This window comes from Leptodactylus fuscus, chromosome 2, assembly GCF_031893055.1.
Source record: "Leptodactylus fuscus isolate aLepFus1 chromosome 2, aLepFus1.hap2, whole genome shotgun sequence".
NCBI classification, from domain to species: Eukaryota; Metazoa; Chordata; class Amphibia; order Anura; family Leptodactylidae; genus Leptodactylus; species Leptodactylus fuscus.
The window spans coordinates 229,045,247-229,113,525 of NC_134266.1; the positions used below are offsets into that span (position 1 = coordinate 229,045,247).

The window sequence follows — 68,279 nt, forward strand, 5'->3', positions numbered from 1 at the left end:
CTCCACCATGAATTGGTCCAAACTGGGGTGGTTAGAGGCTCCCTCCACCATTAATTGGTCCAAACTGGGCTGGTTAGAGGCTCCCTCCACCATTAATTGGTCCAAACTGGGCTGGTTAGAGGCTCCCTCCACCATTAATTGGTCCAAACTGGGCTGGTTAGATGCTCCCTCCACCATGAATTGGTCCAAACTGGGGTTTTTAGAGGCTCCCTCCACCATGAATTGGTCCAAACTTGGCTGTTTAGAGGCTCCCTCCACCATTAATTGGTCCAAACTGGGCTGGTTAGAGGCTCCCTCCACCATGAATTGGTCCAAACTGGGTTTTTTAGAGGCTCCCTCCACCATGAATTGGTCCAAACTGGGGTTTTTAGAGGCTCCCTCCACCATGAATTGGTCCAAACTGGGCTGTTTAGCGGCTCCCTCCACCATTAATTGGTCCAAACTGGGCTGGTTAGAGGCTCCCTCCACCATGAATTTGCCCAAACTGGGCTGTTTAGAGGCTCCCTCCACCATGAATTTGCCCAAACTGGGCTGGTTAGAGGCTCCCTCCACCATGAATTGGTCCAAACTGGGGTTTTTAGAGGCTCCCTCCACCATGAATTGGTCCAAACTTGGCTGTTTAGAGGCTCCCTCCACCATTAATTGGTCCAAACTGGGCTGGTTAGAGGCTCCCTCCACCATGAATTGGTCCAAACTGGGTTTTTTAGAGGCTCCCTCCACCATGAATTTGCCCAAACTGGGCTGTTTAGAGGCTCCCTCCACCATGAATTGGTCCAAACTGGGCTGTTTAGAGGCTCCCTCCACCATTAATTGGTCCAAACTGGGCTGGTTAGAGGCTCCCTCCACCATTAATTGGTCCAAACTGGGCTGGTTAGAGGCTCCCTCCACCATTAATTGGTCCAAACTGGGCTGGTTAGAGGCTCCCTCCACCATGAATTTGCCCAAACTGGGCTGTTTAGAGGCTCCCTCCACCATGAATTGGTCCAAACTGGGTTTTTTAGAGGCTCCCTCCACCATGAATTGGTCCAAACTGGGCTGTTTAGAGGCTCCCTCCACCATGAATTTGCCCAAACTGGGCTGTTTAGCGGCTCCCTCCACCATTAATTGGTCCAAACTGGGCTGGTTAGAGGCTCCCTCCACCATGAATTTGCCCAAACTGGGCTGTTTAGAGGCTCCCTCCACCATGAATTTGCCCAAACTGGGCTGGTTAGAGGCTCCCTCCACCATGAAATGGTCCAAACTGGGGTTTTTAGAGGCTCCCTCCACCATGAATTGGTCCAAACTTGGCTGTTTAGAGGCTCCCTCCACCATGAATTGGTCCAAACTGGGGTGGTTAGAGGCTCCCTCCACCATTAATTGGTCCAAACTGGGCTGGTTAGAGGCTCCCTCCACCATTAATTGGTCCAAACTGGGCTGGTTAGAGGCTCCCTCCACCATTAATTGGTCCAAACTGGGCTGGTTAGATGCTCCCTCCACCATGAATTGGTCCAAACTGGGGTTTTTAGAGGCTCCCTCCACCATGAATTGGTCCAAACTTGGCTGTTTAGAGGCTCCCTCCACCATTAATTGGTCCAAACTGGGCTGGTTAGAGGCTCCCTCCACCATGAATTGGTCCAAACTGGGTTTTTTAGAGGCTCCCTCCACCATGAATTGGTCCAAACTGGGGTTTTTAGAGGCTCCCTCCACCATGAATTGGTCCAAACTGGGCTGTTTAGCGGCTCCCTCCACCATTAATTGGTCCAAACTGGGCTGGTTAGAGGCTCCCTCCACCATGAATTTGCCCAAACTGGGCTGTTTAGAGGCTCCCTCCACCATGAATTTGCCCAAACTGGGCTGGTTAGAGGCTCCCTCCACCATGAATTGGTCCAAACTGGGGTTTTTAGAGGCTCCCTCCACCATGAATTGGTCCAAACTTGGCTGTTTAGAGGCTCCCTCCACCATTAATTGGTCCAAACTGGGCTGGTTAGAGGCTCCCTCCACCATGAATTGGTCCAAACTGGGTTTTTTAGAGGCTCCCTCCACCATGAATTTGCCCAAACTGGGCTGTTTAGAGGCTCCCTCCACCATGAATTGGTCCAAACTGGGCTGGTTAGAGGCTCCCTCCACCATGAATTTCCCAAAACTTGGCTGTTTAGAGGCTCCCTCCACCATTAATTGGTCCAAACTGGGCTGGTTAGAGGCTCCCTCCACCATGAATTTGCCCAAACTGGGCTGTTTAGAGGCTCCCTCCACCATGAATTGGTCCAAACTGGGTTTTTTAGAGGCTCCCTCCACCATGAATTGGTCCAAACTGGGCTGTTTAGAGGCTCCCTCCACCATGAATTTGCCCAAACTGGGCTGTTTAGCGGCTCCCTCCACCATTAATTGGTCCAAACTGGGCTGGTTAGAGGCTCCCTCCACCATGAATTTGCCCAAACTGGGCTGTTTAGAGGCTCCCTCCACCATGAATTTGCCCAAACTGGGCTGGTTAGAGGCTCCCTCCACCATGAATTGGTCCAAACTGGGGTTTTTAGAGGCTCCCTCCACCATGAATTGGTCCAAACTTGGCTGTTTAGAGGCTCCCTCCACCATGAATTGGTCCAAACTGGGGTGGTTAGAGGCTCCCTCCACCATTAATTGGTCCAAACTGGGCTGGTTAGAGGCTCCCTCCACCATTAATTGGTCCAAACTGGGCTGGTTAGAGGCTCCCTCCACCATTAATTGGTCCAAACTGGGCTGGTTAGAGGCTCCCTCCACCATTAATTGGTCCAAACTGGGCTGGTTAGAGGCTCCCTCCACCATGAATTTGCCCAAACTGGGCTGGTTAGAGGCTCCCTCCACCATGAATTGGTCCAAACTGGGTTTTTTAGAGGCTCCCTCCACCATGAATTTGCCCAAACTGGGCTGGTTAGAGGCTCCCTCCACCATGAATTTGCCCAAACTGGGCTGGTTAGAGGCTCCCTCCACCATGAATTGGTCCAAACTGGGTTTTTTAGAGGCTCCCTCCACCATGAATTTGCCCACACTGGGCTGGTTAGAGGCTCCCTCCACCATGAATTGGTCCAAACTGGGGTTTTTAGAGGCTCCCTCCACCATGAATTTGCCCAAACTGGGGTGTTTAGAGGCTCCCTCCACCATGAATTTGCCCAAACTCTGCTGGTTAGAGGCTCAATCCACCCTGATTTTCAAAACAAATGTTGGTGCCAACCTCAACTTACTACAAGGGCCAAATTCACTGCTGGTGACAAGCTCTCCTCACTGCAAGTGCCAAATACACATGTTTCAAGGTGTTTTCCTACTGTCAGAGATGTGGTATTGAGTGTGTAAAGTGTGTAGTTGTTAGGCTGTGATGTTGGGGTAATAGAGGGTCTTTGGTGTGTTAGATGCCCCCAGACATGCTTCCCCTGCTGTCCCAGTGTCATTCCAGAGGTGTTGGCATCATTTCCTGGGGTGTCATAGTGGACTTGGTGACCCTCCAGACACGGATTTGGGTTTCCCCCTTAACGAGTATCTGTTCCCCATAGACTATAATGGGGTTCGAAACCCATTCGAACACACGAACATTGAGCGGCTGTTCGAATCGAATTTCGAACCTCGAACATTTTAGTGTTCGCTCATCTCTAATTATTACCCAACAACTATGGCAGCCTCAAAACTGCCTTAAAATCACATCTGTGCAGATAGCCTTATCACATGACACCTCCGCACACTACACTAACATTTCTTATCTTAATCTATCCTTCTTCCTCTATTTCTCAGATCCTGACCCCCTCATCTAGAAGTTACCCTGCACTCCCTGCACTTAGTATTTGTATGTTCAGCCTCAGCTATATTACCTTATTTATTAAAAGATGGCCAGGCCATTATCACCATTATACTCATCTAGCCGAGTTTACTTGTGCATCTAGATTTTCCATTGGCTGCTCGAAGTTCCATCATCCTTTATAATCTTAGTGGGGTTCATGGATCAACCAGTACAGTATATGGACGACAATGTGCATGGCTGCATTTATAAACCATTTGTAACAAGATGGTCGTTCATTCAATGGTTGTTCAGCCGTCCACACAATCCTATCTAATGTATAAGGCCATCTTTAGTGTAAGGGCTCTAATAGGTATACCCGCCAGACATGCGTCCCCTCTCTGCTCTCATTCCCAGTCAAGGCAGGTGCTAGTATAACTTATATAACTAGTACAACTTGTGGTCAGAATTTCTTACATTTGTATGAACCTTTTCTTGTAATGCTCAAAAATACATCATTGACTGACTTGCAAATATTGGTTTATTGAGGGACAATATAGGGTAGCATATATGCACTTCATTCTAAAAAGCAAGGACAAATAGTTAAGCGACCAAAGAGGAATATACGTTTAGGGATAAAGCCAAAGTGCAGCAAATATATAAGAGCGCTTCCATTTCAGCAGTGGTGCTTATGGCTAGAGTGATGTTGGCTTGTGTGTACATGGCCATGGCTTCTTCCACTGCCAGAACCGAATCCACCACTAAGATGATGATGATGTTGATTATATTGATGATGATGATGATGTCCACCATGAGAGGAAGCTCCTGAATGGTGTTTTCCTCCAGTGCTTGAGTGCAGGACAGCTACAGAAGAGAAAACGTGTTAGTCTGAAGATCGATTACATTTTTTTTATCATATCTGGATACCAGATGTGTAGCCTATAAATATACAGTAAGTAGTAATGCGTATCACTTACAGATGCTCACTGAGCCATCACAAGCCAATCTGAAAGAAAGCAGAAATGCGTCAGTCTGTCCTACAGCTGTGCACAAGTACATGGTATATGTAGGTAACATCTTCTATACTGATATAATCTGCAGTCACCTGTGTTCTTCTCCTTCCAGCATCTTCTTATAGGTGGCGATCTCAATATCCAGAGCCAGTTTGACATTCATCAGCTCTTGGTACTCTCTCAGTTGGCGAGCCATGTCCTGCTTGGCCTTCTGTAGAGCCGCCTCCAGTTCTGCCAGTTTGTTCTTGGCATCCCGGACTGCAGCTTCTCCACGTTCCTCAGCCTCTGCTATGGCAGATTCCAGGGCAGCGCGCTATAAATACATTAAGTAGTTCCATATAAGATACAGAGCAGTGGTCTCCAAACAGCGGCATCCTATCGGCACCAGCAGCGGCAGATTATTACTAGAAAGGATAGTTGGGATTACTAGTACAGGGTGTGCTGTTTTGTATATAATATTGTTGCAGTGTGTGTCGGACAATGATGTCTAACAGATTTTTTGCAAATATAATTTTTGCAAGATTTTGCTAGAAATCTGTATTCTGGACTATCTGTAAATGGTGGGATGTGGTCTACAATTATAGGAGGGCCCCAGCACGCAAACAAAGATTGCTGGATTGGGTAGTTTTTTTTTTTTTGTTTGTTTGTTTTTGGAAGGTTGTGCCTTTCTATAGTTCTCCTCAGGCAGCAGAGAGGATCGGTTCATTCCTCTTTTATAACAAGCTAGATTTCATTCACCTGGGACTTAGCACATTCAATCTCTCCTTTGAGTCTCTGAATTGTTCGGTTTAGTTCAGCAATCTCATTCTTGCTGTTCTCTAGGTCATTGCCATTTCTTCCAGCTGCCATACGAAGTTCATCAAACTGTTGATATAGGAAGAAATGGAAGTGCTAAGCTGTTAATGTCTATACATAGATGAATATTTAGTATCTGGGTCTTAGACTCACCCGTGACTGGTACATGGCCTCAGCCTCGGCTCTGCTCCTGTTAGCAATCTCCTCATACTGAGCTCTGACTTCAGAGATGATGCCATCCAGGTCCAGGTCTCGACTGTTGTCCATGGAGACGACCACTGAGGTGTCTGAGATCTGAGCCTGGAGCTGACTGATCTCCTGCAGAATCAGGAAATAATCATCAGACATACTGTATGTATCATCTTATCTTATTACTGGGTCATTATAATGAAAAAAACTAAAATATTGGAGCATTGTGCCAAAGAGTAAATGTTCTACCGCATCATAGAGTGTCCTTAAGAAGTTGATCTCATCGGTCAGAGAGTCGGCCTTAGCTTGCAGTTCTGCTTTGTTCATGAAAGCGGCATCAACATCCTACAAAAAAAAAATACTTGTATCACAGATTCCAGTATTCTCATTTATCTAGGAATATTCTACATGTCAATACATACCCTCTTTAGCAAGACAAACTCATTCTCTGCCGCTGTACGCCTGTTCATTTCTTCTTCATACCTGTCAGTGAGATGTCAAAATTCCTCATATTACACGGCAAATAAAAGGTAAATATCAAGTCTGCTAAAATTAAAGGGAATCAGTCAGCCCAATTTAACCCCCAAACCCCCATCATAAGGCATCACATCTCCATTATTGTCCTTATAATACTCGAGAGTTGATAAAGTCTTTCAAAAAATAACTTTTTTTCCTTACGCAAATTTGCTCTTCAAGTCAAGTGTATGGAGAGCTGAAAGTCAAGTGCTCCATGTCCTTACCCAGCCCCTTTACTGTGACATCCCTCAGCCCTTGTCTGGCAATAGTGGTGATGTTCGCAGGGATAGAGGGGGTCACAGCTGAGAGGCCTGGGTTGGGATATGGAGAGCTTGACTTCATCCATTATTTCTCCAACCCTTGACTTGAAAGACCTAATTTGCAAAACCTCATGTGAGAGATACAGTGATCTTCTGATAATGACTTGGGGGTTACATCAAGTTCACAGGTTCCATTTCAAAGATCACCTAATATGTTATTGAGACATCAGGGACGTCTGTGTCCTATCACCCTCATGAACACTAGAACTAGACACCAAGCACCACGCCGTTTTGTTTTCTGTCTACAGTCATGAGTACCCCATTCACTGAAGAAACTGTCATTTTTGACTGTGTTTTTTTGGGAAAGAGTAGCGCACTGATGTCAGAACCTATATAGAACCTTTCTATATAAGGGACTCTCCACTTTTGGCAATTCCTACTCTTAGAAGGATCCAGTGTCAGCAACCTACACAAAGTGACCCCCTGTTCCCTGTAATGTCACCACGTGGATAATTACAGATTACATAGTGCCCATTCAAATCAATGCTTTGTCTTTGTAATATAGATAAGGACAGGTCTTTTTGAGAAAGAGATGCTCTTAGCAGCCATTTTCCACTTTTGTCAAACAATGGGGATACCAAACTGAAAACACACATACAATAATAGCTAAGAGTTTTCTAATATGCACTTAAATAGACTTCCCCTTTCACTTTTGATGCTATGATTTTAGTATTATAGAACTATTTATGATTCAGCTATAAAGTGTAGCTTAGACGGTATTGTAGATATTTTGTTCGTTCTCACACTTTAAACTTCTAATTTGTAGAAAAACTTTCCATAATTATATTCTAGGCGGTAGAAATAACAATAATAACAATAATAATTTTTAGGTTGTCCAACAACCCTATTCAACAAATTTCCAATAGTAATTTTAAATATTTTTGTAACTTTCTACTGCTTGGTCTTCCACTCTACAATTTAATGCAGCAGCCAAAGCTCATTTGTCAATCAAAAATCTACCCCGATGACTCTAGTCTGTGCCGTTGGCTTCCCATCTAATTTAGAGTACAATTTAAACTTCTCACTTTTCACAAAGCTATTCACAACCCTAAATCTCCTTCCTTATCTCTATCTACCACCCTACCCCTGATCTTCCATGTGCCATCTGTGATCTAAGACTAACATCCTTCAACATTTGGACATCTCACTTTCATCTCTAAGTCTTCCCCAGAGTTGCACCAATTTTCTGGAATGCACTACCCCGGGCAAACATATTGCTACCAAACTTCCAAAGTTTTAAATGTGCTCTAAAAACTCACCTTTTAAGTCAGGCTTATCACATCCCCAAATCTAACACATCAAAACTTGCTTTCCCTAAGCTAACTCTAACTTGTTATTGTAAGTGTATAATAGAATATTTGCGCTCAAGACTGTTTTCTTACCTTCTTTTAAATCCTTCCATTGTTTCCTCCATGTTGGTCCTTTCTGCTTCCAGGCGAGAGCTTTCACATTCCAGGTTCTCCAGTTGTCTCCTGAGGTTACTGATAAAAGCCTCAAACAGAGGTTCAATCTGACACTGGGCTGTTTTCTGGTCTTGTAGAAGAGCCCACTTGGTTTCCAGCATCTTGTTTTGCTGCTCCAGATATCTTACCTACACGCATGTGCAGACATAGTGTACACTTATTATATAATATACACGTATTATAGATATAATGATTTTTGCTTATAACCAAAGCTCTACTATTAATCTTTGCATGGTAGACAATCCACACTGTATAGAACAGTATAGTCTCTGCCGTTTCCTATACAAATGTCCATAGTAAAAAATGCCAAATACATTTATTCTCATAATGCAGATCAATCTGTGTCTATACACTGTGAGTTGTACGTCAGATTTTGTCTATGCAGAACTTAACTTGTATAGAACAAGGTATATTTCTGGGTGGCTTTATCTTTTCCTAGGCTTAAAAAAATGTACCTTGTCGATGAAAGAAGCAAACTTATTGTTCAGTCCTTTGATCTGATTCTTCTCCTCAGTTCTTACTCTCTGGATACTTGAGTCCATTTCCAAGTTTAATGGGGCAAGGAGACTCTCATTTATTGTGACAGGGGTGATCCCTGCAGAGCAAGAAGATCTTCCAAAACCAATACCTCCAAATCCGGATCCATGTCCACTTTTTCCCACATGGCAACTTCCAAATGAGATTTTACGTCCTTTGGATCCAATGTTATGGGCGCTCTTGCTGCTGAAGCAGTGCTGAGTCTTGTGTCCATGTCCTGTGTGTTTAGAAGAATGGGATAAGATGCTGTGAGAGCTGGAGTGTTTAGGTAAAGCTACAGAACAAGAGCTGAAGTGCTTGTGTCCAGAGGAGGTGAGGATGGAGTGATGAGACATGGCGGTTCTTCTCGAAGTGGAAGTGAGCTACAGAGGATGTCCGGTGGATGTGAGTGAGAATATCTGCAGTACTGAAGACCTTCTGTCGGCCGCTTTTATACTTGTATTGGTTTTTAACAATCACATAAAATCATTCCGACTCCATGAGTGTTGTATGGTCGCATCATTTGCTTCAGTTTATGGAAGGCAGTTCAGTAACACGCCTGTATTATCAAAGCTATGATGTAGATTATTGGCTGTGCTCAGAAGAATGATGTGTCCTCTTCGAACCTTTAGCCCTCATATTGCTCTAGTGCTAAATAGAATAGGTTAAGATAAATTCATCCTGCATCTGTGCACTTAGTGCTCTCTCTTTTTTGCAATGGGATATATGGGAGACAAATGCTGCTGTAAAGCTGGCCATATACACTCACCGGCCACTTTATTAGGTACACCTGTCCAACTGATCGTTAACACTTAATTTCTAATCAGCCAATCACATGGCGGCAACTCAGTGCATTTAGGCATGTAGACATGGTCAAGACAATCTCCTGCAGTTCAAACCGAGCATCAGTATGGGGAAGAGAGGTGATTTGAGTGCCTTTGAACGTGGCATGGTTGTTGGTGCCAGAAGGGCTGGTCTGAGTATTTCAGAAACTGCTGATCTACTGGAATTTTCACGCACAACCATCTCTAGGGTTTACAGAGAATGGTCCGAAAAAGAAAAAACATCCAGTGAGCGGCAGTTCTGTGGGCGGAAATGCGTTGTTGATGCCAGAGGTCAGAGGAGAATGGCCAGACTGGTTCGAGCTGATAGAAAGGCAACAGTGACTCAAATAGCCACCCGTTACAACCAAGGTAGCCAGAAGAGCATCTCTGAACGCACAGTACGTCGAACTTTGAGGCAGATGGGCTACAGCAGCAGAAGACCACACCGGGTGCCACTCCTTTCAGCTAAGAACAGGAAACTGAGGCTACAATTTGCACAAGCTCATCGAAATTGGACAATTGAAGATTGGAAAAACGTTGCCTGGTCTGATGAGTCTCGATTTCTGCTGCAACATTCGGATGGTAGGGTCAGAATTTGGCGTCAACAACATGAAAGCATGGATCCATCCTGCCTTGTATCAACGGTTCAGGCTGGTGGTGGTGGTCTCATGGTGTGGGGAATATTTTCTTGGCACTCTTTGGGCCCCTTGGTACCAATTGAGCATCGTTGCAACGCCAAAGCCTACCTGAGTATTGTTGCTGACCATGTCCATCCCTTTAGGACCACAATGTACCCAACATCTGATGGCTACTTTCAGCAGGATAATGCACCATGTCATAAAGCTGGAATCATCTCAGACTGGTTTCTTGAACATGACAATGAGTTCACTGTACTCCAATGGCCTCCACAGTCACCAGATCTCAATCCAATAGAGCATCTTTGGGATGTGGTGGAACGGGAGATTCGCATCATGGATGTGCAGCCGACAAATCTGCGGCAACTGTGTGATGCCATCATGTCAATATGGACCAAAATCTCTGAGGAATGCTTCCAGCACCTTGTTGAATCTATGCCACGAAGAATTGAGGCAGTTCTGAAGGCAAAAGGGGGTCCAACCCGTTACTAGCATGGTGTACCTAATAAAGTGGCCGGTGAGTGTACATGAGATTTGCTCATCTGAATTGAACTGTGGATGATTATTCATACTGCTGACTGTTCTAATCACACAAACAACCACGAACTGATGAACATTTGACAGAAAATTAACACTAATGAAATGTAGAAAACAGAAAATGACGGATACATTGCGGGTGTGTTAGTACTGTGTTTCACCGAAAATAAGACAGGTCCTATTTTTTTTCTTATAAAAAAGGGCTAGGGCTTATTTTCAGGGTATGTCTTATTTTTTATTTCTACAACAATCACATATTTATTCTTTCACAAGATTTACCCATATACGGTATAATCATGTCATCACATTCTGGAAAAATCAGCATAACTCTCCAAATCCTGAATTCCATCACGATATTCTTGAAATCGTACTGTATTATTTTGTTGAATGTCTATTGCTTTCATCACTTTTTATTAAAATTTTTATTAGAGGCAAAAAAAGTTGAAAATGGTGATTTGACACTTTTGATTTTTTTCCCTCTAAGGCATTCGTATTTTTTATTTTATATTTTAAGTTTGTAGACTGGGCATTTTTGGAAAAAGGGATACCTAATGTGTATGTGTTTCACAGTGTTTTTATTTTTTTTGTTTATTTGTATTCTAGGGTAAAGGGGGTAGTTTGAACTTCTATTTTTTTTGCTTTCTTATATATTTTATTAAACTATATATTTGTTATTATTTTATTACCCCCCCCCCCTTCTCCCTTCCCCATTGGAGAAACACGGTAGTACAAACATATTCCCACAACACAAAAATCACCAATAAGTCTCCCAGTCTAGACCATACACAACAGATTATATCAGACAGATGACAGAAAAAAATCCAGTACAACAGATTTTGGTTGTGACCAACTTTAGTCGGCTGTACTAGGGGTTGAACTGTTGCAGGTTTATGTATGAACAACCAACCATCAGCAGACAGTCCAAAATCTGCCACTTCACCAGTCTAATGCGTATGGCCGGCTTTAGGCAACAATCACAAAACTACATTTAAAATTTACATCTTGAGCTTATATACTGGCAAATGCCCAGGCCCCCATCCTTAAGGGGTCCAGACTTCTGACCGGGTGTAACATCTCTGCCTGTTCGGGCCTCTGCGCCACCCTCTGCTCGCTTGCTGCAGTGCAGGAGACATGTGCAGTTTGATAATCTGCTTAAAGTTTTTAGTCGCACTGTGTGAACTCAGCTCTAGTTCTTTGATTGCATTTGCACCACACCCGTCTTCTGCCAATGTTGCCTCTGTCCATTAAGTGTTTGATTTTGTCTTGCCTGTGATTGACAGCTTTCCTTCCTATCAGGTTCAGGGCGGGTTCTTCCTCCCCTATTTAGTCTTGGCTCACAGTCACACTGGTGCCGGTTATTGCCTCTTGCTTGCTGGTTTCTCTTGCAGTTAAATTACTTGTATTCTAATCCTTGACCTCTGGCTTCCCTACTGATTATTCTTTTGGACTCTGATTTGGCACTGCATCTCTCTACTGTTACCGAACCCTGGCTAGCTGACCTCCCTTGGTTGTTGTTCGTCTTGTCTGCGTTTTGGGTTTCATGTGTTCTGGGAGGGACTGTCTTCGTGGTTGTCACCTATTACCTAGGATAGGGTCTGGCAATAGGAAGGGAAAGTTGGGGGCTTCAGCTTAGGGCTCACTGTCCCTTGTGCCCCTTCCTCCAGGGTTCACCAGCAGCTTCTGGGGAATTATCATCTGGCTATTCCCTAACAGAATAACCGGCTCTTGTCGCTTGTATTTTCGGATTAATCCACATGTGACTCAGGCCCAAATGATGGGAGTGGTTATATCTCTTTTACAGGGGGACCCACAAGCTTGGGCCCTTAAACTCCCTGCGGGGCTGAGGAGTGGGTTGATGTGGAAAAATTTTTTAAGTCCCTGGGCTCTATTTATGCTGAACCAGACCACATTACGCTTGCGGAGTCTCAACTCCTCACCATGCGGCAGGGCAAACGCTCTGCAGAGGAGTATTGCTCTGAGTTCCGTAAGTACAGTGTAACGGCAGGTTGGTGTGAGTCCGCTCTTAAGGCTCACTTTAAACAAAACAAGGGCTATGTGATCGTGTTAAGGAGCTCTGGGTTGGTCACCCAGATCCCCCTACTCTTGAGAAGGCCATGACTTTGGTGGTCCGTATTGACCGTAAGATCCGAGAAAATTTAAAAGAGAGAGCAGGGCCTGTTGCCTCCAAGTTTTCTGTCTCTCTGAAAAACCTACCTTTCCTCCCCTCACTTCTGGTGAGGAACCCATGCAACTGGGAGCTGTGGACGCCAAGACACGACGAGAGCATCGTCTCAGGAATAACCTGTGCCTGTACTGTGGTTCTCCAGATCATATCATCCGAGACTGCTCGATCAGACCCCTGACACCAGCGAAAAAACTTCAGTGCCTGAGTGGTAATCAGAAGAACCACTCAGGCAACCAGGTATTTGGGGGGGAATAAGATGATGTTATCTGTGTCTCTGTCCTCTGGGGACAGGTCTGTTTCTGGCAAGGCCCTAGTTGACTCTGGGTCTACAGCAAGCTTTATTAAATATTCAGTTGTTGCATCTGGCTATTCCCTAACACCGGGTTCTCTACATGCCTAGTTCAGAGTCCAGAAACAAATGTGGAGACACAGCAGAAAGCTATTGACTCCCAGGTCTGCAATCCTCTAAGTTGGAATGCAAATAGGACATTGGTGTCCTAGTGGCACAATGACGTCATTGCATTGCACTGCCTGTGCTGTGAAGCTGCTTTATGTCAGATACTCTACATATCAGGGGATCTGGGTTAGGTAAGTAGTTCTTTATTATCTTCCTGAAAAAGGGGGCCCTTTCTGGCTATTGGGGACAGTCTAGCAGCACTACTTCACTACTTAGGGTGCACAATATGACTATAAAGTAGAACTATGTCACTGTAAGGTGGCACTTTCTGGCTAAAAGGGGCTCTACAACATTATTATGGGGAAATATCTTGCTACTGGGACACTATCTGGCTATTAAGACATACTATCTGTCTACTATGGCACTGTCTGGCTATTAGGTTGCACTGCCTGACTACTTGGGCTTTATTTGGCTATTAGCAGAGGCATTGTCTAGCTATAGGGACTGTATCTTCCTATAAAGGGGGAACTCTCTATTAAAAAGTTATTGTCTGGATACTGGGCCATTATCTGGCTATTAAAGGGAAACTATCTGGCTATCGGGCACTATATAGCTATCAAAGAGGCACTGTCTGGCTGTTGGGCCAGTATCTCGGTCAATTAGGGGGCACTCTTTGACTACAGGGGCTCTATCTGACTTATTAAGGGGGCCTAACCATCCTCTGCGTTCTGCCAATGACCATAGACTTGTATACTCTCTTATCCAAACATTCCACTCCCTTTTCCAAGACTTTTCTAAAGCTGCAGCGGTGCTCTGGAACGCTTTACCCAGGACAATCAGATTAATACCCAGCTATAGCTTCCTCAAAACTGCCCTAAAATCACATCTTTTTAGACAGGTTTATTACATAACCTGATTACATTGTTTAACACCTTGTGCACTTAGCTAACATTTTTTTATCCTAAGCTACCTTTTCTGTATTCCTCAGAACCTGATCCCTACACCTAGAAGTCACCCTGCACTCCATGCACTTAGTATCTGTAGTTACAAACACCCTGGTGATGGCTTATATAGCTCCACTTACAGTATATCATCTTATTTATTAAAAGATGGCTGAACCATTGTACTAAACAAGCCCTCTGACCTCTTGTGTCTCCCTATATCCTTATAGATTGTAAGCTCCTGCGAGCTTCTTTTTGAGCCACTCCTTTGTTGCCTTGGCAGTATGTTTTGGGTCATTGTCCTGCAGAAAAACCCAGCCACGACCCATTTTTAATGTCCTGGTGGAGGGAAGGAGGTTGTCACTCAGGATTTTACGGTACATGGCTCCATCCATTCTCCCATTGATGCGGTGAAGTAGTCCTGTGCCCTTAGCAGAGAAACCCCCCCAAAACATAATGTTTCCACCTCCATGCTTGGCAGTGGGGGACAGTGTTCTTTGGGTCATAGGCAGCTTTTCTCTTTCTCCAAACACGACGAGTAGAGTTAGAAAAACTCAAAATTTGATAGGTCATACTATTCACTGCAATATCAATGCATTGCAATGAATAGAAAATCCCTTGACTTCTATTATATGCTGCTTATGGCAGCGTGTATTAACACTGATGTAATGACAAGCCTGGGAGCCTTCAATAGACTCCTTGCTGTCATAGAAACCGATTGCCATCCTCCGATGATGATTCAGAGTGTGGCGATCTGTTAAAGACGGTGGCGTCCATGGCGTCTGCACACTTTAGATGTTACTTATCACAGGTGTTAACGGAGGGTCCTGGCTGTATATTACATCAAACACACGCCATGTGTTTGGAGAGAGCATTTCCTGAGCCCTCTCCATACATCCCCATGTGACCAAGGACATACTATTATGCCCTTGTCGATAAGGGGCTAAATATTAACAGGCTGTCCAACTGAGCTGATGGTCAAATCTAGTATCTCCAACCTCTTCTTCTCTCGGTCCATCTGATGCAACAACTAATTCCACGCCACCCTATGGCTACTTCTTTTACCTCACTCCAAAGTCTCGGCATTGGACCCAATTATCAGAGGATGCACTGACATCTGGAAGGGACTGGTTGAAGAGCTGGCACTTTTTTCCTCACCGCTCCTTACTGCAGTTCTGATCCCATACTTAATTGACTTGAGAAGAATATGCAAATCTGTCTCCCAAGATGTAAACAGGGAGACAGTGCCTCTGTTATGCTGCCCTCTATAGCAAGCACCCTGTACATCATGCCCAACTTCCCCATAATCTTAATTGACTTGAAGCATACTCCCTACCAATCAATACCCTAAAATTACGAGATCTCTGTCTTGATGGCGAAACACTGTCTCTAGACGATATACTATTACTTCTCCCCAAGCTTAGACCGACAATTCTCTATTTACACTCGCAGCATTGTTTATCTTTGTTCTGGGGAAGAACTGTTGTCCATTCTCAACTGTACAAGCCCTTCTCCACCATATTGACAAGCCCTGGTAATCTCACTGTCTCCTGGAGACAAAGCCATCCTTCAACATTCTCATGGCATGTCCCCATGCACCCACTTGCAAGAGAACCATTATGAATTCTTGACCAGATGGTACAGAATTCCTGCTTGGCTATTTCATAAAAGGCTCATATATTGGTACTGCCATATCTTGGAATTTCCTTACATTTATGGTGGAACTGTCCAGTTCTCCCCTCCTTTTGAAAAGTGACAGGCAAGTCTTCTCACCGGACTTTTAGCTAGCGCCATAACTGATCTTCTTGGCCATGCCATCTCTACACTAAAAACTCCACCGAGATTTATTGATCACACATATGCTTACTGTTGCAAAGTTGGTCATACCCCTACAATGACTTCAAACCTCACCCCGATCGAAACAAGAGTGAGTCAAGGTGTAGCAAAGTCAAGTGGAGTGAAGGTGCACCAAATCGCACACTTTGAAGAACTAATGAGATGGAAAATGAGAACACATCTTCTATTTAGGCAGGCATGGTCCAAGTGCAGCTCAACTCTGTTTGATCTCTGTGAATACCTCCCTTAACACAACTACCCCCTCAACCTCACTTATCAATGTGTTTGTTAGTTCTTTGTCTTGTCTTTCCTTTGTCTACAGGGTCTCTCTACCCCCACACAAGAACATTGATCCTTCTCTACACCTTGATTTAGTGATACTCTTCTATTCATAGTGGATCGCTTGTATCACCACTACTATTGGCTGTATTTGAAATGCTGCTGTTTACTGGTATATATATCAGAATTGTTGTATGTACTTTCTACTATTGTTTCTGCTATGTTTAGGTATCTTATACCCTCACTTATTGAAAACAATAAAAAAAAACCTTTAGAATTTTTTTTTTTTTTTAAGATAATTTCTTACATTGCTATGCACCTTTTCTGGTAATGGTAAAAAACATGATTCATTGCCATGCAAAAACTTGTTTATTGAGGAACAATATGGAGTAGCATATATGCACTTCATTCTAAGAAGCAAGGGCAAATAGTTAAGCGGCCAAAATGGGGACAAGTTTAGGGATAAAGCCAAAAGTGCAGTAAATATATAACAGCTCTTCCATTTCAGCAGTGGTGCTTATGGCTAGAATGATGTTGGCTTGTGTGTGCATGGCCATGGTTACTTCCACTGCCAGAACTGAATCCACCACTAAGATGATGATTATGATGATGATGTTGCTGATGATGTTGATGATGTTGATACTGATGATGTCCACCATGAGAGGATCCTCCTGAATAGTGTTTTCCTCCAGTGCTTGAGTGCAGGACAGCTACAGAAGAGAAAACATGTTAGTGTGAATTTTTTTTCATACCTTTATACCAGATGTGTAGCCTATAAATATACAGTAAGTAGTAATGTGTATTACTTACAGATGCTCACTGAGCCATCACAAGCCAATCTGAAAGAAAGCAGAAATGCGTCAGTGTGTCCTACAGCTGTGCACAAGTACACGGTATATGTAGGTAACATCTTTTACATGGATATAATCTGCAGTCACCTGTGTTCTTCTCCTTCCAGCATCTTCTTATAGGTGGCGATCTCAATATCCAGAGCCAGTTTGACATTCATCAGCTCTTGGTACTCTCTCAGTTGGCGAGCCATGTCCTGCTTGGCCTTCTGTAGAGCCGCCTCCAGTTCAGCCAGTTTGTTCTTGGCATCTCGGACTGCAGCTTCTCCACGTTCCTCAGCCTCTGCTATGGCAGATTCCAGGGCAGCGCGCTATAAATACATTAAGTAGTTCTATATAAGATACAGAGCAGTGGTCTCCAAACAGCGGCATCCTATCGGCACCAAGAGTGGCAGATTATTACTAGAAAGGTCAGTTGGGATTACTAGTACAGAGTGTGCTGAGTAATATATAATATTGTTGCAATGTTCTGATGGACAACAAAGTCTAGCAGATTTTTTTGTAAAAATATTTTTTGCAAGATTTTTCTAGAAATCTGTATTCTGGACTAACTGAATCTCTTTCATCATTGGTGTAAATTGATGAAGATGCAAAGTCATTCATTTAGGCAGAATTATCAAAGGTGGATTTGAGGTGGGCCCCTGCTGCTCTTTTTTCAATGGACTGTTACGTGTTGGAATAATCCCAGCAGGTAACAGGCCCTATTTATTTACCGATCCCTGTTCCTGCTCACAGCCACCTCTGCTTTCCCTTCTACACTCCTGGTGCCCCCTGGAGAGAATAATAGATAGCATAGGCGGCCATGAGCAGAAAAAGGGATTGTTAAGTAAGGCCACAGGCCCGCGGTAAGAGTGTTTGCTGGGCAAACCTCAACAAATACTGCTATTATTATACTCTGGGGTCTCTTCAGACCCTTGAGAATAATGATCGGAGGCCCAGAGGAGGTGAGCAAACATAAAAACCAGTGTTATTCACCTCTCCTGGTATCCAGTAGGACTATTTTGTCTCCGGGCCCCTGTAGTGACATTACTGACGACACATGGTCAGGCTGAAAACAGTAGGAAGTCCTGCCGGAGCACAGGAGAGGTAACTGTAACTGGTTTTTATGTTCACTCACTTCCCTTGGGCCTCTGAAAAGACCCCAGAGTATAATACTAATTTGTGGGAGGTGTACCTCAAAAATATTGGGTTCTGCTGTACTTGATATTTTTGCAATATTTGCAGGGGGCCACGAAGGGACATTATACTGTGTGGAGGGGCCACCGTGGAACATTATATTGTATGGAGGCCACTTTGGAATATTATAGTTTGTGTAAATGGGGCAATATATTGTGCAGGGGCCAGGAAAGGGGACGTTATGCTGTGTGGGGGAGGGGGTTCCTAAGTCAAAAGTGCTATGGGGCCCAATCTTTGCTGGTTATGCCCCTGAATATCTTAAGACATGTCAGATCATTGTTGACTTGAGTTACCCTGTAATAAAAAGCTGACAAAAATACTCAGTCAAACTGAGTTCCTCAAAGCTCAATGAAATTCTTGAAATCATACTATAAGGACTGCCATGTGATGCAGAAGACAAATTATAAAAAAATCTTTGAACCCTGTATTTAAAGGACTATGATATTAAGCTTCACTATCTCTTCCTGTGTAGTGACATCATATCCATTAGTCTTATGGCCATACTACCACTTAGTCCCATTCAAATGAATGAAACTTAGCTGCAGTACCAAGAACAGCCACTATACAATATACGGCGCTGTGTGTGGTAAGTAGAGAAGAGTCTGCAGCAATCAATATCATAGCTCTGGATAAAACTTTTAAAGACTATAATGCTATGTAGTGGATAACATCTGGGCTTACATGTACATAAATTGTATGATGGTTATATATTGTACACAATTTACAACATTTCATCTTTTATGTACATTTGTAACAAGCTAGATTTCATTCACCTGGGACTTAGCACATTCAATCTCTCCTTTGAGTCTCTGAATTGTTCGGTTTAGTTCAGCAATCTCATTCTTGCTGTTCTCTAGGTCATTGCCATTTCTTCCAGCTGCCATACGAAGTTCATCAAACTGTTGATATAGGAAGAAATAGAAGTGCTAAGCTGTTAATGTCTATACATAGATGAATATTTAGTATCTGGGTCTTAGACTCACCCGTGACTGGTACATGGCCTCAGCCTCGGCTCTGCTCCTGTTAGCAATCTCCTCATACTGAGCTCTGACTTCAGAGATGATGCTGTCCAGGTCCAGGTCTCGACTGTTGTCCATGGAGACGACCACTGAGGTGTCTGAGATCTGAGCCTGGAGCTGACTGATCTCCTGCAGAATCAGGAAATAATAATCATCAGACATATGTATCATCTTATCTTATTACTGGGTCATTATAATGAAAAAAACTAAAATATTGGAGCATTGTGCCAAAGAGTTCTACCGCATCATAGAGTGTCCTTAAGAAGTTGATCTCATCGGTCAGAGAGTCGGCCTTAGCTTGCAGTTCTGCTTTGTTCATGAAAGCGGCATCAACATCCTACAAAAAAAAATACGTGTATCACAGATTCCAGTATTCTCATGTATCTAGGAATATTCTACATGTCAATACATACCCTCTTTAGCAAGACAAACTCATTCTCTGCCGCTGTACGCCTGTTCATTTCTTCTTCATACCTGTCAGTGAGATGTCAAAATTATTTATATTACACAGCAAATAAAAGGCAAATATCAAGTCTGCTAAAATTAAAGGGAATCAGTCAATTTGATTTAACCCCCCCAAACCCTCATTATAGGGCATCTTATGTGTTGTCCATGGCTTCCCAATCTATTTTAGAGTACAATTTAAACTTCTCACTTTTCATAAAGCTCATCACCACCCTAAATCTCCTTCCTTATAACTATCTACCACCCTACCCTTGACCTTCCTTCTGCCAGTGATATAAGACTAACATCATCCATAATTTGGACATCTCACTCTCGTCTCTGAGACTTCCCCAGAATTGCACCAGTTTTCTGGAATTCACTACAAGGGCAAAAATATTACTACCAAACTTCCAACATTTCCAATGTGCTCTAAAACACATCTAACTCTTCTAAACTCGCTCTCCTTAACTTGTTATTATAAGTGTATAATAGGAAATTTGAGCTCAAAACTGTTTTCTTACCTTCTTTTAAATCCTTCCATTGTTTCCTCCATGTTGGTCCTTTCTGCTTCCAGGCGAGAGCTTTCACATTCCAGGTTCTCCAGTTGTCTCCTGAGGTTACTGATAAAAGCCTCAAACAGAGGTTCAATCTGACACTGGGCTGTTTTCTGGTCTTGTAGAAGAGCCCACTTGGTTTCCAGCATCTTGTTCTGCTGCTCCAGATATCTTACCTACACGCATGTGCAGACATAAAGTACACTTATTATATAATATTCACTTATTATATAATGATATTTGCTTATAACCAAAGTTTTGCTATTAATCTTTGTATGGTAGACAATCACAATGTATAGAACAGTATAGTCTCTGCAGTTTTCCATACAAAGGCACACAGTAAAAAAAAAGCTGAATAATTTTTTTTTCTCATAATAGACATCAAGTAACAGCTATTCATGTACTGAGGTGAATGGACCGTAGTGAGGGGTAGGCTGGAGTATTACTTTAGTGAGATCTATGTTATTTTAGCCCTTTCTGTATTGTTCCTACTATTATATTAAAATTAACCATCATCGTATTTTGTACACATAAAGAAAAGAATAGAGATATTTGGATGAGCTCCATCTACAAAGATTTAAAAGAACACAGATTTCCAGAGTTATCCACTTATTCTAGATTTTGTCTATACAGAACATAACTCATATTCTACAAAGTGTATTTCTGGGTGGCTTCTTTTTTTCCTAGGCTAAAAAAATGTACCTTGTCGATGAAAGAAGCAAACTTATTGTTCAGTCCTTTGATCTGATTCTTCTCCTCAGTTCTTACTCTCTGGATACTTGAATCCATTTCCAAGTTTAGTGGGGCAAGGAGACTCTCATTTATTGTGACAGGGGTGATCCCTGCAGAGCAAGAAGATCTTCCGAAACCAATACCTCCAAATCCAGATCCATGTCCACTTTTGCCCACATGGCAGCTTCCAAATGAGATTTTACGTCCCTTGGATCCAATGTTATGGGCGCTCTTGCTGCTGAAGCAGTGCTGAGTCTTGTGTCCATGTCCTGTGTGTTTAGAAGAATGGGATAAGATGCTGTGAGAGCTGGAGTGTTTAGGTAAAGCTACAGAACAAGAGCTGAAGTGCTTGTGTCCAGAGGAGGCGAGGATGGAGTGATGAGACATGGCGGTTCTTCTCGAAGTGGAAGTGAGCTACAGAGGATGTCCGGTGGATGTGAGTGAGAATATCTGCAGTACTGAAGACCTTCTGTCGGCCACTTTTATACTTGTTTTGGTTTTTAACAATCACATAAAATCATTCCGACTCCATGAGTGTTGTATGGTCGCATCATTTGCTTCAGTTTATGGAAGGCAGTTCAGTAACACGCCTGTATTATCAAAGCTATGATGTACATTATTGGCTGTGCTCGGAAGAATGATGTGTCCTCTTCTTCTCTGTAGTACAGAGCAAGACAAATAGTAGCACCAAACTATAAACCCAACACCAGACTGAAATAGTGAATTTCAAATATTAAATTCAAATATTATACTCAATTTAAAATATACATGCTGAGGTTACTGTATATACTGGCAGGGCTCGTATTAGGGGAGGAAAAACTAGGCAACTGTCCAGGGCCCCATCCCCAAGAGGTCCAGGCTTTTGATCTGGTACTCTAGATGCTCAGTTTCAACTATATCCACGTCCAGAAAAAACATGGATACGGTTGAAACCAAGGACACAATAGGGAGCTATTGACTCCCTGGTCTGCCACCCTCTAAGTCAGAATGCACATAGGACATTGGCGTCCTGGTGGCACAATGACGTCATTGCATTGCACCGCTTTTGCTGTGAAGCTGCTTTACACAGGAGACCTGAGTTAAGTAAGTAGTACTTTGTTATCTTCCTTAATAAAGGGGTCCCTTTCTGGCTATTGGGGACAGTCTTGGAGCACTACCTCACTACTTAGGGGGCGCACGTAAAAGGGCTATAAAGGAGCACTATGTCACTATAAGGGGCCATACTATCTGTCTACTGTGGCACTGCCTGGCTATTAGGTGGCACTCTCTGGCTATGGGAGTTTTATCTGGCTATTAACGGAGACAGTATCTGGCTATCGGGACTGTATCTTCCTATAAAGGGGGCACTCTGACTATTAAAGAGTTATTGTCTAACTACTGGGATGTTTTCTGGCTATTAAGGGAAACTATCTGGCTATCGGGGCATTATATGGCTAATAAAGAGGCACTGTCTGACTGTTGGGCCAGTATCTCAGTTGATTAGGGGGCACTCTGTGACTACTGGGGCACTATATTTCTCAGAACCTGATCTCTCCATCTAGAAGTTACCCTGCGCTTAGTATCCTTAGTCACAGATACCGGCTGGTGAAGGGCTTGTATAGCTCCAGTTATATCACCTTATTTACTAACAGATGGCTGGGCCATTGTACCAAACAAGCCCTCTGACCTCTTGTGTCTCCCTATATCCCTATAGATTGTAAGCTCTTGTGAGCAGGGCCCTCACTCCTATTGTTTGATACGTTAATTCTTTATCACATTGTAAAGTGTCATATTTTATGTTCATGTGTCCTCTGACTTGTTAATAGCTGAAGAAACTGTTGTTGTTATATAAATAAACTTATTATTTTTACTTGGATTTGCTTGGTAGAGAAACTCCATCTTCATTTGGTTTGAAACTCATTTGGTTTTGGACCAAAATTGTGTGAAAAAACCCTGATACTCACTTTCCCTCACCTCTCCGGGGCTCCCTCACAGTGTCATGGCATCAACATGTCCAAGTGGCCAGTAAAGCCCAATCACAGGTTCACAAAGTTACACCATGAGCACCATGAGCCAGCCCAGGAGAGGTATGGGAATATGAGTGTCAATTTTGGATGGAATCAATCACTTCTTACAGTAAAACTAAATTATTTTAATAGAAAAGCCTATTTAATGAAGCTATTTCTTTTGAAACAGACTCCATGTCAAGTTACCCATAAACATAATACACGTTGGACTAAAGTTGATGAAGATGGATTATATCAACCAAAATGAATGCTCATTAGATGAAATTCAACAACAGCCAAGATAGGACAGATCATCATGATCTAAAACCAAATTTCTCGTCTTTGAAACTTTAGTCTAATAGTCCAACGAACAACCTTTGTTATACAGAATCTTCCCAGAATGATCTTATGCTTATTACCTGGTGTCATTCAACATGGATATCACCATTATACTCAGCTTTCAGTTTATTTGTGCATCTAATTTTTCCATGGGCTGCTCGAAATGCCACAATCCTCAATAACGTTGGGAGGGTTCATAGATCAACTGGTACAGTATATAGACTAGGAACATAGGGAGTGTAGATTGTGAGCCCTATATGGGACAGTGACTGACAATATCTGTAAAGCGCTGCGGAATATGATGGCGCTATATAAGTAAGCATAATAAATAAATAATACAATGTGTATGGCTGCATATATGAAACATTTGTAGTCCACCAACACCCCCATATCAAAGGGATCCCCACATCAAAGGGATACCAGTAGGCAGTGAGACACTTCACGCTACTGCCTTTGTGGACAATGTATTCTTTATCATGACACACCCTACGGAAGGTCTCCCAGATCTTGTAGATCTCCTGGAGAGATATGGCAATATCTCCAACTACAAAGTCAATTTCACGAAATCAGAAATTGTAAACGTCACCATTCCAGTTGCGGTGAAAACACAAATACAATAATCGACTCCATTCTGTTAAACGGCTTCTTCAATTAAATATCTTGGCATACACTTGATAGTAAGTCTTGACAACCATACTGGACCATACTGAAGTACTGGAGGCTACCATCTGGCCTCTAAGAACTGCGGGGGGGACAGGGGAGAGCCGGTCCTGCTGAGGTTACCACTGTGGGTTACTAAGATGGGTATGTTTTCATATTAAGCTGCTTTGCTCCTGTTCTTATAACTTCATACTTACCTTGGTCAGCCATATCCTTTGGGTATGTTTTACTGATTATACCTACCGTATATACTCGAGTATAAGCCGACTCGAATATAAGCCGAGACCCCTAATTTTACCACAAAAAACGGGGCTTATTGGCTCGAGTATAAGCCGAGGGGGGGGGGGAATGCAGAGGCTACTGGAAAATTTCAAGAATTAAAATGGTCGGAGTTTTGGGGTGCAGTAGATGCTGGGTGCTGGGGAAGGGGAGGGGGTGTTTTGGTTGTCTGTCTGCCCCTTCCCTGAGCTTGAGGACTGTTTTTTTTTCCCCCACTTGGAATTCAGTCTGGCTGAATATAGGGGATCTGCAGTGCTCCTATTAACCCCTTCCCAACAGAACAGGAGCACTGCAGATCCCCTATATTTAGTAGACTGGGCACTGTCAGACACATGGACACCTAATGTGTTTATGTTTCAGTCATTTTCTACTTTTGTATGTATTCTAGGGAAAGGAGGGATTTAGAACTTTTATTTACTTCATTTTTTTTAAAGCTTCATTTTTTTCCCCACTATTTTGTGGGAGATTCTATACATTGATATTGCGGCTGGTCATAGACCTCCATAGACTCGAGTATAAGCCAAGAGGGGCTTTTTCAGCCCAAAAACTGTGCTGAAAAATTCGGCTTATACTCGAGTATATACGGTAATCATCTAGTAGATGCAACTAATAGTGCGTCCCATAGCCACTGTATACTTCTTTACACCTTATCCTTATTGCTGCTTCTTTATATTTATTTCTTAAGGTGGTTTTGATACTTACATATGTATGTGTCCTGTGATCTACTATGATGCACCTTTTGCAATATACTCTGTGACCTTATGTATCACTATTTACAATTATTTGATATCTTAAGCTCAGTATCTTTATATGACAATTCATGTTTATATTATAGATATTTGCATATCCAATCTTTATACTTACCTCCGGTCCTTGGATTCTCCCCTTAGTCTGATGGTATTCTGGCTTTTACTGTTGCTGTCTATTTATTGAATAATAAAGTTTGTATATTTCCCTTATCAGTGTACTTTGAGTACTCCCTGTCCATTTTTTCTGTTTTTTGTGATTCTGTTTGTGGATTTAGGGATACTTCCTCCAATTGACCTTTACAGAATTCATTATGTATGTATTACGCTTCTTATTCCCTTGATGCCATGTTTGTTTTGCATGTACTTATCCACATAGGGTAGATTTTTGTTCTCAATGAGCCTCTAGAACTTAGGAGGCAAAACGCGTAGAACACGAACTCCCAATGCAACCTTATTAGGCTTTGGATACTTTAAGGGCCAATGGCTTCAATACGGGAAATGTATGAATCGCTTAGGAAAGGTGTTTTTTATATATGGCCTCACTAGAAATGATTGTCCAACCTAACTTCGTCTCTCTGCTTGCTGAACTAAAATCTTTCCTTTCTACTTACAACAAATTAGCCCTGTCATAGTTCGGCCGAAAGAATCTAGTACAAACTTACATAGTCCCCAAAATACTGTATCGCCATAACATGCTGCTGATTCATCTCCCATCTACATTATTCAGGAATATTCAAAGCATCTTTACAAGATTCTTCTGGAGAGGCACGTCCCTACAACTGGCCCGGTCACAACTGGTGAAAAAGCGCACCGCTAGCAGACTTGGTCTCCTAGACATTTTTAACCCCTTAATAAACACTGAGCCAATTTTCGTTTTTGCATTTTGTTTTTCCTTCCCCTCATTACAAGACCGATAACTTTTTAATTTTTCAGTCACATAATAGCTTATTGTTTGTGAAACAAATTGTACTTTGTAATGGCACCATTCAATGTCCTGTGCAATGTACTGGGAAGCTGGAAAAAATTCAGAATGAGGTGAAATTGGAAAAAAACCCCACATTTGAGCCAATTTCTGATGGGTTTAATTTTGACTACATTTACTGTGTGGTAGATATGACATGTTACCTGAATTCTGTGGGTCAGTACGATCACAGCGATACCACATTTATAGAGTATTTGTAATTTGTAATGTTTTGATACCTTTTCAAAAATGAAAAACTTTGCAAAATTGAAAAAAAAATGTGTTACTATTTTCTGACATCTGTAACTCATATTTATAAGTACGGAGCTGGGTATGCCGTTTTTTTATGTGGGAGAAGATGATTTTTTTGTTGATGCCATTTGGGGAAGGTCTGCTGGTTTGATCATTTTTTTTTATAACATTTTTCTTAGGAGGCAAAGTGTTGAAAAAAACACCATTTGTCTAATTTTGATTTTTTCCCCCCCACTAACGCCTTTCCCTATATGGGATAAATATATCAATATTTTAATAGTTTGTCCATTTTTGAGCGCCAGGATACCAAATCTGTTCATGGTTACTTTTATTTATTTATTTTTACATGGGATTTAGGGAAAGGGGGTATTTGAACTTTTTTGTTTTTTGTCTTTTTTTAAATACTTGCAAAAACTTTTTTTTTCTACTTTTACTTTTTATGTTCAGACTCCCTTGGAAACTTGAACTCTAGGGGATCTGATCACTCATATTATTCAGTATAATAGTAATGTATTGTGGTGAATATTAAAATCACTTGACTTCTATTACATGCTATCTATGGCAGCGTGTAATAGAACGGATATAATGACAAGCCTGGAAGTCTTCAATAGACTCCCTGCTGTCATGGTAACCAATCGCCACCCTCTGATGAAGATTCAAAGAGCGGCAATCGGTCAAAGACGGTGGCACCAATGGCGCCTGCACACTTTAAATGCTGCTGCTGATCGCAGCTGTTAGCGACGGGTCCTGGCTGTATTATACAGTCGTCATCCGCTGTGTGTATGGAGAGAGCTCAGCTCTTGAGCGTTCTCTATATATCCCTATGTGACCAATGATGTATTTTTACACCCTTAGTTGTTAAGAGGCTAGATATTATCAGGCTGTCCAACTGAGCTGGGGGTCAAATCTAGTATCTCCAACCTCTTCTTCTGCTTTGGTCCACATGATGCAAGCAACTAATGCCACCCCACCCGGTGGCTACCTCTTTAACTCAATCCTCAAGCCTTGGCATTGGACCCAATTAAAAGATCATGGACTGACGTCTGGAAGGGACTGGCTGAAGAGCTGGCACCTTTTACATGACCATTCCTTCCTGCACATCTGATCCCATCCTTAATAGACTTGAAGCCTACTCCCTACCAATAATTAGGGGCTAGCCTCCATACCCTACAAATATCTCTGTCCTGACAATATGGTAAATATCTCTAGACAATATAGTATTACTTCTCCCCAAGCTCAAACTGACATTTCTACATTTACAACACTTGCAACACTGCTTATCTTTGTTCTGTGGAAGAACTGTTGTCCATCCTCAATTAACTCAGTTCAAGAACCTCTTAGAATCTAGGTTGAAACTCTAACAGAAAATATCTCACCTTTGGCACCATTTACAAGCCTGTAAAAGCCCTTCTCTACCATATTGACAAGCCTGACATTTCTCACTTCTTGGGAGAAGGACCTGACAATCTCACTGTGTCCAGGAGACAAAACCACTCTTCAACACCCTCATGGCATCTCCCCATGCATCCTTGACATCCTTGAAAAAGAACCATTATTAACTCTTGTCCAGATGGTACAGAATTTCTGATTGGATGTTCCATACCGTGTTTCCCCGAAAGTAGGACACTCTCGAAAGTAAGGCATGGGGGTGGTTTCTGTTGAATTGCCTAATATAAGGCACCCCCCGAAAATAAGGCATGCCCAAAAATCGTGTGCACAGCAAAGCCGGCTGCTGCCTCTGCTGTTGTGTCCACTGTCCCTGCTGTTGTAGGATGAGCTCTCCCAGTTCATCCCAGAGGCAGCACCCGACATACAGAAGAGACAGCAGCCGGCTTTGCTGTGCACACGGAGCACAGAGCACAGCATCCAGCCGGCTGCTGTGTCAGTGAAGTGGGGATAGCTAAGCCCCGCCCACAAAAGCTCCACTAAGCCACACCCCCGAAGCCTTGCTAAGCCCCACCCACCACGGCCGGGATGAACAGCAGCACCAGCGCTGCTAGGAAGATGGGAAAGGTAAGTAGGATACCTTCCCCCCCTCACCTACATTACACTACCTACAAACGGCAGTTATGCTGACGCTTCGCTAAGGAAGTGCTGGCATGACTGCCGGTTGTAATAAGACGTCCCCCGAAAATAAGACAGGTCCTATATTTAGGGTGACAATTTAATATAATACACCGTCTTATTTTCGGGGAAACACGGTAAAAGGCTTACAACTGACAACACATGTTGGAGCTGCCACAACCACCTTGGATTCTAATTATATATCTAGTGGAACTGTCCAGTTCTCCCCTCCTTCTGGTCGCATGTCCAGGAGGACATCAGGCAAATCTTCTCTCCTGACTTTGAGCTAACACCAGAACTGATCTTCTTGGCCATACCATCTCTCCACTACAAATCCCACCAAGATTTATTGACCAGTTTACCACAGCAAAATCAATCACACAGCTACACAGACTTCAAGATTCCACTGATCGAATATTTCCCTCTAACACATATGCTTACTGCTGCACAGTTGCTCATACCACTACAATGGCTTCAGACCTCCCCCGATTGACACAAGAGTGAGTCAAGGTGTACAAAAGTCAAGTGAAGTGGAGGTGCACTAAATCGCACGCTTTGAAGAACTAATGAGCTGGAAAATGAGAACACATCTTCGATTTATGTAGGCATGGTCCAAGTTGCTGCAGATCAACTCTGACTGTTTGATCTCTGTGAATACCTTCCTTAACACAACTACCCCCTCAACCTCACTTATCAACGTTTTTGTTGGTTCTTTGTCTTTCCCTTGTCTACGAGGTCTCTCTACCCCCAGACACGCACATAGATCCTTCTCTATATCTCGGATTAGTGATATAGTTACTCATAGAGGATCATTTATATCACCACTACTGTTTGTTGCATTTGAAATGCTACTGTTTACTATTTTATATTAGAATTGTTTTATGTAATTTCTACTAATGTATGTACTCTGTTTATGTATCCTGTACCCTGACTTATTAAAAGACAATTAAAAACTTTTGAATTAAAAAAAAAAAAATTGTTACATTTCTATGAACCTTTTCTGGTAAAGGCCAAAAATAAATCATTGACTGTCTTGCAAGTACTGGTTTATTGAGGGACAATATAGGGTAGCATATATGCACTTCATTCTAAAAAGCAAGGACAAGTAGTTAAGTGACCAAAGAGGAATATACGTTTAGGGATAAAGCCAAAAGTGCAGCAAATATATAAGAGCTCTTCCTCTTCAGCAGTGGTGCTTATGGCTAGAGTGATGTTGGCTTGTGTGTGCATGGCCATGGCTTCTTCCACTGCCAGAACCGAATCCACCACTAAGATGATGATTATGATGATGATGTTGGTGATGATGATGTCCACCATGAGAGGATCCTCCTGAATGGTGTTTTCCTCCAGTGCTTGAGTGCAGGACAGCTACAGAAGAGAAAACATGTTAGTGTGAACATTTTATCATACCTGGATACCAGATGTGTAGCCTATAAATATGCAGTAAGTAGTAATGCGTATCACTTACAGATGCTCACTGAGCCATCACAAGCCAATCTGAAAGAAAGCAGAAATGCGTCAGTCTGTCCTACAGCTGTGCACAAGTACACGATATATGTATGTAACATCTTCTATACTGATATAATCTGCAGTCACCTGTGTTCTTCTCCTTCCAGCATCTTCTTATAGGTGGCGATCTCAATATCCAGAGCCAGTTTGACATTCATCAGCTCTTGGTACTCTCTCAGTTGGCGAGCCATGTCCTGCTTGGCCTTCTGTAGAGCCGCCTCCAGTTCTGCCAGTTTGTTCTTGGCATCTCGGACTGCAGCTTCTCCACGTTCCTCAGCCTCTGCTATAGCAGATTCCAGGGCAGCGCGCTATAAATACATTAAGCAGTTCTATATAAGATACAGAGCAGTGGTCTCCAAACAGCGGCATCCTATCGGCACCAAGAGTGGCAGATTATTACTAAAAAAGTTTAGTTAGGACCACTATAACAGAGCATGCTCAGTATTATACAGTATAATACTGTCCCAGTGTTCTGTACCAAGCACAGCTGCAATACATTGTACAGCGCTATGCGTGGTAAGTAGTGAAGGGGCTGCAGCACTCAATATCATAGTTAAATCTTTTAAGAACACGCAGACATACTGTACATTAGTTACTTATTGTATATAATTTACAAAATTTCGTCTTTTATGCATATTTGCATGGGCACATCTGCCATGAGCAATGGCCATAGGTGACGCCTTGTGGGATAAAATGGGGATGGCATTTTTGATCCTCCGCAACCTATTGATTTATTCCAATAGGTTGCCGCTTTGGGGGGAAAACAAATGGAGCTATATACTCTATGGGAACAAAAAAAAAGGGATTATATACTCTATGGGATCCACAAAAAAGGGGTCATATATTGTGTGTGGGCCAATAAAAGGGTGCCATATACTGTGTGAGGGCCATATTATGTGTTGGAAGACAAAAAAGGCGGCAATATAATGTGTGTGCTCAAAATGAGGCGATTTTTTGATATGTAAGTGGAAAGACATGGCCTACAATTTTAATTAGGTGGTCCCATCGTGGAACCAAAGATTGCTGGGGTGGGTAGGTTTTTTGGGAGGGGGGTGCGTTGCTATAGTTCTCCTCAGGCAGCAGACAGGATAGGTTCATTCCTCTTTGTAACAAGCTAGATTTCATTCACCTGGGACTTAGCACATTCAATCTCTCCTTTGAGTCTCTGAATTGTTCGGTTTAGTTCAGCAATCTCATTCTTGCTGTTCTCTAGGTCATTGCCATTTCTTCCAGCTGCCATACGAAGTTCATCAAACTGTTGATATAGGAAGAAATGGAAGTGCTAAGCTGTTAATGTCTATACACATAGATGAATATTTAGTATCTGGGTCTTAGACTCACCCGTGACTGGTACATGGCCTCAGCCTCGGCTCTGCTCCTGTTAGCAATCTCCTCATACTGAGCTCTGACTTCAGAGATGATGCTGTCCAGGTCCAGGTCTCGACTGTTGTCCATGGAGACGACCACTGAGGTGTCTGAGATCTGAGCCTGGAGCTGACTGATCTCCTGCAGAATCAGGAAATAATAATCATCAGACATATGTATCATCTTATCTTATTACTGGGTCATTGTCATGAAAAAAACTAAAATATTGGAGCTTTGTGCCAAAGAGTAAATGTTCTACCGCATCATAGAGTGTCCTTAAGAAGTTGATCTCATCGGTCAGAGAGTCGGCCTTAGCTTGCAGTTCTGCTTTGTTCATGAAAGCGGCATCAACATCCTACAAAAAAAAATACGTGTATCACAGATTCCAGTATTCTCATTTATCTAGGAATATTCTAGATGTCAATACATACCCTCTTTAGCAAGACAAACTCATTCTCTGCCGCTGTACGCCTGTTCATTTCTTCTTCATACCTTCAGTGAGATGTCAAAATTATTTATATTACCCAGCATATAAAAGGCAAATATCAAGTCTGCTAAAATTAAAGGGAATGAGTCAGCCCAATTTAATCCCCAAACCCCTATCATGGGGCATCTCATGTGCTGTCCATTGCTTTCCTTATGATACTCAAGAGTTGACATTGTCCTCCAAAAAATAACTTTCTTTCCTTACACCAATTTTCTCCTATGAGTCAAAGTGATGGAGAGCAAAAAAGTCAAATTCATTTGTCAAAAATCTACCCCGATGACTCAGATATAGAGTGTAACTTAGTAGGTATTCTAGATATTTTGTTCGTTCTCACACCTCAAACTTCTAATTTGTAGAAAAAACTTTCCATAATTATATTCTAGGTGGTAGCAATAACAATAATAACAATGCTAATTCGTAGGTTGTCCAACAACCCTATTCAACAATGTTCCAATAGTAATTTTGAGTGTAATGTAACTTTCTACTGCTTGGTCTTCCACTCTACAATTAACGCAAAAGCCAGGCACATTTGTCAGTCAAAAATCTACCCCAATGACTCTAGTCTGTGCCGTTGGCTTCCCATCTACTTTAGAGTACAATTTAAAATTCTCACTTATCACAAAGTTCTTCACCACCCTAAATCTCCTTCCTTATCTCTATCTACCACCCTACCCCTGATCTTCAGTGATCTAGTGACCTCTCACTCTCATCTCTGAGACTTCCCCAGACTTGCACCAATTTTCTAGAATACACTACCCCGGGCATTCATATTACTACCAAACTTCCAAAGTTTCAAATATGTTCTTAAAAACTCACCTTCTAAGTCGGGCTTATCACATCCCGAAATCTAACTCTTCTAAAGTCGCTCTCCTTAAGGTAACTCTAACTTGTTATTGTAAGTGTATAATAGGAAATTTGCACTCAAGTTTGCACTGTTTTCTTACCTTCTTTTAAATTCTTCCATTGTTTCCTCCATGTTGGTCCTTTCTGCTTCCAGGCGAGAGCTTTCACATTCCAGGTTCTCCAGTTGTCTCCTGAGGTTACTGATAAAAGCCTCAAACAGAGGTTCAATCTGACACTGGGCTGTTTTCTGGTCTTGTAGAAGAGCCCACTTGGTTTCCAGCATCTTGTTTTGTTGCTCCAGATATCTTACCTACACGCATGTGCAGACATAGTGTACACTTATTATATAATATACACTTATTATAGATATAATGATATTTGCTTATAACCAAAGTTTTGCTATTAATGTTTGTATGGTAGACAATCCACACGGTATAGAACAGTATAGTCTCTGCAGTTTTCTATACAAAGGCACAGAGTAAAAAAATACTGTATATATATTCTCATAATACAGATCAATGTATGTCTATACACTGTGATATTGTATGTCAGAGCTTCTGCTGAAGGTATAGGGGTCTCCATGCGGATTCTATCCGGACGCAATACACACGCTAATGTGAACTGACCCTTAGATTGGTAGTTGTGTATAAACACGAGTTTATCAGAGGTTTTCCTTACACACAAGTGCACAGACATCTGATTCCCAGTGAGGGCACAATGATTATAAACCACCAGCGAGAAAAAGATGGACATCAAGTAACAGCCGTACATGTACGAAGGTTCGCATTAAGGAGATCTATGTTACTTTAGCCCTTGTTGTATTGTTATTACTATTACATTAACATTAACCATCGTCATACTTTATATGAAAAATCGAGATGCTGATATTTGGATGAGCTCCATCTGCAAAGATTTAGAAGAGCACAGATTTCCAGAGTTTTCCCTTTATTCCAGGTTATGTCTATACAGAACTTAAAACTCATATTCTACAGTATATTTCGTTATGGCTTCATCTTTTCCTAGGCTTAATAAACTATAAAATTTACCTTGTCGATGAAAGAAGCAAACTTATTGTTCAGTCCTTTGATCTGATTCTTCTCCTCAGTTCTTACTCTCTGGATACTTGAGTCCATTTCCAAGTTTAATGGGGCAAGGAGACTCTCATTTATTGTGACAGGGGTGATCCCTGCAGAGCAAGAAGATCTTCCAAAACCAATACCTCCAAATCCAGATCCATGCCCACTTTTGCCCACATGGCAGCTTCCAAATGAGATTTTATGTCCCTTGGATCCAATGTTATGGGCGCTCTTGCTGCTGAAGCAGTGCTGAGTCTTGTGTCCATGTCCTGTGTGTTTAGAAGAATGGGATAAGATGCTGTGAGAGCTGGAGTGTTTAGGTAAAGCTACAGAACAAGAGCTGAAGTGCTTGTGTCCAGAGGAGGCGAGGATGGAGTGATGAGACATGGCGGTTCTTCTCCAAGTCAGCTACAGAGGATGTCCGGTGGATGTGAGTGAGAATAGCTGCAGTACTGAAGACCTTCTGTTGGCCGCTTTTATACTTGTATTGGTTTTTAACAATCACATAAAATCATTCCGACTCCATGAGTGTTGTATGGTCGCATCATTTGCTTCAGTTTATGGAAGGCAGTTCAGTAACACGCCTGTATTATCAAAGCTATGATGTATATTATTGGCTGTGCTCAGAAGAATGATGTGTCCTCTTCTTCTCTGTAGTACAGAGCAAGACAAATAGTAGCACCAAACTATAAACCCAACACCCGACCGAAATAGTGAAATGTTTGTGTCTTTCAAAATGTTCTGTGCAAGTACATCATATGAGCTAATGGAAAATGGAATATCACATAGTATTTCTACAAGTTACTGGTTCAAGGAAAATATCCAAGAACCTTCAACCCTCATATTACTTTAGTGCTAAATGGAATAGGTTAGTCTAAATGCATTGTACATCTTTGAACTTAGTGCAACATAAAGATTTGCTCGTTTTTTTCAGGTTACCAAAAAAAAAGCAGTTTACCATATGGGCAACAAATGCCACCATAAAACTGGCCATACACATAAGATTTGCTCATCTGAACTGAAATGTGGTTGATTGTTCATATGGCCAACTGTTCTAAATGCATGAACAACCATGGTCCTCCCGACAATATTTGAGTATCCCAGACACTTAGAAAATTAACAGATGAAAGTCTTTTGATGTTAATGAAATGCAAAAAGCAGGAAATGATAAATGTTTTGTGGATGTGTTAGAAGTACAAACATGTTCCCACAATACAAAAATCACCCAGAAGTTCCCCATATACAACAGTTCATGCCAGACAGATAACTGAAAAAAATCAATGCAATAGAGTTTGGTTGTGACCAACTTTAGTTGGCTGTATGGGTTGGACTGTTGAAGGTTTATATAGTCAACCACCAACAGACAGTCCAAAGTCTGACACTTCACCGGTCTGATGTTATGGCCGGATTTAAGCAACAATCACAAAACGCCATTCAAAATTGACATCCTGATCTTATACTGGACCGAAGGCTTGAATGCAATGCATATAAAGCGTCATGCCATATAAAATAAAATTGGATCAAATATATCTAATATTTCACTGGCTGCCAAAGGCTTTCAGCAATTTTTTAATTAATACAAATTGTACAGTACAGCGCTGCGGAATATGTTGGCGCTATATAAATAAAAATTATTATTATTATATTATTTAATTATGGGCAGAGGTCTGCTCTACTATTACCATTATTAAACACATTTGGTTGAAAAGAACTATCAGAGAAGAGGTTAACCACCATGACCATATTTTTTCCTGATCCTAGCATTCGTTGCACGAACAAGGTTGTCTATTACAACCACCGATCTTATGGTGATGCTGAAAATATCCAGAAGATCATTATGAAATAAATTGTAGCCATGGTGGGGAAAAAGTCAGCTGTCCATGATGTTAATTTTTGTCATGGATTTAGAAGGGGTTAAAACTTAAAAAAACGAACCTGCAGACAGGAAGGGTTTAGAGGCAGAGCTTAGTATAAGTGCTAGCTAACACAATATGGCTTCTACATGTTTCGTTTACTCAGTGCTGACACGTTTATGATGTTTTTATATATATACTATTGTATATATACTATTGTAGGTTGGCTTTTTTGTTAGGTGTTGTATCATAGTTTAATGTCCACAGTATTTAATGGTGACAACGATGACAACAACGGGAGGGGTTTATATAGTCGCTGTCAACTATTTCACAGACGTTTATCATTTGTGTCATGGTTCAGATTTTTCTTTTTATTCATGTCATACGTGCTATAGATGTAGACCAGCATGATAAAAGGGATTGTTCGTCTCCACTGACGTGTATTTTTTAGAAAACACGGCTACTGCTTGGTTATTCCTCCTGGAAACATATAAGTAAATTAACTATTGGCGGTGACTAGGGTTGAGCGATCGGAATGGGAAAAGATTGGATTCCGATTGGCGATCGAGTAAATTTCACGATTGCGATCGGGATCGAGATCGGCTGGAAAATGATAGGAAATCAGATTTTAAAATCGATCTTGAAATCTCAAGATCGGCTCAACCCTAGCGGTGACCCTTTATCTCGTGAACATGGTATGTCTCTACAGCCCACAGACAGGAGCATAGCTATAAGGAGTGCAGAGGTAACAGTCATTACTGGGCCCTAGACTCTGAAGGAACCTCTGCCACATAAAATATTCTAGTATTCTAAATGGTACAAGGTAGGTATGAGCCCCATTATAGATTTTTCACTGGGACCCAGGACCTTCAAGTTATACCTCTAGCCATTGACAAAAGGTGGCATCATCTAGTTGTCAATTTGATCATACATTTTGAGAAGGAATTCTTCATTTGAAGGACCAAAAGAACGGACAAATGGGGCACTAAAATAGGGGACACAGATGGAACCCAAGGACTACATTAACTACAATGGTGCTCATGTGGTGTCCGTCAGATGTCCATATCACCCGTCACACCTCAGCCATGAAAGTGGAGTGGGCAGTGTAAGCCAGGAAAAAGTCCATGGCATTTGCGACTCTTCAATGCCTTGTATGCCAGATAACTGGAGCACAAAGCATAATAAATCTGTCCCCCCGACTCTCTTCTGCTAATCTTTGACGTATCTTCACTTCATGACACAAATGTTGCCATTACTTTTTATAACACCACTTCCACTCTTAATTCACCCATTTAACACACTAGTTATTTGGCAACCATGATATACTGACCTGACAAAAAAACCCCTCAAGGATTGCATAAAGATGCCCAAAGAAAAGCTACTCAAAGGAAGACTAAATCAGTTATAGAGATTCTCGACTTCAAATCTGACAGGACTTCAAAACTTGTTCAGTACTCTAATATTTTCCTTATTCCACAACTCTGAAAGAGGACCAAGGGCTGGGCCCACAGGTTCAGCAGGACACGAAGACACACAGACACACAACGTTTTAATTCCCAGGACAATGTTTATTGAGCAAAGTAATGAAGAGAGACCTGGGAAAATATTCCTGTGATTGGGTCTCAACCGTCAAGTGGGGCAAGCTGACATCATCAAACCGACATACAACAGGGGACTTTGAGACCTAATCAAAGCCTCCAGCAGTGACTCCAGGACTCATTACTTCAGTCACAGGCTGGAAGAACCCTGTGAAGGGCTGTGGACCATCCGAATTTATTTTTAATCATCTTCCCTGGGCAGGCCACTATTGTAAAGGGGACGGACAGCATGTACAGACATCACATGACACCAGGCCCCTTTCTAATAATGAGATTTATAGTATAGTGTTTTGGGACCCCAGCCATCTTCATCTGGCCATGGGCCCCATACCCCTCCAAACATGGAGGCAGTTGTACCCCCTATGACCATAATCCATATGGATGAGGTTCCAAGGCTGTCATTTAAATTGACTGGTTCTGTAGATATCCTTATACAGAGGCCTATCTATAAGAAAAGTCCCCACTGGAGTATGGCTTGCATGCTAATAAAGACCCCACCCTAATAAGACTGAACTCCACAGCAGAGCTATTAGATTAGAATTCCTCCCTAGCTAAAATTGCTGTAGCATTATACTCTGATGTGTTTCGCCAGGTCTTTGGCTGGATCATAAGGCAACAAATGATCAAATGGACCACATAAAGGGACTGGCACCATGTTATAGGAGGGTCTGGGTGTTTAAGGCTCCTGTCCCTCTCTAGGTCAAGCCCTCCAATTCTTAACTTATTAGAGCTCTGGAGAAGGGCTCATCTGACCGGCCTTGACAGAGAAGTATGTGTTACGTCAGTCACAAGGGGAGAAAGGGGGAAGAGCCCTGTCTTAACATAGGAACCATCACATGTCCCTTTAGCAGCAGCTGCGGAAGCTATAGCTCATAGTGTCTAGCAGATCCCATAGTGTCTAACACCTTAGTCTCCTTCTTTTTTATTCCCTTTCTCAAACTCAATACGAAAAAAATGAGTTTGTTTGTAATCTTTCCTCCACCTCACTCAGCCCCTCTATTTGACCTATTTATCCATTTTAATGGCTCTAAACTTAGGGCAACTTTTGATTCTGCCCTATTCTTCAAACTACACATCCAAGTCCGTAACATTTTCTGTCACCTTCAACTTAAAAATAGTTACCAAATCATCTGCTCCTTCCTCAACCCTGAGTCTACAAAATTGCCAGTCTAGACCCTCATCATCTCTTTCCTAGACTACTGGAACAGTCTTCTATGTGACCTGCCAATCCTCTACAATCCACTCTCAAATCTGCAGTTTTGTAAAGTGCCCAAACAGCTTCTTAATCATCATTATAAGCTGATCTTTATGGCCAGATAAGATGAAAAAAAAAAAAAAAAAATGGTGGAGAATAGGGCAGCTTTCACACAGCATGGTATGACAAGGTGATGGCATCTGATGGTACAGTCATGACCAGCTGGTAAATGGCTAAAGTCATGTCCAAAGGTGAAAATAGGTGAGGTCAAAGCCAGTGATAAGGTCAAATTCAGTGATAGCCAGAATCTTGACCTATCAATTCCTATTGACCTATCTCAATTCCTTGCTTCCATGTTATATGCAACTTAAAGGCTTATCATGAAACTACTAGGTCCCAATGCAAAATTTGTACTAGGCCTCACAACTATAATGTATTGCTTATAGTACTGGTCTTGTCATATTGGGAAGAGACATCTTATAGGCTCCTTATGGGTAAGCTCACACGGGGTGTTTTGGACTGGAACCTGAAGCGGAGGCCGCCTCAGGTTCCAGTCCAAAAAACAGGTAGCCGCGATTGAATGCCGGTGCACTGCAACGGCATCCAGTCGCACACTCCGCTCCGGATTAGGCCCAATGAATGGACCTAGTCAGGAGGGAGTGTCTTCAGGCCGAATCGTGAGATGAAACGGCCTGAAGAATGAGCACATCGCTTCTTTTTCCAGGAGCCGAAACATTTTTTGAATTGTATTATAAGGTTCCATAATAATAAACCAAAGAAGATATTCAGCTTTGCACTCAATGTAGTTTATTGAAGGCATCATAGACAAGCAGTTATTATTATTACAAAGCATCCTACAAACTAAGCTAAACTATCAAGCATGGCGAGAAAGCATAATCTATACAGTATCCTGACATCCAATGTGTGTAGTCATAGGTCTGTATTCAGCTTCAACAATGGTGGCTGTGGCCAGAGTGATGTTTGCTGGATACATAGCTGTTGGATTTATGCCCACCCTTATGGTGGTGATGAGATTGATGATGCCCACCATGGTGGCCTCCTGAATGGTGCTTGCCTCCAGTACTGGAATGTAGGACAGCTGCAAGGAATTGGAAATTAGTTTCAGTAGATGATAGGAAATATATAAAATTTTAAGACAATCTTGACTATAGATTTTAGTGCAGTCTTTTGTTGACTACTTACATATGTAGGTAAAGAGTATTGGCAAGAAAACCACTGACAATGGTGTACAATGGCTGGCACTCAGTGGCGTAACTTGAAAGTCCTGTCCTCCAAGCAAAATATGTAACCGGGCCCCCTCTTACCATGTGCTATCTGTAGTACTGGTGTCTTCTTATGTTGTAGAGAGGCCAGAGGCCAGTAGCAAATGTTACCCCCTGTTAAATAAGGGACATTCTGTGGCTGGCAATGTTAGCCATCTTGTCTTCTGCTCTCTTGCGTGTGAACAGGGCAGCACAACATTACCCGTACAAGTGGTAATCCCAGAGGTGGTACTCTCAGCTGTCAAACATTTCTGACATACACTGCCGCATGTCATAAGGGGCTCAGATGGGAATACCCTTTAAGCCTTTTGCTAACACTGTAAGTGGTAAAATGTCACAATGTGACCAGTGAACCAGAAAATGTTAAGTATCTTTGTTCAGACTACTGTTGTACCAAAGCATATACGTATGTCAGGCACAATGCTTATACTTACATATATTCACAGAGCTGTCACCGGCCATCCTGGAACAGAATAACATATGGATTGTTATAGTGTGTTACATGGCTTGTTTTTACACGCTAAGTTATTTCTGTTATTTTATGACTTGTATGATTCATAGTGATTCAGTAAGTTTAGTGTTTGCCCTTTTATGTCTTTGCCATATTATATGTTTTTTGATGGGGTAAGGAATTAAACAAAAGCCTCTATTAAAGGGATAGTTGAGATTGCTTGTTACTATGAGTCTCTAGTTATTATAGTATCTGACATATCACTTGGTTTACGTATTGGATAGATAAAGCCTTTATACTATATAGTCTTATGCACAATCTTCCTTGTTATATCCGTGGTAGTGTGTACTCACCTGCACTCTTCTCCTTCCAGCATCTTCTTATAGGTGGCGATCTCAATATCCAGAGCCAGTTTGACATTCATCAGCTCTTGGTACTCTCTCAGTTGGCGAGCCATGTCCTGCTTGGCCTTCTGTAGAGCCGCCTCCAGTTCGGCCAGTTTGTTCTTGGCATCCCTTACAGCAGCTTCTCCACGTTCCTCAGCTTCATTGATGGCATTTTCCAGAGCAGCACGCTATAGCCATATTAAGAATTACTATTATCCTCTTATCCTTAGGTTACTTAAGATTATTTTTCATTGAATTTTTGATGCTTACTTGGGATTTAGCACATTCAATCTCTCCTTTGAGTCTCTGGATTGTTTGGTTGAGCCCAGTGATCTCATTTCTGCTGTTCTGCAGGTCATTGCCGTTTCTTCCAGCCGCCATGCGGAGCTCATCAAACTGTAGACCCCACCAAAAAAATCAAGTGTTAAAAAATAATATTTATCAATATTATGCAGATATGGCAGGCGTTATACACTCACCCGTGACTGGTACATGGCCTCAGCCTCAGCTCTGCTCCTGTTAGCAATCTCCTCATACTGAGCTCTGACTTCAGAGATGATGCCGTCCAAGTCCAGGTCTCGACTGTTGTCCATGGAGACGACCACTGAGGTGTCTGAGATCTGAGCCTGGAGCTGACTGATCTCCTGTAAGAAATAGAAAAACAACACATATATTTGTATGGCTCCAATAATACAGTAGTCAATGAAAATGAACCACATATAGGATATTTACTGCATCATATAGAGTTCTTAGGAAGTTGATTTCATCGGTGAGGGAGTCGGCCCTGGCCTGAAGTTCGGCTTTGTTCATGAAGGCAGCATCAACATCCTAAAGCAAATATATCATTAATGTAATGTACTGATATATAACATAAGCCCTTCATATTATCACCATCTTGAACCTAAAGACAAAGTCTTAATACATTCTTCACTGAAGTAAAATACGCCATAAATTATAATAAATCTATCAGCCCATTGGTGAATTTGTCGCTATCACTAAATGCCCAAATTTAAGAATAATATTAATAATACTAATAATAATGTGTAGTAATAATAATTATAATATTTTTTTATCTATATAGTTCCAACATAATCTGCATCACTTTATAAGTAGTATGGTTCATGTACAGACTAGAGATGAGCAAGTAGTATTCGATCGAATACCTCGCTCCCATAGGAATGCGTGTAAGCGGCCGGACACCAAGGGGTTCAGCGCAGTGAATATTCGATGCCCTTAACCCCTTGGTGTTCGGCCACTTACATGCATTCCTATGGGAGCGAGGTATTCGATCAAATACTACTCGCTCATCTCTAGTACAGACAAAATGAGACATCATAGAGTTATAAGTCAATAAAAGTGAGGACTGATCCCAAGAGCTTACAATCTATGAATTTTCTCACCACTTTTAAAAATATCCCATAATTTGTGACTTTCCATATGCCATAAAAATTTGTAATATGAATATTTTATGAATATAAACCATGATTTTACTGTATAATAGCTATCATACACATTTTATACTTACTCTCTTCATACTGACAAACTCATTCTCAGCTGCTGTGCGCCTGCTCACCTCTTCTTCATAGCTATAGAAAACAGGTTATTGGTTAACATCTTGTCCATAAGTTTGTTTTTCCTTATTTGGTGACATGTACTGGCTTTGTAGAAATGCTAGGTTATCAAAAGGAACACAGTTACGGGAGGTGCAAAGGAATCAACTGGTCCATGATTTCTAGGATGCCTAAAGACCCTTCTCCTGCTTAAGCAGAAAAGGGTGCATTCACACGGAGTAAAATGGAGTGTAATTTGGAGCGTTTACGGAGCGTATACGGAGCGTATACGGAGCGTTTACGGAGCGTTTACGTAAACGCTCCATATATGCTCCGTATACGCTCCGTAAACGCTCCGTAAACGCTCCAAATTACACTCCATTTTACTCCGTGTGAATGCACCCTAAGGGTGCATTCACACTGAGTAAACGCTAGCTTATTTTGTAGAGTAAAATTACACTTGTAAATTTTGCTATCCCATTGACTTCAATGATATTTTTTTACAAGTGTAAAAATACGCCTGTAAAAAATACGCCTGTAAAAATACGCCTGTAAAAATACGCCTGTAAAATGTCATTGAAGTCAATGGAATAGCAAAATTTACAAGTGTAATTTTACTCTACAAAATAAGCTAGCGTTTACTCAGTGTGAATGCACCCTAATAGCATTATAAGTGACAAATGTGAAGTTGGTGCGGGGGGGGGGACGACTTATATTTTTCATTAAAGCCTAGAAAACTTAAACTACTTTTCTGCTTATCAAAATGCTACTTCACCCATAAATAAAAACATAGTTAATGACGGAAACATCGATTTTTGTATTTGGAATAGTCCAGATATTCATGGTCCATACGGATGAGTCCTGCAAAAATGTTGTCTTCAATTTCTCATGAAACAAATTCAATAACAAAACCCTTGCCATTCCGCAACGTTCACAGCAACTACTGGACTACACAGACACATATGGGATAGACATCTTGTTACATAATATTATGAAATGATGTGTTCTTTTGTTTTGCTTTTTTAAAGAGGACCTTTCATCTCATCCACCAACTCCAGTTCCTTTCTGTTAATAATGTTAATAGCCACTGCTCCACCCATTCCAGTGCAGTTGGAATTTTCTCTCTAGCCCCCATCATCCCTGAGAAACAAGCTCAGTAAGTTTTGGTGTCTGGTGTGCTATTTATACTCTGTACTGTCAGGTGGGCGGTGTCAGGTGGGGGCGTGACTCAGAGCTCCAATCAGAGGCAGCCAGTGTCAGAGCTCAAATTCATACCCCTTGTCTGCTCCTGCCTGACCAACTTGACAATACAAAGCCTAAATAGCATACCATCCACCAAAACTAACAGCATTGATTTTTCGGGAAAGATAAGGGCTAGAGAAAAGATTCCAACTGTGCCAGAGTCAGTGGAACGGCAGCTATTAATTGATACAAAGAGCCGAACTTGCTGGAGGTGGTGAAAGGTCCTCTTTAAAGCTGGTCATCTTGTGCCACACATCTCAGGATATGTTGAGAAAAAAAAAGACATCCTTTTAGGCTTTATCATTTCAAATAAAATATACTAGGACTTCTTGGTTAAGATTTTGAGAAATCTACATATCTTATCCCAACAATTATAACTAAATATTCCTGGAAATTCTCAGTAGAATATGATCAAGACGTTTGTTGTGGGAATCTTATTGAGGTACATTCTAGAGACTTGATATAAATAGTCTCACAGCTTGGCACAGCATGTATGTGTGTTGAATGGAGAGTAAGCCCCTGCCAGACACCTCTAGAGATGGTTTAGAACAAAAGGATTGGGCTTGTAAAATTCAAAAAGCAGGCAAAAGAGTTTGAAAATTTAACATTCAATACCTTCTTCTTAGGTCATCGACAGATCTTTCCATATTGTTTCTCTCTGCATCCAGACGAGCCCGCTCACATTCCAGGTTCTCCAGTTGTCTCCTCAGGTTGCTGATAAAAGCCTCAAACAGAGGTTCAATCTGACACCGAGCTGTCTTCTGCTCTTGGAGAAGAGCCCACTTGGTCTCCAACATCTTATTCTGTTGCTCCAGAAACCTCACCTTAATGCAATAGAGCAAACATGATAAACTAGTCCTATAACTATTATTACTGCTATTCCTATAACTGTGAGGAAACAATGTAGTCCTCCCTCCATCTCCATATATCAGAAGGATATGGCTTCTAATATTTAGGCTGAGGTTTGTGTAGCTAATCAGAAAAGTAAAGTGCTTTGGTGCGTGTCTCAGAAGAATAACAAAGGAACAGCACAATGCAGGGGAGCATTTACTAAAAATGACTAAAATAGATGCCAAAAGTAACAAATATTTGACAAATTTACCAAGATGGTCCATGCTGGATTATAAATTTGATGCATATAAAGGTATCTAAAATTTAGCACAAATTAAAGTGGTGTTACAAGATAAGTAGAAAACTTAGGGGGTGGGGCAAAATTAAAAAAAGAAGGTATACTCACCTACCTCGATCCTCCATTCTGTTGATGTATCCTCACTAACTCTAGCTGAGCCAGAAGTGGAAAGGGTCACGTGGCCACTGCATGTAATTGCAGGATTCAATGGTCACATCTTGGGTACCAGTGATATATGAACAATGACATTACCGGTAAAGAAAATGTGACCGCTGAGGCCAGTGATTGACCACCGTAGTCATGTCAGCCTCTGCACCTCCACTAGTCCAGTCACAACACCAAGAAGGAGCTCTCGTACCAAAATGGGGGAATGGGAATAAGTTAATATCCTTTCTATTTTAGAACACCTTTGACCAATCTGGGTTTTCCAGTTATCCCAGAAGACCTTTCTAAGTTTTGGTCATATGGTCTAATATATGTCCAGAAGAGGTGACAAGTCTTTTTCAAGTAAGAGGATATTCTACATACATATTGAGCAGCATCTTCATAGATCTTACCTTATCAATAAAGGAAGCAAACTTATTGTTCAGGCCCTTAATCTGGTTCTTCTCGTCATTCCTCACCCTCTGGATGTTAGGGTCAATCTCCAAATTAAGTGGAGCTAGAAGCCCTTCATTTACAGTCACACGGGTGATACCTCCACAGCCAGATCGTCCTCCAAAACCACCACCAAGTCCTCCAAATCCAGATCCATGTCCACTTTTATGAAAACTTCCTACTGAAATCTTATGTCCCTTGGATCCAATATTGTGGGCACTATTGCTGCTGAAGCAGTGATGGGCCTTCTGTCCACTTCCCATGTGTTTGTGTTTAGAAGAATGGGATAAGATGCTGTGAGAGCTGGAGTGCTTGGGTAAGGATACAGAACAAGAGCTGAAGTGCTTGTGTCCAGAGGAGGCGAGGATGGAGTGATGAGACATGGCTGTTCTTACAACGTAAGCTGGAAGACGATCTGAAGTGCTCAGAAGATTCCGCTCAACTGCTGTCTCCTGGATCATCACCTGCGGTTTTTATACTCGTCTTGGGTGTTACCAATCTCAGTGTGCTCTGTTACATTTGTAGCATCATCTACTTTTATAGAAATCATATAAACTACACACCTGTATTATCAAAACTGAAGTAAGGTTGTAATATAAGAGGATGAAAGGAATTGTCTCAGACAAGCTAGTTATTCCAATGCATCAACTTCTATAGCAATGCTTTATTAATGTGTATCATTCATCTGAAGTAGGTGTGGACCCTGGCAGTGAAAGGCTGCAGTGTACAAAGGGTATCTAGGACCCCTACCTTTATACTGCTTCCACATATATACTTGCATGTATAAAATATGCACATACACATTATGAACACACATACAGTAACAGCAACATTCTTCATCACTGATTCTATCATGGCGGATGCTCATATATACTAATATATATATATATATATATATATATATATATATATATATATATATATGTGAAGTTTATACCATTATTGGCTTCGTCTAGTATTTCAAACGAACATAAATATGACCATGGTCATGTGATATAAAGTTCATGGTCATGTGATTTACGGTCCATGGTCATGTGATATAAATTCCATGGTCATGTGATATAAAGTCCATGGTCATGTGATATAAAGTCCATGGTCATGTGATGAGAACACAGGTGAACAGCTGATTACCAGGCAGATGTCTGATTATTATTGTGATGTGACTATCACAAGTGGCACCCGTGTACTCATCACATGACCATGGACCGTAAATCACATGACCATGGTCAGACTTTTATCCACTAGAAGTAACAGTATGAATGACAGCAAGCAGAGACTGTGAGGAATTGATACATAAAGTGTATTGGAAAATTGTACAACTTTTTATTATACAAACCATAACATTTGTCTCTCAATATTGGAATGAAAGTGGACAGCCCCTTTAATCCACCTTGCTGTGGTTAGGGTAATCTGTGGGTCTCTTTGGCTTATGGGACAGATGGAAGCTGCAGTCTCAATACTAATGCCAGTGCTTAAGGGCCCTCTAAGGGCTTGTTCACACGTGAGCCCAGGGGAGGTTTTTGACAGCGGATTTCGCGTCAAAAACCTCCCTTTACATGGGTGGTCTATGCAGACCGCCAGGCTTCTTTTTTCCGCTAGCGGCGGGCTGCTGCTAGCGGAGAAAAGAAGCGACCTGCCCTATCTTCAGGCGGAAGCACCCTCCTATGTCGGCTCATTCATTTGAGCCGACAGTGGAGGGGAAAGCTGCGACCGCGATGCTCATGGCAGGCGGGTTTTGACCAGAGAGAGAGAGACGCAGCGGTGTCAAAACCCATGCGGGCAGTTCACGTGTGAACTAGCCCTTAGGCTCCTGGGCCCCGGTGCAACTGCATTATCTGTACCCCCTCAAGTTATACCTCTGTATCCCTCCCAAACTGTACTACAGTTCAGCTGTTAGGGAATAGCCAGATGATAATTCCCCAGAAGCTGCTGGCGAGCCCTGGAGGGAGGGGCACAAGGGACAGTGAGCCCTAAGCTGAAGCCCCCCAACTTTCCCTTCCTATTGTCAGACCCTATCCTAGGTAATAGGCGACAACCACGAAGACAGTCCCTCCCTGAATACGTGAAACACAAAACGCAGACAAGACAAACAACAACAAAGGGAGGTCAGCTAGCCAGGGTTCGGTAACAGTAGAGCGATGCAGTGCCAAATCAGAGTCCAAAAGAATAATCAGTAGGGAAGCCAGAGGTCAAGGATAAAATACAAGTAATTAAACAGCAAGAGATACCAGCAAGCAAGAGGCAATAACCGGCACCAGTGTGAATGGGAGCCAAGACTAAATAGGAGAGGAAGAACCCGCCCTGAACCTGATAGGAAGGAAAGCTGTCAATCACAGGCAAGACAAAATCAAACCACTGAATGGACAGAGGGAACAAGGGCAGAAGACGGGTGTGGTGCAAATACAATTACAGAACTAGAGCCGTGTTCACACAGTGCAACTAAAAACTTTAAGCAGATTATCAAACTGCACCCGCCTCCTGCGCCGCAGCACGCGAGCAGAGGGTGGCGCAGAGGCCCAAACAGGCAGAGATGTTACAGTACCCCCCCTTTTATGAGGGGCCACCGGAACCTCACCAGACAAACCAGTTCTAGAGGGATTCTGAATTTTCCCTGCCCTGTAATTTGGTTCCGCTTGAACCACAGATGCTTGAGAACCAGGCAAACATTTTTTATTCATCCGGCGTTTCTGATACCACCAGGTTTTAATACTGGAGGGGCGTTCCCAACTTTTAGTAGCTGAGACCTTCTCCTCACTGACACAATCTACAGAATGTAAAGCAATACAATAGGATGAGCACTGATCTCCCCACTTTACTAACTCCCTTTTAGCCCAATCCAAAATAGGGTTATGGAGGTTCAACCAGGGGAGCCCCAAAATTATATCAGAAGACAGATGCTCCATAACAAAAAAGCCTATGACTTCAGTGTGTGTCGATCCCACTTGCAAAGAGATCAAGGGGGTTTTAAAACTGACTTTACCCCTGGCCAGTGGAGTAGAATCTGCTCCAGTAACAGACATAGGCGTGTCAAGTGGCAAAAGCTCAATGCCCAAATATTCAACAACTGAATATTTAATAAAATTTGCTGCAGACCCAGAGTCAACTAGGGCCTTGCCAGAAACAGATCTGTCCCCAGAGGACAAAGACACAGATAACAACATTTTATTGTTATTCCCCCAAAATACCTGGTTGCCTGAGTGATTCTTCTGATTACCACTCAGGCACTGAAGTTTTTTCGCTGGTGTCAGGGGTCTGATCGAGCAGTCTCGGATGACATGACCAGAGGACCCACAGTACAGGCACAGGTTATTCCTGAGACGATGCTCTCGTCGTGTCTTGGCGTCCACAGCTCCCAGTTGCATGGGTTCCTCTCCAGAAGTGATGGGAGGAAAGGTAAGTTTTTCAGAGGAGAGAGAGGAAGAGACAGAAAACTTGGAGGAAACAGGCCCTACTCTCTCTTTTAAATTTTCCCGAATCTTACGGTCAATACGGACCGCCAAAGTCATGGCCTTCTCACGAGTAGGGGGATCTGGGTGACCAACCCAGAGCTCCTTAACACGATCACATAGCCCTTGTTTACAGTGAGCCTTAAGAGCGGACTCACACCAACCTGCCGTTACACTGCACTTACGGAACTCAGAGCAATACTCCTCTGCAGAGCGTTTTCCCTGCCGCATGGTGAGGAGTTGAGATTCCGCAAGCGCAATGTGGTCTGGTTCAGCATAAATAAAACCCAGGGACTTAAAATTTTTTTCCACATCAACCCACTCCTCAGTCTCAGGAGGGAGTTTAAGGGCCCAAGCTTGTGGGTCCCCCTGTAAAAGAGATATAACCACTCCCACCATTTGGGCCTGAGTCACATGTGGATTAATCCAAAAATACAAGCGACAAGACTCCCTGAACGTCTCAAATTTTTCACGGTCCCCTGAGAAATGATCCGGGAGTAACATCTTAACCCTAGGAAGGGAAGAAACAGCTGGGGATGGTGCAGCAGCCTCAGTTAGGGTCTGAACCTGTTTAGCTAGCTCAGCTACCAGAGCTGCCAATCCTTCCAACTTGGCTGCAAGGCACTGAATAGGATCCATGCTGACCTGGAGGGAAGCAATGGAAGTAGGTTTTTGGGCCGGTTATTCTGTTAGGGAATAGCCAGATGATAATTCCCCAGAAGCTGCTGGCGAACCCTGGAGGGAGGGGCACAAGTGACAGTGAGCCCTAAGCTGAAGCCCCCAACTTTCCCTTCCTATTGCCAGACCCTATCCTAGGTAATAGGCAGAAGACGGGTGTGGTGCAAATCCAATTACAGAACTAGAGCCGTGTTCACACAGTGCAACTAAAAACTTTAAGCAGATTATCAAACTGCACACGCCTCCTGCGCCGCAGCACGCGAGCAGAGGGTGGCGCAGAGGCCCAAACAGGCAGAGATGTTACATCAGCTTGTATGCTTTCTGAATGGGGAGCTATGAGCAAACGTTTTGCTGGACAGAATAGTCTAGTGACACTTTAATGGATCTTTTTGTGTCCATCATATGATGGAGCTGTCCCTGTTTGGATTCAAGTTATTCTGTTCCTGTAAACTACCATGAATGCTGCTACATCTGGCACAGGCTGCAGCTTCTTCTGTTCCTTAGATCTTTATGTGTGTCTCTCCAGCATCCAGTTCACAATTTGGAATATTCTATATTAATGTAATTTCTGCTGCTAGGTTCACATTAGTGTTACATCTCCACTGTTTGGGTCTATTGAAACCTGGACAATGGAGTGGCAGACCGCCAAAACAGAAGTTACACACATGTTCCACAGACCCCATTGACTATAATGGGGTCTGGGGATGTCCTCCGGCATAGATGTGAATGTAGCCTAATAGAAGTGCTCTGGACACCACACCCAAATATATGATGCCTCGCAGGGCATCATGAGCCTTGTAGTTACCAGACCTACTACTGTAATATGAGACTTGGTACTAGAATGAAGCTGTAAGGGGGTGAGTACCAGCCAGATCGCAGAGCATTTCTAATTGAGCATACTGTAAGCACAGTTGCAACCACTTGTGGAAAGTGTAGGAATGCACATCTGCTACATTCGAATAATATATTCGAATGTAGCAGATGTGCATTCCTACATTTCCACAAAGTGGTTGCAATGTGTTACAGTATGCTCAATTAGAAATGTTGCGATTGGCTGGTATCACCCCCTTCAGTTCATTCTAGTTACCAAGTCTCATATACAGTAGTTGGTGCTTGTTTGGGTTCCCATTTTTACTATGTCTTTATAATATCATGTATGTATACGTCTAATGACATATTTGGTCTTGTTTACTTCATACTTTTTAGGTTCTGCAGATTTAGCCGGTGGAAGGACATATTTCCAACAATAGTTGCAAATTCACTTTATCTTTATTCTTTGAAAACCTGCTCGCCACATCCACAGCTGACTTTCTATCCAGGATGACATATGATATGTAGTACATTTCTTAGGGGGTTAAAGGTGTGTACTATTCTCTTCACTTGGAGACATTTAAGCAACTTGAAAGTATTGCCGTCTTTGAATAGGTTACCTCCCCGCAGTCTGCGTAATGTATCACTGGGCACAAAACATATAAATGTCACTTGTATCCGTCAGATTTATGGTTGTTATAAGGTGAATGGTTTACAGGCATTTATTTATGTCACAAATGTCATTATCAGAAATGAAGCATATAATAAATAACTGATGTCTAGACAGCGCACAAGCCTTTGATTCTTCTATAAATTCATTGCCACTATTACCTGTTATCCTGGAAAATTACTATAATGTTCAATAGCAGTAAACTGGATACATTCCCATGACGGGTGCATATAGAGCCGAGGAGTCCTTGTAGCAAAATATTCCATCAAAAATAAAAATATTCTGTTTCCTCCCATGACCAGAGGATGAGATAAGCTATATTTATCCTACCACAATCCAAATCAATTCAATGTGTTTTTCCAAAAAATAATCATGAGGTGATGGATACTAGTATAGGAGTGATGAAAACTGCTGTGAATATGGGGGAATAACATTAAGATCTCAAATGAACTTCCTATGAGACACCGAAAGGATGAACAGAATGCATGTATGTAGTAACTACTGAATGACTGGACATGGAATATTCTTAGGCCAATGATATAATGACTAGAGATGCGAAAACCTTTCAAGATTCCTTTCGTTTTGAGATCAGATGGTTCAAGACCAAGATTTGTTTCAAGTAGAAAAAGTTCAGTTCAACCACAGTTTAAGTTGGCTTAAAATATAGCATATAATATTGCCAGGGCTCCTAGGAAGCTTTCTATCCAATTCTAGCTCTCTAAGGTAAACACAGCCAAAGTTATGTGAATGTGAATGTGACATATATGTCTAGTGAAAAACGAATGGTAAGCAGTGGATACAAACTCCAACTTTAACCATAGACTGTGCTGACACTTGTTATACCTATCTAGTATCAAGTCTAGTAAAACAATGAATAATGTCCACAAAAGTATAAACTGTACAAAAATATACTGTATTTATTAGCTACTTGAGCAGAAAAAGAATTTGTTTAAAATCAATTAAAAACATAGAAAACAATACATAAGTGGGAATCACAGTGAGAAGAGCACAAAAAGTACAAAGAGTACCGTATATACTGGAGTATAAGCCGACCCGAACATAAGCCGAGGCCCATAATTTTACCACCAAAAACTGGGAAAACTTATTGACTCGAGTATAAGCCGAGGGGGAAAATGCAGCAGCTACTGGAAAATTTCAAAAATTAAAATGGCCGGAGTTTTTGGGTCCAGTAGTTGCTGGGAAAGGGGAGGGGGTTGTGGTTGTCTGTCTGCCCCTTCCCTGAGCTTGAGGACTGGGGTTTTTCCCCCACTTGGAATTCAGCCTGGCTGAATATAGGGTATCTGCAGTGCTCCTATTAACCCCTTCCCGATGGAACAGGAGCACTGCAGATACCCTATATTCAGTAGACCGGGCACTTTCAGACACAGGGACACCTAATGTGTATGTGTTTCACAGTCATTCACTACTTTTATATGTATTCTAGGGAAAGGAGGGATTTAGAACTTTTATTTATTTTATTTTTTATCATTTTTTTAAAGCTTCTGACGCGTTTCGGGACTCTTAAGGTCCCTTACTCATAAACCTGTCGTATGAACTGAGACCAACGTCTGACGGTATAAGCCTTTCACTCATTCAGGTGCAAATTATCGGCGAGGTAATTAGGTGCAAATCTTTGTTTGATATACTTCTACTTGCAACCAGTTCTATCAATAAAATCTATTTTAAAACATTTGTTTCTTGTTTTATTTGCGTATGAACTTATAATAGACACCTCCCCAAAATATGTTGGTTATTCTTTAACTACATAAATCAGATGTTGCTAAAAAGCATTCTATGGGACACTATTCACAGATTGCCATAAGGAAGTACCATCTCAAAACTCAGGGCCAGGGTAAAACTACTACTGTACTTCTAGCAGTGGCGTAACTAAAGTCTTGTGAGTCCCGGTACAATCTTTTGTCTGGGGCCCCCTACCTCATCCCTACAGTGAATTCTTGATAGTGATGGTTATGGGTGCAAAGGAGTTTAATCCACCTTAGTGTGGTTAGGGTAATCTGTGGGTCTCTTTGGCTTATAGGCCAGATGGAAGCTGCAATCTCAATCTTGATGCCAGTGCTTTTGGGCCCCCTGAGCCTCCTGGGCCATGGTGCGACTGCACCCCCTCAAACTACACCCCTGACCTCTAATATATGTTACCTTGTTTGCAATCCCTGTCTTCTGAGTTTCATTCCTGCACTTACTATCATGTGCACTCCAACCACCATCAGATTCAGGGTGGCTTACTGTTACCAGTATTTTGCCAAGGGGAACACTATCAGACACCCTGCAGGATTCAAACCAGTGTACCAACATAGGAGGAGTGTCACAGATTTTGGTAAAGATCCTTGGAACTGTAACAAAAATGCCTACTACCAACAGGCTGACAAAACGTGAACTCTTTGTTGTTTTCTTCATACCATTGTTGAACATTTTTGCACCATAGCAAGTCACTGTCATTAGGAAACAGTTTTGCCTTGCAGAGGTATATTTAGTGGCTAATAATGTTGTATGTAGCTTGTTTTACCAGAAATTTAGCCATAATCTATATATATATGTATGTATGTATGTTGTCTTTCACTTACGCTATCACATGCCATGTTAAGATAAGATAATCCTTTAATAGTCCCACCATGGAGAAATTCGATGTGTTACAGCAGCATAGATACTTCAATAATAATAGAAGAAAAAAAACACATACATAGTTCAGAATAGAAGATAAAAAAGATAGTAGGAGTCATAACAAAAAGAAAAAGAAAAACTTCAGGATCATTTAGTTCTCTGTGCAGAGTGATCTTCACTTAGCCTGATGTTGGTTATACAGCCTAGCCCCAGTTGGGAGGAAGGACCTCCGATATCACTCCTTCTCACACTTGGGGTGAAGCAGTTGGTCACTGACACTACTGCCCAGTGCTATCACGGTCTGATACATGGGATGGGAGTTGCTCTCCAGCATGGAGCTCACCTTGGACAGTAACCTTCTGTCACCCACCACCTGTACTAGGTTCAGGGAGCTCCTCAGGACAGAGCTGGACCTTCTAACCAGCCTGTCAAATTAAACGTGGTCTTTTAACATAGCCTATTATTAGTATTGACTATCAATTTGCTCACATCCCCAAGTATATCACAGATCAGCCAATTAATGGGCTATCCAGGGGCAATGAAGTACTGCAGGCCGCCACAGTATAATTCATGTATATTATTATTATTATTATTATTATTATTATTATTATTATTATTATTATTTATTTATATAGCACCATTAATTCCATGGTGCTTTACTTTTGGGGGTTACACACAATACACAGAATATACAGGTAGATATAATATGAACAATGACCGACTGGCACAGTGGGGTAGAGGGCGCTGCCCACGAGGGCTTACAAATCTGTACGGGGAAGGGGGGGGGGGGGGTAGAGACAGAAGGAGAGGGGGAGACTGTACAGATGGCAGTGCGGTGATAGTGTTATTGGAGGTTGTAGGCCTTCCTGAATAGGTGAGTCTTCAGGGCCTTCTTGAAGCTTTTGATTGTGGGGGTCAGTCTTATGTGTCTTGGTAAGGAGTTCCAGAGTATGGGGGATGCACGAGAGAAATCTTGGAGACGGTTGTGTGAGGAGTGGATGAGAGCAGAGCAGAGTAGGAGGTCATTGGAGGATCTGAGGTTGCGTGTGGGCAGGTAGCGGGAGATTAGTTCAGAGATATATGGAGGGGACAGGTTGTGGATGGCTTTGTATGTTAATGTTAGTAGCTTGACCTCAATTCGCTGGGCTATAGGTACCCAATGTATATGTACCCAAATCTTGGCACTCATTCTCACTTTTGTTGCAGTTAATGTCTTTACAATTTGCATAATTAAGTTTAAGTAAATGATTCCATTAGTCAGATAATTTCAGCTGAGCAACTTTATTGGCTTGTAATCATGCTTAAAGAAACAGTGATAGTTATACACTAAAGCAGTGATGGTATTCAACAGCACTCAACATATGGTACTAGGCCACTGAGACAACTAACACATAGGACAAAGGCATATGATAAATGTCTACCACAGCATCTCCCAACCTGGCTACTGGGCATCTCCCGTGGCAAGGTATATTTAAGGCTCAGAGCTGTACAGATATAAGGTTGACCCAGCGCAATCAGTGGTAGGAACCAGCTGTAATACCCAAACAAGATCTTACTTGAGAACCCAAAATCCAACACAGTCCATTCACAATGACTTTCTTGGAATTGGCCTTATTAGAGCAATATCAATGCATTTCTATGGCATCCCACGGCCTTTTTAAATCTCCTCCTCCAAAAAAACTGCATTCACCCCAACTCAAAAATCTTTAAAAAAAATGTAAAAAGAAAACCTTTAAAAACATATTTGATATTCCCATGATAACAACCCTTACTACAAAATAAATACATCAATTAATAAACACAGTGAATGGCTTAAAAATTGGCTAAAAATCAACGGGAAAAAAATGGTGATCAAAAAGTTGTATGTACCCAGAATGATTCAAAAAAATATAAAAGCCCACAACCAGCTGTCTCATGGGAAAAAAAAAAAAATATTTGGAAATTGTTTTCCCATGGGTGCTCCAAGGCACAAATGGTTGGAAAACACAGGTCTACCATTTATGGATAATCCATAGGGTTGAATATTTACGAGTGCAACTATATAGACATAGTCATATGTCTGTCCAATAAAATATTTGAACGTCTTGAGATAGAATATGGACAATGTTTATGCCAAGAGGTCTGTATAATAATAATAATAATAATAATAATTAATAATAATAATCTTCACCTTACATATCCAGCATTATCTGTCCTACCAATTCTTCCATTAATCCCTACAATGGTAGGAGCCATAGACACCCTATATACTCTATAAACCTCTCAACCAATATCATTCTGCCATAGGTATTTGCTACCCTATGAGTTTCCCACTTGAGTTTAACACATTCAAAGTTAGATAAAAATGTATGACCTGAATGACACAATCATTGCCATTAAGATTTAACATATGCTATTGTCCATAGAACTTTGTGGTTCATGGACCCTGGTTCAGGGGTTTCCCATCTGTCAGCAAGATGGCAAGCAGAGACTGCTTGGACTGGATACAAGCCCAAAGGTAAAAAATTTTTTAAAAAAGGGTAAGTACTGATGAGGGTGCAGTGCTCATGGGAATGCTAAAATTTCTTCAAACAACTGAATGGTTGGGGTGAGGAAAGCGGACAGTGGACCCCTGCTGATTTTTAATTGATGGCTATCCTAAGAACAGATCATCAATTATTTAGGCTGGAAAACCACTCTAAACAATATGCCTTGGTGACATTAGTTAGTTGGGTACATTGTGAGTAGACATGTTGTAACTCCAATGTTACCAAGATTTCCTACATGGTGAGCCATTTTATCACCAGGATACTATTCTACCAAAGTAGTAGTTTGTGAACTACAGCTAAGGAGCATCTTGGAGAATCAAAAATGCTCCTATGGGAAATCTTGTAAAAATGAAGCTCCTGTTGTAAAATCATCACTGCTAAAGCAAAGCATAGATAGAGGCTATTAGAATAAATCAAAGCTTGTATATTGCTGGTGAAAATGGATTCACTTTAACAATGGTGTCCATGGCTGGAGTGGTGCTTTGTCTTCGACATATGGCTGCTGGAGCTGAATCCTCCCTTGTGATGATGATGATGATGATGGTGTCCACCATGTGATGATGATCCTGAATGTTTTGCTCCATGGCTGGAGTGCAGGACAGCTAAAATAATAAGACATCATTGCTTCAATTAAACTTATTCAATATGATATTATCCTTAAATTGTATAAATTGCTGATATATAAATATACTTACAGATATTCACATGACCCTCGGAACATAGTCTGGAAAATAAATTATAATGTATTATTTATTGTCATTATAGTAATATAATAAGATACTATAAAATGGTAAATGATTTGCTGAATTCAAAGAATATAAAAGATTTCTAACCTTCGAATCAAAAAGTTGCTTTCTAACATATTTCGGAGCCTGTACCTTGTCCTTCTCTGTACATTTTAACTACTTTATATTGAGTTTCTGATATAACCAATTATAGCAGGGTAAGACAGATAATAGATAAAAAAAATAAGAGAAGAAATCCCGGCCTCTAAAACCTTTGGTTTACTATAAAAAAAAAGTCATGGTCTACCTGTGCTCTTCTCCTTCCAGCATCTTCTTATAGGTGGCGATCTCAATATCCAGAGCCAGTTTGACATTCATCAGCTCTTGGTACTCTCTCAGTTGGCGAGCCATGTCCTGCTTGGCCTTCTGTAGAGCCGCCTCCAGTTCGGCCAGTTTGTTCTTGGCATCTCGGACTGCAGCTTCTCCACGTTCCTCAGCCTCTGCTATAGCAGATTCAAGGGCAGCGCGCTAGGGAAAAATAGGGTAAGACATTGTCCATGGTCCTTGTATTTTCTTGATTAAACAATACATTCCCTAAAGTAGAATTCCCACAAAAATGTTTATTCCCTGTCCTGTTAAAAAAGCACGTGATGTAGATTTTTGTGTAGGTAATTTTCTTACTGTTGGCTGTATTTGTGAGATATCCTCTCCATTCCTGTCCCCAGCTGTGTGGACAAGGAGTCAGTTTCTCTATTCATTTCTATGAAACTCACACCGAGGCTCTTATGGAACTGAATGGAGAAACAGACCTTCTGAAGCACATCTACGAAGCTGAAGAAGTTGGATTGATGGTCACATGACATAGATGAGGACCAGAAAATTACAAATACAGCAACCATTAAGAACCTTCACTATAATTTATATCATGTGTCTTTCTAACGGGGATTAAATTGTTGTTGAGTTCTTCTTTAACTGCAAGAGGAACTGTAATCCAGATGCAAGAAACATGTATATTCAATATACGAATAGAACCAAATCTACGCATGTTATGTGAGGGTCTGTACCTGGGCTTTAGCACACTCAATCTCTCCCTTGAGTCTCTGGATTGTTCGGTTCAGTTCAGCAATCTCATTCTTGCTGTTCTGCAAATCGTTTCCATTTCTTCCGGCTGCCATGCGCAAGTCCTCAAACTATAGGTAGAAGATGATGAAAAATGAAGCAGTTGTGTATGTAGATCTTCTAGTCTTCTTGTACAGTACTCTAGGGGGCCAGTTGTATCATACAGTGGGTGCAGCGGAGTCAGAAATAAGTGATTGTTAATGGGCGAAATCTTGCCTTGGGGGCCAAGAGAATTAACAATGATCTCTAGGTGGTTATTGCCAGATGGCTAGAAATGAAAGTGACTCAATAGTGCCAAGCTGCTATACCAGATATAACCCATGGACAGGCATGGCACTGTTTTTTGATGAAAGCATGCTTTTCTCCAATTCTGGACAGGTGGCTAGACTTTGCTTCACCTGGGGTAGATGCTCAGCTTGCTCCTAAATTGTAGCTCCTTATTTTTATTACCTTACAGTGATACATCTGCTGTAGCCTCCCCTTGTACTTACCCGTGACTGGTACATAGCTTCAGCTTCAGCCCTGCTCGTATTAGCAATATCTTCATATTGAGCTCTGACCTCAGCGATAATACCATCCATGTCCAGGTCTCGGCTGTTATCCATAGACACAACCACTGAGGTGTCTGAGATCTGAGCCTGGAGCTGTGCAATTTCCTAACATGAAAAACAAATATATTTAAAAAAAAAAAAAAAGTGTTACTGTACATTTCTAGAAATAATTCTATGAAAAATAATTGAAAACCAAGATATATTTCTTACAGCATCATACAGAGTCCTCAAGAAGTTGATCTCATCAGTGAGGGAATCTGCCCTGGCCTGAAGTTCTGCTTTGTTCAAGAAAGCAGCATCAACCTCCTATAATAAAAATACCAAGTAATGAACCAAAAAAAGTCTGTAACACAGTAAGCACAATTAAAAAAAAAAAAATGTCCATCCAATTTCACAAAGAGATGTCAAAGGACAATTGATGTGCATCACTTACTCGCTTCACAGAAACAAATTCATTTTCAGCAGCTGCTCTCCTGCTGACCTCTTCCTCATATCTGTGTAGATAAATAATATTTCTTATTATTTAAGCTTAAATTTATTAAACCTTACAAAATTTTAAAAAAATTTGCACCAGGTCAGCATATACAGAGAAGTGGTAATCCGTAAACCATCAACCTCCAAATTTCTTCTTAGTATTCGTAACTCTACTATAATTTCCTACTATCAGTGAACATTGAAATTCCAAATGGTTTGTTATCTAAGGTTTATTCGATGAAGAATTTAAAAAAAATATTTTGACAAGTGTCTAAGAAATTAGTTATACAATGGAAGGAAAACAGTACCGTCTTCTTAGTTCTTCCACTGTTCCCTCCATGCTGTTTCTTTCAGCCTCAAGACGAGCCTTCTCGCATTCCAGGTTCTCCAGCTGTCTCCTGAGGTTACTGATAAAAGCCTCAAACAGAGGTTCAATCTGACAGCGGGCTGTTTTTTGCTCTTGCAGAAGAGCCCACTTGGTCTCCAACATCTTGTTTTGTTGTTCCAAAAATCGAACCTGTTATACAAGTTAAATGGAGAAAAAAGATCTGGATAAGAAAAAGCTTAGCTTTCCTTGTGCAGTTCCTTTACATGTATAGTGAAACCTTTCTAGACAAGTAGGTGAGAAGATCACTCTTCTATCTAGATCATAGTTCCTATGTAGTTCCATCATATACTATCCATACTGGCCATTTCCATTGGAAGGATCTAGAACATTTAAAAAAATTGGATTGTCGTCTCAAAGAGATATTAGAGTATGCAAGAAGGACCGATTTGACCAACTGGACCATTTATGATTCAGCTGGAGATATTCGATAGCTACTTTGAACCTTTGTTCCATTTTATGCAGAAATGGTGGATATTTGTTACTAGTAGCCTGTCATAAAACAAAAAAATACATCTATTGGTAAGTATCAAGCCAAGGAGTATGTATAATTTCCACTTTTCCATCCAAATAATATTATCATACAGTTTTATAGTTCCTCTTTCTGGATCAACATAGACATTACGGTCTACTATAATAGGTAGCAACATTTTTCACAAAAATAATTATAGAAATATTTGACCAAAGAAAAGGAAAGATATTTTACCTTGTCAATGAAGGAAGCAAATTTGTTGTTGAGCCCCTTAATCTGATTTTTCTCTTCAGTTCTCACTCTTTGTATGTTTGGGTCGATCTCCAGATTCAGAGGAGCCAGGAGTCCCTGGTTGACAGTAACATTGGTTATACCTCCACAGCCAGAGAGTGCTCCAAATCCATGACCAATGCTCCCGACACCATATCCATGGGAATGTCCACTCTTCCCTGAGTGGTGATTTCCTAATGAAATGGAATGTCCCTTGGATCCAAGGTTATGGGCGCTCTTGCTGCTGAAGCAGTGCTGAGTCTTGTGTCCATGTCCTGTGTGTTTAGAAGAATGGGATAAGATGCTGTGAGAGCTGGAGTGTTTAGGTAAAGCTACAGAACAAGAGCTGAAGTGCTTGTGTCCAGAGGAGGCGAGGATGGAGTGATGAGACATGGCGGTTCTTCTCACTGAGGATGTAAAGTGCAGTTGCTCAGTCACCTTCAGATGGCTGTTGCTGTTGTATTCGCAGTTGCTTGGCCTTTTTATACTTGAAGTGGGTGTAGTCATAGAAATATAGACTGTCATTAATGTATATGATTCTGGCTTGGTGGCATCAGATCCTCCTTGCTTCATAGAAAATAAAACAATCACCTGTTATTGTTACTGTATAATATAGCGTCCTATTAAAAATGTTAGACTTACATTCAAAGAATGAGGGTGGATGGATTAAGTCTTAAAATATTTCATAAGGAATGAAATAATGAAGAGCTGGTGACGGGGAAGCATAAAGAGAACATATGGATGTCACGCAAATTATTTTTTCAATCAAGAAATTTTATTAAAGTTTTTAAAGTATAAGGAACGGGTGGTAAATAGGAAAAAAAAAGTAGGGCAGCGAACAACATAGCAAAATTACATATAGATGTGTGTGAAGAACCTACAAATTATTTTTGATTATTTGCGCACCCATACAATAACCCTTTGGCAACATCCACCATATACTGTATATACACCATATTTGCCAGAAGGGCAACTCAATCCATGATGGGGCTGAGCACAACCATATAGCTCCTTAGTATGCCAACCCTGACATCTAAGCACTTAGGCCTTATACACACGGCAGTGCCGTTTTTCATAGACCATTTCATATGGCAGTTAATAATGGCTATTATAGAACCCATAATTTTCAATGGGCCTATTTACATGCCGTTATCTTTGTCTATTATCACAGACAATTATAGGGCGGGTTCACACCTCCGCCCGGTCTCCTCTTTGCAGGTTTCCGTTTTCTGCCCGAGAAACTAGGACAAGAGACGGAAACCGACAGGCAGTTTTCAAACCCATTCATTTGAATGCGTTTGCAAAGTGTCCGCCTGCGAGCGCCCGTGAGCGTCTTCTGCTCTCCGCGGTGAAACTGTTTGTTTGTTTAACAGGACTTAAAGTCAGACATGCAGGACTTTGTGTCCCATTAAAAAAAAATAAAAAAATGGTTTCGCCGCAGATACCAGAAGATGCTCACGAGCCCACAAAGCGAAGATTGGGCACTGGTGTGAACCCGCCCATAGTGTGTCTGGTTTTATTGGACTGCTGTCAATAAATATATGAATATATACACTGAATTCAATGTGTTTTCAAAACTCCTGTCACACAGCCATTTTTTGCAGTCATGTGAATAAGCCCTTAGACAGAAGGAAGGGACTTTGTCACTCCATAGGCACGCCATGATGTGTTTGCAGAGTACAGATGAGTTTTCTTAGCAGCTGATTGCCTAGTAAAGTCTGCCCAAAAGAATTGTTTTTTCTACCTCCCAAAAAAGGGAATAAAAAGTGACCTGAAGGTTATATACACTCACCGGCCACTTTATTAGGTACACCTGTCCAACTGCTCGTTAACACTTAATTTCTAATCAGCCAATCACATGGCGGCAACTCAGTGCATTTAGGCATGTAGACATGGTCAAGACAATCTCCTGCAGTTCAAACTGAGCATCAGTATTGGGAAGAAAGGTGATTTCAGTGCCTTTGAACATGGCATGGTTGTTGGTGGCAGAAGGGCTGGTCTGAGTATTTCAGAAACTGCTGATCTACTGGGATTTTCACGCACAACCATCTCTAGGGTTTACAGAGAATGGTCCGAAAAAGAAAAAAACATCCAGTGAGCGGCAGTTCTGTGGGCGGAAATGTGTTGTTGATGCCAGAGAGGAGAATGGCCAGACTGGTTCGAGCTGATAGAAAGGCAACAGTGACTCAAATAGCCACCCGTTACAACCAAGGTAGCCAGAAGAGCATCTCTGAACGCACAGTACGTCGAACTTTGAGGCAGATGGGCTACAGCAGCAGAAGACCACACCGGGTGCCACTCCTTTCAGCTAAGAACAGGAAACTGAGGCTACAATTTGCACAAGCTCATCGAAATTGGACAATTGAAGATTGGAAAAACGTTGCCTGGTCTGATGAGTCTTGATTTCTGCTGCGACATTCGGATGGTAGGGTCAGAATTTGGCGTCAACAACATGAAAGCATGGATCCATCCTGCCTTGTATCAACGGTTCAGGCTGGTGGTGGTGGTGTCATGGTGTGGGGAATATTTTCTTGGCACTCTTTGGGCCCCTTGAGCATCGTTGCAACGCCAAAGCCTACCTGAGTATTGTTGCTGACCATGTCCATCCCTTTATGACCACAATGTACCCAACATCTGATGGCTACTTTCAGCAGGATAATGCAATGCCATGTCATAAAGCTGGAATCATCTCAGACTGGTTTCTTGAACATGACAATGAGTTCACTGTACTCCAATGGCCTCCACAGTCACCAGATCTCAATCCAATAGAGCATCTTTGGGATGTGGTGGAACGGGAGATTCGCATCATGGATGTGCAGCCGACAAATCTGCGGCAACTGTGTGATGCCATCATGTCAATATGGACCAAAATCTCTGAGGAATGCTTCCAGCACCTTGTTGAATCTATGCCATGAAGAATTGAGGCAGTTCTGAAGGCAAAAGGGGGTCCAACCCATTACTAGCATGGTGTACCTAATAAAGTGGCCGGTGAGTGTATATATATATATATATATATATATATATATATATATATATATATATATATATATATATATATATGCTACTTATAAAATGTAAGATGGTGCAAAAATGAAGCCCTCACACAGCTATGTTAATGGAAAACTAAAGAAAAGTTATAGATCTCAGAATATGGTGATACAAAAAATTATTACTAACCCTTTAATAAGATATTAAGATAAGATAAGATAAGATAAGATATTCCTTTAATAGTCCCACAATGGGGAAATTTCAGTGATACAGTTTCATAGATGGTACAGTAGTATATACCAACAGAGAAAAACACATACAAGCTCATGGCAGATAGAGAAATCCTAGGAATCATAGCAACTAAAATGAAAGACACACAGACACACTGCAGGATCATTTAGCTCTGTGCGGATTGATGTTAATAATACAGCCTGACCGTGGTTGGAGGACACGAGGAGGGGGGTCACAGCATGTATATATAACAGGCAGAAAAACATTTTTGCAGAGGTGGGGGACATATGCAGCTATCATGATAACATGTGGTAGTTCTTTGGTAGGTAGTGAGATCTCCTGCTCACAGCTGATAGTTTGGTATCTTGCATCAGCGCTATTGTCCATTAACCACAAAAAAAATGCCCCAAATGTCCTTCATCACGAGCCCTCCTCCTCCTCCTTCCTTCTTACTACTGTGTTCTACTTCCCCAAAGAAGTCTGAAGCCATCCAGGTATACATGGTGCTGTTCTCTTGCCAAGCTTCCATAAACACATGGGTAGGTGGGTGATGGTAGGTTCCCAGGCTGTAGCAGAGTCCCACGTGTCCACAGTAATAGAAAGAAATACCAGTCAGCTGTAGGCATCTTCACACATTCAGCAATAGACGCCAGAAATCATCTCCTTGAACGAAGAAGTCCGCATTTCCATGTAGGTTTCTCCTCCATGCCGCATGGTGTCCATGCTGTCCTAGCTCTGGGGGGATAGTAACAGGCACATGTGTACACACAGGAAACCAGCTGAACCAGGTCTTGAGTCCATGCTTTACAATAGAAACAAAAGGAACAAAAATACTCCACAGGATCTTCCATTCGATTTATAGTTGCTAATTCATAGTGCTAGTTTGCTTGGTTACAGGATTTTTGAAGATACAGAGAAAAAGAGTGAGAAAGGAAAGATTAAGGTTGCTCCCAGCTGTATCGAGGCAGCCACTAAGGGCGCCAGGGCGCTTCTTCATTTTCTTTTCTTGCTAACCTTCCAAGACCCCTAATGTCTTTACTTTCCCATACATTTAGCCGTAAAAGGTTTTGTTTTTTGCAGGAGAAATTGTATTTTCTAATGTCACCATTTACTCTTTTATATAATTATTAAAAAAAATTGAGAGGTTGGAATTAAATTATTATTATTATTATTATTATTATTATTATTATTATTATTATTTTAAAAGGCAAATACACCATTGTTTTATGATTTCCTTTGAATGGCATACACTATGAGATAGAAATTATATTGTTATCTTTATTTGCGATTCAGGATCATTACAGCATTACAGAATTTTTATATATACGTTTTTTTTGTTCTACTATTTCTTGGTTTGCATCACCATATTCTGATTTCCATAACTACTGTATTACTATTATGGAGATGTGAGAATTTTTTGGGGTGGGGCAAGCTGTAGTTTTTATTGCAACCATAATGGCCTATACAGTATATACATATTTGATCATTTTTTTATTGTTTTTTGCTGGAGAAGTGTGCTAAATCAGAAATTTGGACATAGGAATTTTTTTTAAATTGCCTCGTCCTGAAGTCCTGAAATGTAGTGATGGAAAAATGAAAAAAAAAAGCACTAAGTAGTACTTAAGGTATTAAAGGGATTTTTCTTGGGCATAATATTGATGATCTTCAGTATAGGCCATTATTATTTTATTGGAGGATGTCCCCGCCAGTTTGCAGAATTCAGTGACCACATTGCTACAGTGAGTACAATTATGTTTTTTTTATTCATATAGACGCAAAGTCATAAGTATAGTTGTGGTTGTACCTGGTATTACAGCTCAGTTTTTTCATTAAGCTGCAACACCCAGAGCAGTTGCATGAACAGGTGAATTGCTATAACTATGTGATGAATGGATAGGTGCTTGCTGGTCACAATGACACCTTCATTCTGAGGATTGACAGGAGGGTTAATCTCGCCCAAACAACCTAAAATATGATGTCTCAATAGTCAGACATTGATAAGTATCACTCCAGTTGCTGTGAAACAACTTTACAAAGGACCCTTCACCACCATCACTAACTCCAACTCTTTATATCCTCCAGTAGTTGCCTCTCTACAGACTCCAGAGCAGAATACATTTTTTGCTCTAGCCCCGATCAATCAGTGCAGTTAGAGTTAATACCCAAAATGCGTTGTTGAGTAAATGTCCCTCTTTTTCCGCCCATGCATGGGCCATGCTTCCGCGGCTACTTTTATTAAATGAGTAGGAACCACTGAATCACGGGCCGCAAAATAGGATAGGAATAGGACTTGTTCTATATTTTGCAGGCTAGAGTCTCAATGTCACGTTGTCAATGCCCGGACCGTGGTACTAAATGCTGCTTGTGCTACTATGGAAACGGGGTAGGTAAGCTGTCCCTAGTGCTACGACGACTGACTAGGCCCTGCCCGAGGGTGTTGGTCAGTTGAACCCGAGCTAAGCTTAGCTCCAACAACTACTGGCTCTCTAAACGCTAACACGTAACAGACAGGTAGGATGAGAGCTGAAAGAGGCTAGGGACTGGGAAACTAGAGGCGGTCACCCCTAGCGAAAGGATTAGTGCAGCTGCAAACAGTACTAACTAGGATGGGACGTGATGGAGAACTAACAGGTGCAGCACAACCATAAACACACAACAGGAATTGAGGAGAGAAAAAATGGAGTAGTGAGGAAAGGGTATCACAGGACAGGAGCAAAACAAGCCTGAAACCTAAAACAGAAACTCACTAATACCAAACAGTGACAGGCAGCCAGAAATGCAGGACAGGGGTTGAGTAGGAATGTTTGAGGGTAGAACAGACTCTCACACAGAACAAACTCACACCGCGTCCAATACAGCTCCAGAAACCGCACAGCTCCAACTAAACTCTCCTACTAGACTGGTCCAAGAATCCTAGCTGGTGACCTCAAAAACCAGCAAGGACTGAAGCCAGCAGTCAGCCTAATACAGACCCCGGAAAGACCTGACGACAATTACACACATCTGAAGCTCGCATCTACTGTGACACAAAGCAAGCTCAAGTAGACACTGAGGAAGATACCCAACCACAGTCCTAACAGCTCTGTGGCAAGAGAACTGACCAAAAAACCACAGGACACAGGACAGGCTCAAATCCTCAGACGAACACCACCAAAAATACTCAACAAATTTTATAAACAACTCAGCTCCTGACACTCAACCCGCACACGGGACCATGAAATTCATGGTCTTTTGTACGGCCCATAGAAAAGAATGAGGGTAAGGTGCTTTGGGGGCCTCATTTGCATACGTATAGTAGTAACTTACATGAAAATGAACTCCAAAGCTGAATAACAGAGGTATGTTTGCAAACTGTAGAATCAACTCTATAAGGTACTGGGATTACGTTTATGAAGAATGAAGAATTGAAGCACTCCTTTGCATCTAATGTGTTGTTTAATATTGATAATTATCAATAAATAAATTTTAATTTACAGAATAGCAGTAAACGTTTTCGGCAATACCGCCTTCATCAGAATCAGGTGAAAAGTTTCAGGTGTAGAGTAGAGCTGTAAGCTGTGTCCGCCGCTTCTGTCTTGTATATGTGTAGTCAGCGGTGTTCCCCCACTGTTGGTGTCTGAGAAAAAAAAATAAAAGTGTAAAACAACAACAAATGACTGGTCATATATAACCTGGTGGAGCATCAGGCCTGATACTTGTGAAATGTACAACCATATCTCCCTTATTCCTTGCAAGCTTGTAAAAAATCTTCATGGTTGAGTAGTTTCTTGCAGTTTTTGCCATCTAACATAGTCACACTATAAAATCATGACAAGATAATCCTTTAAATATTATTTTATAATAATGTAGGATAAGAAGGGAGAGGTTCTTAGAGGTTGCTGGATGTCAAAGAATAAGAGAAGGTTAGAGAAGTAAATTTTTTGTTCAGCGATATGAAAACTGAATACAAAACCGCTGCAGAATATTCTGTTTTGTGCTTCATACCTCTATAGCTTGAGTTATATGATTTGATGATGCAGTGATGGGGTATAGGTATATATACAGATCTGATATTGGTGACCAGGGGCATTACATGAAGCTCCTGGAGCCCAATGCAAAATATGTAATAAATTATTACTAATAATATAATATGTAATGTGGTTCCCACTAAACATGTGCTGTATATAATACTGGTGGATTCTTATATTGGAAAGAGGCCTTTGTGGCCCCTAAAGCTCCAGGGCCCAGTAGCAATGGCTATCTATACCCCTAGGACATCAATAACATAGTCTCAGAAAACATGGCTACTTTTTCCATAACCAGTGCAACACCTGTTTATAGGCTGAGTGTGTACTGTAAGCTGCAATACCAGATGCGACTTATGGACAGGTTTGACTTAGTTTATAAAATGAATCCATAATGCAAACCTTATTCAAAATCCAAGATTCATTATATCATGTATACATTATGGTTTTGTTTAGAAAAGATGACTGCCATATTTTTCTAATTCTGGACGCACCCTTTAAAGAGGACCTTTAATACACCACTAGAAAGCCGACAGCGCGCTGAATTCAGCCCACTATCGGCTTTCCCATTCTGTGCCCCCGGTGAAGAGCTATCGGTGCCGGTACCATAGCTCTTCACTGACAGTCTTGGTTTCCTACTACCTATAATATATTACTTTTACTATGTGACTGTATACCATGGGTTTTAAGGATAGAGGGAACCAAGAATGTCACATACCACTTTTGTGATTTCATAAAAAGAGGTCATGATGTTCGACATGTCTTTGCTGAGGCCTAAACAGAGGCCTCAATGGTGACTCTGGGCACATGATGTCAGCAAGTGCCAGATGCCGCAAGGAGGAAGACACAGATCATCTGCCTTATTGCACCATTGTGAAAGTAAAGCTCTATGTGTCTCCTTAGTCTCATTCCTGCTTTACCATTACAGGCATTGCAACTCCCATCTGGCTCAGGAGGGATGAGAACATACCCCATGGAAAGACTATCACCACCAACAGGTACATTGCAAACCTCTTCAGTTCTGTCCCAGCACAGGAGGAGACGTGGAGGATTTGGTCGACACATCCATCCACTGTAACAAATGCTGTTTCTACTACTACGATCAGCCTACAAAGGGTATATATATATATATATATATATATATATATATATATATATATATATATATATAAAGTATGTCATTATGGATCCAGCCTATGAACCAAAATTTAATAAGGATTGTTGAATGGACTGTCCCGTCAAACGTCTTTTCAGCATAGAGAAATATGGTGGGAGCCTAAGGAATATATGCTACCTGTAATATGTCAATCACTTGTCTTGTACCTTTGGTGGCCTCCCTGTATCTGATAATGTCCGCTTGGTCGGTTTTAGAGGAAAGAGGAGATCTAATCTAATTCACTAACAATAAAGTTGGCCGCAAGTTCTCTTGTGTGGTTGGAGGCTTTGCTGACATTGGGAAGGTGATACTTGTAGGCGCTAGCATTTACCAGGATATATGTGGCAGTCTCTACAAACA

At 41.5% G+C, this 68,279-nt stretch overlaps 5 protein-coding genes across 5 annotated transcripts; all 5 read right to left on the bottom strand.

The window, feature by feature from the left end:
• Nucleotides 1–4,397: 4,397 nt before the first annotated feature.
• Nucleotides 4,398–8,937, bottom strand: LOC142193884 (keratin, type II cytoskeletal 7-like). The gene is made up of 9 exons (XM_075262897.1): nucleotides 8,473–8,937; nucleotides 7,937–8,145; nucleotides 6,141–6,201; nucleotides 5,968–6,063; nucleotides 5,683–5,847; nucleotides 5,473–5,598; nucleotides 4,827–5,047; nucleotides 4,699–4,727; nucleotides 4,398–4,585 (listed from the first exon to the last, which is right to left on the bottom strand). The coding sequence occupies exons 1-9, from the start codon at nucleotides 8,887–8,889 to the stop codon at nucleotides 4,398–4,400; spliced, it is 1,512 nt and encodes a 503-aa protein (XP_075118998.1). The 5' UTR covers nucleotides 8,890–8,937.
• A 7,734-nt stretch (nucleotides 8,938–16,671) lies between these two features.
• On the bottom strand, nucleotides 16,672–21,382 carry LOC142195747 (keratin, type II cytoskeletal cochleal-like). The gene is made up of 9 exons (XM_075265762.1): nucleotides 20,911–21,382; nucleotides 20,176–20,384; nucleotides 19,624–19,684; nucleotides 19,452–19,547; nucleotides 19,175–19,339; nucleotides 18,965–19,090; nucleotides 17,106–17,326; nucleotides 16,978–17,006; nucleotides 16,672–16,877 (listed from the first exon to the last, which is right to left on the bottom strand). The coding sequence occupies exons 1-9, from the start codon at nucleotides 21,325–21,327 to the stop codon at nucleotides 16,672–16,674; spliced, it is 1,530 nt and encodes a 509-aa protein (XP_075121863.1). The 5' UTR covers nucleotides 21,328–21,382.
• Nucleotides 21,383–29,412: 8,030 nt separating this feature from the next.
• On the bottom strand, nucleotides 29,413–33,902 carry LOC142195785 (keratin, type II cytoskeletal cochleal-like). The gene is made up of 9 exons (XM_075265818.1): nucleotides 33,480–33,902; nucleotides 32,535–32,743; nucleotides 31,535–31,595; nucleotides 31,363–31,458; nucleotides 31,080–31,244; nucleotides 30,868–30,993; nucleotides 29,826–30,046; nucleotides 29,698–29,726; nucleotides 29,413–29,597 (listed from the first exon to the last, which is right to left on the bottom strand). The coding sequence occupies exons 1-9, from the start codon at nucleotides 33,894–33,896 to the stop codon at nucleotides 29,413–29,415; spliced, it is 1,509 nt and encodes a 502-aa protein (XP_075121919.1). The 5' UTR covers nucleotides 33,897–33,902.
• A 5,203-nt stretch (nucleotides 33,903–39,105) lies between these two features.
• On the bottom strand, nucleotides 39,106–45,223 carry LOC142195794 (keratin, type II cytoskeletal cochleal-like). Its single transcript, XM_075265832.1, has 9 exons — nucleotides 44,754–45,223; nucleotides 43,683–43,891; nucleotides 41,801–41,861; nucleotides 41,008–41,103; nucleotides 40,755–40,919; nucleotides 40,546–40,671; nucleotides 40,243–40,463; nucleotides 39,873–39,901; nucleotides 39,106–39,254 (listed from the first exon to the last, which is right to left on the bottom strand). Exons 1-9 carry the CDS (start codon nucleotides 45,174–45,176, stop codon nucleotides 39,106–39,108), a joined length of 1,479 nt encoding a protein of 492 aa, XP_075121933.1. The 5' UTR covers nucleotides 45,177–45,223.
• A 10,745-nt stretch (nucleotides 45,224–55,968) lies between these two features.
• Nucleotides 55,969–59,978, bottom strand: LOC142195787 (keratin, type II cytoskeletal cochleal-like). Its single transcript, XM_075265820.1, has 9 exons — nucleotides 59,505–59,978; nucleotides 58,722–58,930; nucleotides 58,373–58,433; nucleotides 58,150–58,245; nucleotides 57,880–58,044; nucleotides 57,334–57,459; nucleotides 56,577–56,797; nucleotides 56,240–56,268; nucleotides 55,969–56,146 (listed from the first exon to the last, which is right to left on the bottom strand). The coding sequence occupies exons 1-9, from the start codon at nucleotides 59,931–59,933 to the stop codon at nucleotides 55,995–55,997; spliced, it is 1,488 nt and encodes a 495-aa protein (XP_075121921.1). The 5' UTR covers nucleotides 59,934–59,978; the 3' UTR covers nucleotides 55,969–55,994.
• Nucleotides 59,979–68,279: the final 8,301 nt, after the last annotated feature.

Bases quoted from the DNA above. Each gene is read 5' to 3' on its own strand.
- LOC142193884 (XM_075262897.1), bottom strand. From the start codon at position 8,889: ATGTCTCATCACTCCATCCTCACCTCCTCTGGACACAAGCACTTCAGC. The intron at 5,599-5,682 runs GTGAGTCTAAGA...CTATATCAACAG, and splicing joins AGGCCATGTACCAGTCACGG to TTTGATGAACTTCGTATGGC. The intron at 4,586-4,698 runs GTAAGTGATACG...TCTCTTCTGTAG, and splicing joins TGATGGCTCAGTGAGCATCT to CTGTCCTGCACTCAAGCACT.
- LOC142195747 (XM_075265762.1), bottom strand. From the start codon at position 21,327: ATGTCTCATCACTCCATCCTCGCCTCCTCTGGACACAAGCACTTCAGC. The intron at 20,385-20,910 runs GTACATTTTTTT...ACATGCGTGTAG, and splicing joins TTGCTTCTTTCATCGACAAG to GTAAGATATCTGGAGCAGCA. The intron at 19,548-19,623 runs GTATGTATTGAC...TTTTTTTTGTAG, and splicing joins AGTTTGTCTTGCTAAAGAGG to GATGTTGATGCCGCTTTCAT.
- LOC142195785 (XM_075265818.1), bottom strand. From the start codon at position 33,896: ATGTCTCATCACTCCATCCTCGCCTCCTCTGGACACAAGCACTTCAGC. The intron at 31,245-31,362 runs GTAGAACATTTA...CTGATTCTGCAG, and splicing joins TAAGGACACTCTATGATGCG to GAGATCAGTCAGCTCCAGGC. The intron at 29,727-29,825 runs GTGACTGCAGAT...GCTTTCTTTCAG, and splicing joins CTGGAAGGAGAAGAACACAG to ATTGGCTTGTGATGGCTCAG.
- LOC142195794 (XM_075265832.1), bottom strand. From the start codon at position 45,176: ATGTCTCATCACTCCATCCTCGCCTCCTCTGGACACAAGCACTTCAGC. The intron at 41,862-43,682 runs GTATTGAATGTT...TGTTTTCTATAG, and splicing joins GTCGATGACCTAAGAAGAAG to CTATGAAGAAGAGGTGAGCA. The intron at 40,464-40,545 runs GTAAGCATCAAA...ATATGGCTATAG, and splicing joins TTGAATGTGCTAAATCCCAA to CGTGCTGCTCTGGAAAATGC.
- LOC142195787 (XM_075265820.1), bottom strand. From the start codon at position 59,933: ATGTCTCATCACTCCATCCTCGCCTCCTCTGGACACAAGCACTTCAGC. The intron at 58,434-58,721 runs GTACTGTTTTCC...TTATCTACACAG, and splicing joins GTGGAAGAACTAAGAAGACG to ATATGAGGAAGAGGTCAGCA. The intron at 58,246-58,372 runs GTAAGTGATGCA...TTTTTATTATAG, and splicing joins AATTTGTTTCTGTGAAGCGA to GAGGTTGATGCTGCTTTCTT.